The sequence below is a fragment of the Melopsittacus undulatus genome, chromosome 6 (assembly GCF_012275295.1).
Source record: "Melopsittacus undulatus isolate bMelUnd1 chromosome 6, bMelUnd1.mat.Z, whole genome shotgun sequence".
In the NCBI taxonomy this organism is placed as follows: Eukaryota; Metazoa; Chordata; class Aves; order Psittaciformes; family Psittaculidae; genus Melopsittacus; species Melopsittacus undulatus.
This window is the reverse complement of record NC_047532.1, coordinates 53,786,856-53,843,126: the sequence shown is the minus strand read 5'-3', so window position 1 is coordinate 53,843,126 and position 56,271 is coordinate 53,786,856. Positions and strand designations below refer to the sequence as shown.

The 56,271-nt window shown below is 42.7% G+C and overlaps 1 protein-coding gene and 1 long non-coding RNA gene across 5 annotated transcripts; both read right to left on the bottom strand.

Moving 5' to 3' along the window:
• Positions 1 to 6,230: 6,230 nt before the first annotated feature.
• SERPINE2 (serpin family E member 2) lies at positions 6,231 to 29,752 on the bottom strand. 4 transcript variants are annotated; one of them, XM_034063710.1, is made up of 10 exons: positions 29,652 to 29,752; positions 15,954 to 16,228; positions 14,629 to 14,748; positions 13,255 to 13,482; positions 12,029 to 12,226; positions 9,394 to 9,592; positions 9,150 to 9,250; positions 8,047 to 8,133; positions 7,413 to 7,496; positions 6,231 to 6,900 (listed from the first exon to the last, which is right to left on the bottom strand). In XM_034063710.1, the coding sequence occupies exons 2-10, from the start codon at positions 16,207 to 16,209 to the stop codon at positions 6,863 to 6,865; spliced, it is 1,311 nt and encodes a 436-aa protein (XP_033919601.1). In that variant the 5' UTR covers positions 16,210 to 16,228; positions 29,652 to 29,752; the 3' UTR covers positions 6,231 to 6,862. The 4 variants fall into 4 exon arrangements, with proteins under 4 accessions (XP_033919601.1, XP_033919603.1, XP_033919602.1 ...); XM_034063711.1 differs by having other exon boundaries at positions 6,241 to 6,900; positions 14,629 to 14,745; XM_013129345.3 differs by lacking the exon at positions 29,652 to 29,752 and adding an exon at positions 22,116 to 22,134 and having other exon boundaries at positions 6,241 to 6,900.
• Positions 29,753 to 36,596: 6,844 nt separating this feature from the next.
• Positions 36,597 to 50,372, bottom strand: LOC115946715 (uncharacterized). The gene is made up of 3 exons (XR_004080761.1): positions 50,282 to 50,372; positions 38,415 to 38,551; positions 36,597 to 36,717 (listed from the first exon to the last, which is right to left on the bottom strand). It is a non-coding gene; the product is annotated as an uncharacterized lncRNA (long non-coding RNA).
• Positions 50,373 to 56,271: the final 5,899 nt, after the last annotated feature.

The following is a 56,271-nucleotide window of genomic DNA, read 5'->3' as shown; positions in this document are numbered from 1 at the left end:
ACATGATGTTATAGAATAGCATATCCACAGAGAAATGTTTTCAACAACAGCTATCCGAAGACTTTATTTGATGACTAGTAGTTAAGAGCTTTTGTTTTCGTCATCTTCTTTTTCTCAACCTTCTTTTCTTCTCATGTAAGATATTCCCTTCGGCCTCATCATCCTGCTGGCCTTGATTTGGGCTTATGGTGGAAATGCCGTTTGGCTCAGAGGTATATCATATCCTTCTAACAGCTCTTCCATCTCTTTCTGAGCTCCTCTGCAGGAATGGGGGATATGAAAATACCTTGTTTTCCACCTTCAGAATCACAATCTGGATGCTCCTTGCTAAATCCTTCCTCCTCCTCACTTTCTCCAGTTTGCCTCCTATTGCCTCTTGTACAGTCACAAAACACAGTACTGGCATTTCTCCCCCCACACACACACACACTTCCTGTGCTCCCAACTAATCACTCATTCCATAGGCATGGCACAATGGTCAGTCTAGCTCTAAGGCATATTGTTCCAAGTAATTGTATTGTTCCATGGTCTTAGACCATAGCCACATGGCATCTTGCACTGGAGTGGCAAGATTCCCATTTGTATTCACAACACCTGGATCACATCAGCTCTTCTACAGCAGAAATCCAGCACAAGCCATTCTTTTGTTAACAAAAGTCATGCTCTGAGAAGACCACATTTGTATTGCTCTCTACCAGTGACGGCCCTCGTTTCTCCTGCCGAGGAAAAGGACGCAGCACATTCCATCACCTTTGCCTTCAGCAGAAATACACCTTGTCCAGCATACCATCCATACTGTCCTCTGTTGTGGGGAAGAGGAGAGGACTTTACCTTGCAGCCCATTTTAACAGACTAAGAGCCATCACAGCTAGGTTACTGCTCCACAGCCTTCCTCTTTAAACCAGCCATAATTAGCACAGTGTCAGCTATCAGGCATCCCTGAAAACAAGATGGAAAGGTAAAGGAACTCCACAGAATTGACTGCTCCTCTCCTCCTCCACATGCCACATCACACCAGAGACCAATAAGGGCCACTGGGAAGGGCACTGCTGCCAAGTGCTTCAGCGTGCCAAAGGGACAGCAAGCAGACAATGGCTTTTGAGAATTCTGGCCATTGGCACCCTGCTGCAGGGCTTCTTGTTCAAGCTGCCTGCCTTGGGATGGTGAACCCCTGGAGGACAAAGAGGCCCTCCCAAAACAGCTGTGAAAGCAGCCATTTCACCTGGGAAGAGTGGGAGCTGCAGAAGCAACTAAGAATATCACCCTCCCCTCCTGCAGGCAGGCTCAGTAGGGAAACAGAGGCGCTGCTCTAGCTCCACAGCTCTGGGTTAAGTAAAGAGTCTGTTATCAAAAAGGCGAGATGTGTTTGTGTTCAGGTGAGCTGCAGCCCCATGTAGCCCAGGACCACAGTGATGGCCACTCCTGTCATCCTGCAGAAGTCCTGATAAGACACAGTGACAGGAAACATGGAAGCTCCTTCTGAACTACTGCCACGTGGAGATGCCAGCAAAGCAGGAATTTCATCCTGTATGGGACCCTGGTTCTTACAGGACATCCTTTAAAAGCTCCAATGCAAGAAATAAACCAGAACAAAGCTATTTACTACAAAGAGGCGCATTGGGGGTGGCACCTCCTCCCAAACGGACATATGCTGCCCCTGCTCTACCAGAAGCCCCATGATGCTTGCTGAGGACAGCAGCCAGGCAGAGAAAGGGGCATTTTCCAAGAACAACCATGAGTCATTGTTTTCCATGGGCATGCATCTATCAGCCCATGGCATCAGCCACATTGAACAAGCCTATAGCACCAGTGTCCTCACCTCAACCATTTCAAGTAGGTAGAAGAGCCCAGGTTGGTGAGATACAGCAAAAGATATAGCACTGCATTCCCCACTCTCAACCATTTGTTCGGATCCCAAATCAGCCAGCACAAATTAGTCTGGAAGTGAAACAAATGCTGCCTGTGAACCACAGAGACATGCCCAGCCCTTTATTGTAGGGCAGGGTGGCTCACAGCCATTATAATTAACTGATAGCCACAGGCTCCAGGTGCTCACTGCCCCAAAGGAAAAAGCATCTGATTCACTCCCCCTGTTGCACAAACACCCTTCAGGAGCTGGTTCACTTAATTACAGGTACCTTGGTGCATTAGGAACGCAGATCCAGTATTAAAGGGAGGTGCCATAAGCTCAGCCCAGGGAACGCTCAGGGCTAATAATATGGTGGAGGTACATCGGAATGGAAATGTCAGCATCATGTTAATACACACATATTACATGCAAGCCAGAAAGGGTCCAGTCTTCCTGACTAGAAGAGCTATTCCCACCCTGGCTTTGAAAGCAAAAATTACATCCCTGGCAATTTCAGGATAATCTAAAGGACAGAGAGCACTGAAAGCAGAGCAGCACTGAGATGGCTTTGTTAACTGTGAATTAGCAGTATCCACTCAACAGGACTTCACATCCCTACAGCACACAAAGCATCATTAGTCAAGGGCTCACAGAAAATTGTCATCTGGTAAGTGAATGGTGCCTACTTTGCCACAGCAGCATGCCTAGCAAACCGAGAGCAAGGACAGCTGCAGGCTGAAGCCAGTTTCATCACCAGCCTCCTGTATCACCCTCTGCAGCTTCTACCTTCATGTTCCCCTGCTGACTTAGGTAGGGGCTTGTCTCCTCCTGGGTGTCACATCCAGCACATGAGACTATCACAGCCTCCTGGCACCACAGCAATAATGGGAATCATTAGTGTTAGACAGGTTTCAACCACTACAGGTAGTAGTAGTATTACTAATATATGCAGCTGAAATTGATGGGGCTAAGCTAAAGGGCTTTCTCTTTGAAGCACAAGGGAGTCTTCAGAACATTGCTTACAAAGAGATATTTGAATTTCTCTTTTTCATCTTTATTAACCCACTCTACTGCTGGGAGGCAATGCAGCCATGTTTTTAAAGCAGAGGGTGCTGTCAGGAGAGGGCTGCCAGCAGGGAATTCAATGTGATGCCCAGGGATGAAAGCAGTTATCCTTGCACAAAGGCTGAGGATCTGTCCCCTCCCTACTCTCCCCATTCAGTCCAGCAAACAAGATTTTTAAACTACAAAGTGTTAATGAAATGTGGAAGTTGTGAAAGAAAAGCAGTCTTTTTAGAGCTCTCTGAAGTTATGAAAACAAAGTTGAGACACAGTTTAGCAGATTAATAGCCTGCTATTTTTGCTGTTAATTACTTCATGAATAACCACTTCATTACGAATCTGGCTCAGGAAACATAGGGTGAGTTTTACCAAACTCTGCCTCCCTGCTTAGTCTCTAGGCTAAAGCAATTGTAACCACAGGCATTTTCCATAATCATTTCCTGCCCAGGGCTTCAGTCTCATATTACTTAAGAGTTAACAGTCTCCTTGGGCTTTCCACCTCAGAAAAGCATACAAAGGATGCGTTACCTCCACTTTTAAAGATGGAGAAACAGAGGTATACCTACAGAAAGCAGCCAGCAACAGCAGATAATGAGAACTTTGAGCTGCAGTTCTGCACAGTTACATTCCTGCTTGAAATTATCAATCATTAAGTTACAAGCTTCACACATTCAGCCTTACTATTTCTGTTCCTCCTTGAGGACAGTTCCTCCCCAGCCCTCCTCCTGCCCTCAAGCAGCATACAGGGCTGTCTGTGTCACATTGTTCAGAGGCCCAAAACCACACTGGCTTTTCAATGAAGACAAAAGTTGAACTGCAAAGCAGCTGGGAATAAAGAAGGAATAGATCAAAGCAGAACCAAGCAGCATGAGCATTCACCTTAGACTTGACACTCCTAGAGACAGCAAAAAAAAAATGAAAACCCAAAACCAGAGAACTTTTGCAGATTTCAGGCAGATTCTCCAAAGCCTTCCAAAAGCAGCTGCCATAAGGGTTAATAAGACTAGATTAGGCACAGACCTACCACTAAAACATCACACTGAACTCTAGTTACTCTGTTGAGCAGGACTGGAAATTTGATATGAATCAACTCCCAGGCTGAAGAACAGACAGTGGTTTTTACAGCATTACTAAAAAGGAAGATTTTAGCAGCTAACCTAACCCTCTCCTTCCCAGGCTCTTATTTCACTCCCCTTCATCCTGACCTCCTTTACATAGCTTATAAGCAAGCCATCAGTATTTTACTTCAAACCTGCCTTTGTTAAATTTCTTTTTCCCCAGCATTGAAAAAGAAAAAAATACTGCATAAGAATATCAGAGCTGTAAAACTTTTCCTGAGTAGTGACATATTTCACCCATGTCCTGCAGAACCTTGAAGTTCCCAAGTAGCTGCTACATGTGACATTCCCCATCAGTTTGCTCACAGCTCAGCTCTGGCAGTTAGTCCTAGCCCCATCAGGCTGAGTAAGCCTGTTCACATTTGCCAAGCCATTGTCCAGCTTTGGCCTGGATGGGAAAAGGAAACAGCCACAGTTACTCTTCGCTCGGTGCTCTAAACAATCATCTTATTTTGCAAATTCTTTCAGGATCAACAGAAATTATTTACAGAGAAACTGTGCTAAGGAGAGTCTGAAAACTTACGTCATTGCATTTTTTCTTGCCTCTCATCCCAAGCTGTCTTACTGCACAGAGCACACACTGCTGCCGGGTGCAAGCCCTTCAGGAGCTCAGTTTGAAGGCCAAGCCCTTAATATTTGAATTCTTACCACAAACATCAAGTAGAAGCAACTAGAAAACTCTTATATTGTAAGTTTATTTTTACATAAAAATAGCAATGCCGTTTCTCTGAAATACAATTCCACACTGCTCTAGAGCCCTAAGAAGGAAACTTGCACCTCAGTAGTCACTTCTCCCATGCATTATGCCTTCTGCCATCCAGCTCAGGTCCTAGCTATATAGTTTCTGGGAGGCAACATTCCTCCATTTTTGCAGGAGAAACCATACCTAAGCCAGATACAAGACAAACCAACACAAGCTTCATTGTAATTGTACAAAACTCAGTGACAATTCTGTTATTCCTTTTACTCTTCCCCTCTGTGAGATGCAACAAATTGAAGACAAGCCTAGCTAGGCGAGGCTAGCCAGCAAAGCTTTCCTGCTCAGCACCAGCATCTTTAGTTAGTCACATACATAAAGGTGTGGGGACTCTTTGTGGTCCCCTGCCCCCAGCATGGCTCAATTTCTCTTCAAGACAGGAAGAGATCATGCTGTTTTCTCCATTCACCTCTCCAGAGCAGAAGGCCTAGCCCTGTTTGTGCAGCTCCACAGGAAAGCATGCAGAAGGAGCATTTCCCTCTCAGCTTATGAGGATTTGGTGGCAGGCAGCTAATACATCCCATAAAAGACAGCTAGACAGATTTATTCTTCTCGATGTTCACGGTAATCAGCTGAAACAGGAAGAAAGGCCAGCAGTTAGAGCCAGACATTCTTCCTGTAGAGCTGTTTTGTTATTCCCCTCCCCCTAACAAGTTAAATATCCACATATTATCTGTGGCAATACATCGTGAGATTGTATCCTGGGTTTTGTACTGGGTTATGACTGGCCATCCATGATAGATCAGGTGTTTTCTGCTGGAAGCATTTTCATTTCATCCTGTATTCTTACCTGATGAAGAGGCTCAATGCTCATTCATCCTCCAGCTTATACAGTAGTCATCTATTTACACCAGGGCTATGTCTGCCAAACAGAGCAGGACCACAGACCACATCAGCCAGACTCCTCTCACTGTCAATGTGCCCTTAAGAGGGCAGCTATTAGCAAAGATTTACCTTCCCCATCCACATCCCTCTGCTGCCACAGGAGCAATACAACATGCCTGCAAACAGACAATCATCTGTGACAAGACAAAGGGATTTACTGCTAATCTTTTGAAGGGTTTTACACTCAGGAGAGTCCTATAAGGGGCTGAGGACATGCAAATGTGCATGCAACTTACATACAGCAAGCAGGAAGAAACACCCCAAAAGCATATTGAGATGTCCTCACACAGCAGTTTTAGCAGTAACTTGGCATAGCAAATAAGGCTTACTCTTCAGATACTGAACCTATGGATAATTCACCCATGGCAGAGTATCTTTTCTGCTGAAGTCAATAAGCACCAGGCAGTAAAAATACCACAAAATAATCAAGCCCCCAAACACACACACACAGAGCCTCAAACCCACCCTTCTTTCACCTTCTTTAGAAGAAAGTCTCAAACAAGTACTTCACAGGGCTCTGGATCCAAATACCCAGCAGCACACACATGATCCACAACACTGACAGTTCATAATGCAGTTTTATTTTCCCTTTGTACAAAAACAAATATAAAATTTAAATCCAATAGAAAGTGTATACTAGCAATGACAAGTTTACATTACAATAAGACAGGACAATGCGATGTGTACTGAACACCACATTAGTTTTAAAACTCTCAGTGATACATGCACTATATAAAAATTGCTAGAACTTTTAATCTATTTCTACCAAGAATATCCAGGTACCAAGACACTCAAGAACCAAAAGTAATCTTGATAGGCAGTATCTACAAAATTAGACCTTTTCCACTCACAAGAAACCAACATTAGTAGAAACATTTATCATTCTTTGTTAAAATCCTCTCACAAAAGCCATACATAAAATTCTTAGTAGATACAGAAAAAGCTCAAAAGTTTGTTAGCATAGGTAACCATTCAGTAGTTTAGAGAATCTTTTAGACATTTTGAAGAGATACTGCAGTTTTCAATCTGTATTTTTCCCCACAAAGCCACAACTACATTGACTCCTGTTTCAAAACCTAGCCAGTGGTTAAAACTAGCTCTTGAGTGAAGTCAGAGTAGTGTACAAAATATTTAACAGAACACGGGTGTGTCACATGAATGTTTACTTCTTGAAGAAAGTCTTCTCCACATTCAAGGTTTGTTTATTTGTCCCATAAACAAGATTGTACCTAAGGGATGAAATGAGAACAAGGATTACCATAGTCTGTAGACACAGTTAAACTTTTCCATGAAAGCATAAAGCCTACAGAGCACAGCTAAGCCATCTCATCAGTCTTGTCTAGCCTCCCTCAAGTCTGTGAGCCCAGGGAAGCATATGTTTGGATAAGTGACCAGCTTGTATTTCTAGGGACACAGCTCTGTTGATGCTCTGTGGAGCCTTGGGATGAGGACTGCTGCCAGGAGCCTGCTCTTCCCCTGGTGCTGGCAGCTGCATCTTGTTCCCTACTAACTTGCACGTATATCATCCAACTATAACTGCAAGAAGTAGGTGGATTATTCAAATTAACTGGGACAACTCTGAGTTGTATTCTAGATAATCTAACATTAAAGGCATAAAAATATACTTGTAGGACTTTTTCTTTTTAAAGCAATAGTAATTCAATAGCTTCAGACTTCTTTTTCTCTATTGCATGCTGATATTCAACTTCTAAGCAAAAAAGTACATACAAATGCTGCTTACCTGTAGGATTATGCCGGATGAAAAATACAAACGGCCTGTCTACTATGAACCAGGGAGGGGATGACCTGGCTATTAAAATTGCAGCTTGAAAGGAAGATAAGTTTTAAAGTTAGACAAAGCAAGTACCGTAACACATTATATACTCTATCAAAATGAAGTTTCCTCGTGCATACTATAAGCTTGTACGGGTAAAGATAAATGCCTAAAACCTACCAACATGGACATTTAAACCACCACAGGTCACATGTTATTTTTACAGAAACCATTCTAAAAAGACACATCACAAGACCCACAGAAAGCTGGAAGTCTTGGGTTGTCATCCAAAGGATGTAGTAGCTTGGTCCTCTTGAACATCTGGATTACCAGAACATTACACTGGTGGCCAAAGCATTAGCTATTAGGAGAGGGATGCTTCTCTAGAAGTAAGCCTGTTTGTATTTCTTGGAGGATATCAGTAATCTGAACAATACTGGCAAATGGGGATTTTTCCTGAGAAATTACATAAAACACATCAACTGATCTAATGACAGAGCACATTCCTGCAGTGGTCTCAAAGTGGACTATCTTTGCTTAGTGGTATAGCCTTCTCATACAGTTCTCCTTGAGTCTGACAGTTAACAATACAGATGCTTACTTGTTGCTGCAGAAGCTTTGGTTCCATCTTCACTAACTTCAATTTTTGTCTTTTGCAGAACATTAGATACATGAAGACCTTCTGTTCCTGAAAATCCCAAGGAGAACAGCACCTTAAGTAAAACCAACTGCAAGAGTCCTGAAGCAACATCTAGCTAGCAGCTATGCTGGCATAGCTCAGAATAATAAAAGCTGCTACAATCCTGCTGAACTCCCAAACTTACAATAAAGAACACTACTGGTAATATCTTTGGACACAGTCACTAAGTAATTACAAATAATAAGGAATAACCTAACCCATTTCTGAGGTTTTCTTAGATCATAGCTTAAGTTAGAAGTGTTCACTTGCATTTTTAGTTTTAATTAAGCAAGTGACTGAAAAAATACGCCATCTGAATTTAAGTTACACTCCCATATATTTCGGTGTCAGGACAAGAAAAAAGGCACTTAGATGCCTTGCTTTCAACGAAACACAGGATTTTGTTTTCAAATTGTATCAGCACAAAGCAGGCTTTTCTGTTACATCTCTCTATAGAAGCTAAATTGGGAATTTAATGGGAGCAGAGAACATAAATAAAATGACATTTTAAGAGCCACGAGTTCAAAACCATCTACACCTCATTTACAGCTCTAGGTTGGGCCAGTCCCTTAAACCAGGAATGTAGTCCCTGGGCTTTCCTACAGCTCAAGTCATTGAACTTCAGGAAAAAGCTAAATACTGCAGTTGAAATATTTGTTACAGTCTAAAGTATGGTGTTCTTAGAAGTCCTGTCATAGACTTTAGACAGTGCTTGAGACCCTCAGGTTGTAATACCAAATCTTAAGAAGCTGACCAACATGATTTACTGTTGTGATGCAGGACAAGGGAAAAAGAGCCGTTGCAGCATTCAATAGGAGCAAGCAGGCATGCTTGGCTGGCTACAAAACAGAACTTGCTCCAATGTCCTGATGTTTATCCAAACCAGACAACTGCATTGTTAAAAGAGACCCTTATTCAGTGCCAGAAACTATAAATAAGGACCACCATGGATAAAAAAAAAAATCCCAAACAAAACAAGAAACCCACCCACCACCCCCAAAAAAACCCAACTAACCCAAACTTACTTGTTATTTTTGCAAAGTTTGCTTTCGACTGGTCAAACATATCTGTAATACCAAGTGCTTTCAGAGGGTCCTTTAAGTCTGTTTCTGCTACTGCTGTAAATCTAATTGGAACAAGCAAAAAAGAATGCATCAGTATTATGTAGGAAAGTTGTCTCAGAAACTGTTTCTCCTGTACCAGAAAAGATATGTATATATGACCCCCAAAACACTTCATGAAGAAGAAATGGATCATATTAGTACTTACTTCGGTAAAATAACCTGCACTCTTTTTGCTACCATGGTTGTCATCCAGCTTCCTATTGTTTTGGTGCTGATGTGGGGAATGATAGCAGAGAGTGGCGTTGTACTTTCAGTAGGCAAGGCGATCAACATGCTTATCATTTCACCATGGTACGGCAGTTCAATGATGTTGTACCACAGCTCATTCGGAGTACTTGTAGTGCCTGAAAAAATTAAGGAGAGTTAATGAGCCATAATTCTTCCAGCCTCAAATCTGTTTTACCTTTAGACACCTACTGCTATAGGAGTCTGCTGGAAAGTTTTGCCCACATCTTAAAACTGACTAAAAAGTCATTGACTGCTCGCTTTCCTGCTAGACAACCTTTCAAAAGGGGTCATGGGCTCTGTACAGATGCTAGTTTGACAAAAAAAAAAACAAACAGGATGACACCATGAAGCAAATACTGCTTGAGTTTGAATGGCATACTGTTTCCCAGACAAACCTCATCAGCCCAAAGTGTCAAGCCAGTCATGTTAGAAATAAGCAGGTCGGTGAATCAGTTGGATTTCAGCTGTACTAGAACCAACCGAGCACTGAGAAACAAAAAGCAATAAAAAGCAGCTGAGTATGTTTCCAAACTGAAGTGATCTTGTAGACAAGCTCTTTTTCCTCCAAGAGTTATTGGAGAAGCTCCTGTTTGAAATCATCTGTTGCATTTACTTCATATTCTTGCTTAATAAGAATCTCTTTAGGAAGCAGCTTTAAGTCTTTCAAGGTAGTGGAAAGGAGCCACTTTGAGGTAGTGCAGGAGGCCAGTTAGATGAGGAGTGAGGTAGCAATGCTTCTGAGTTACAGCAAGTACCAGTAAGACTGTCTTTGAGCAGCTCTCTTCTTCCAAGTTCCCTCTGGTTACAGTGAAATTTCTGGCATGTGACTGGGAAGCAAAAGTTTCTTTTTATAGGAGTTTCAAGTGATAACTTGTCAGTTTAACTACACACAGGTTTCTGGGAAAGTTTTTGGATAGCAATAAGATCTTATTATCTTTCCCATTTCTTCATCTAAGTCTGCACTTGTCAGCCCAAGCCAAAAATTGACATCTTCGTTAGAAATTTAATCTTGTTGCCAGGGCCATGTAACCTGCCTTGGCTGAGCTCATATTGCTAGAGAACTGACAATACTGCACTTATTTTGCAGGAACTGTGTCAAGCTTGGCAGTCTGATTACTTCCTGAGGAGCTGACAGTGGCTCTCAAACTGGGGCCTACAGATCAAAACAGTGGCATCTACAGGACAGTGACAAAAGGTAAACTGTCCAACCATGAGGTACCACTTCTCTTGTCTGCTATGTGCTACTATCATGACTAGAGGCATACCAAAACAGAAGGGGAGTTCATCTTCACAGTCAACTGATAGAATTTAAGATGCTTAAGAAACATAAACTTTTAAAGATCCCTTTGCAAGCATAGAGAAGACATAAGTCCTGCATTCAGTTATCCAGAGATACTGCCAAGTTAGGACTCATTTTTGGTTGGGTATTTCTCTTGTACCTTTCTAGCTTAACATAAAACAACATAAGGGATTTTTTCCACTAGCATCAGAATCAAAAGCCTTTAAGATAGCCTTGCTAAAACTCATCTTTAGTTATGAACTTCCAGAGATAAGGAGAATATACTTCCCTGCCTCACCCAACTCACACTTTCAGCAGTTATCTGAAAGTATTACATCACACCTGCTCTAAATACATGGATTTGGGACAAAGTTATAACTGTTTAACACAAATACTAATATTAGTTGAGCACTATTGACAATAAAACTAGACATTTATAAGCACAGTGGGTCTTATTTTTAGTAAACTGTATTCTCAGGCCTATTTCTCAGATTGTATTTTACATGGAAGTGAGTTCCAGGCAGCACTGCTTTCTTCTTGGAAAGACAAACCAGAAATTTTTAATCAGAGCTTCAATCTCGCTTTGACTGATAAAATCCCCATAGGGCTGCAACACTGAAGCTCTGAAGTACGCTGCCAGTCACAAAGCTGCCTATGTCAGCTCTGAGAGTCTCTGACAAAGTCTGGCTGAACCTGCTGAACTTCTTTTCACTTGTGACTCGATTTGAATTTGAGGAGCAGCTTCACACCTTGAGATACAGCCAACATACTAACCTTGTGCTCATTTGGGTCCCACAGGACTGGGGACTGTGCAAGTCCCATTTCTTTATTATACAGTAAAATATAGATTGATTCTATGCAAGACAGATTGATTCTATTCTTTCATACACAGCCCATCAGAAGGTAAACCTCAGGGTTCTGGTTTTGTTGCCAGTTTTCCTTCATTCTCAGCTCTTACAAAAATAAAGATTTCTCCTTACCGCAAAGCTTAAGTAACATGCAAAGTTCTCAGTTTGGGTACCAGGTTTTCCTTTGTAAAGGAAACAGGATAAGGCAAGCACTTTGACAGAGTATTGAACCTTAAGCAACTGTTAAATACCTTGCACAGCAAGCTCATCCATACCTCAGCTGCATGAGATACTTCTGTAATCCAAAGCCTCCTACATAAACTAGATTAAGCAACACTATTAAACACCACATGTACAGCAAACTCTAGTTTCAGTTTCAAGGAAAAAAAGCAAAATTTATGAGCAGTGGTAGTTACTGAGCTCACCACAGCGGAAGATAGATAGTTGGGACAGCATAGGAACTTGGTAGGTCTTCCCATCAGCTCCATAAAATGGACGTTTCTTTGTATTTTCAGGTCGAAATCGTGATTTCCATAAGCCTTTGAAATACACAGCATTTACTAGAACCAGTCTGGTCAAACCGCCATCGATATCATCTGGAGCTACAACCTGATCAATCATACCTATAAAGAAATGAAGGAAGCCTGAGTATTTGCTGTCATAACACTGGCCAACTGTTCATTAAGAACCTGAAGCACATATTACTTTAGGCCTCTTGATCTGTGAGTGTGCCAACTCTTCATGGGGAAGTACACCTGAAGGTCATAAAACCAACAGTATTCTTTGTCATAAAGTAAACCTTTGGGATAATTAGCCAACATATCTTGCTAATTGATAGACTGACATTATGACTAACAGGGCCTTACCCTTTCAAGCATGTGAACAGATGTAAGACTAGGTTACAATGGTAACAGTTTTAGCTGAAGCACTTTCCCATTCACATACTGCTAGCAACATTGCTATGCAAAACTGGTTGACATGGTTAAGAAAGAATTTGACAGCCATATTTCACAAATGCCACATTCCTCACATCCAGGAGGCACTGGTTTTAACCAAGATAAACCAAGCATGTAGTTTGCCTATATGTTGCAACACATGATTTCTGCCTTCAGCACATGTAAGCTTAACTAGATGCCAAGAGGCATGAACCATGAGGACTTTTATCAAGGCAGGGTTAAAGATCCTCCACTAAACCTAATTCCCAAGAACATGGTCATACCTTACAAGAGTTTAAGGCAGTAAGAACAAAAGACAAACTGCTCTACAGTTTTCCAACTGATTTACTGAGTCAAATGGAAAGCGTCTTTTATGTTTGAGAATGCACAGCTCCAAGATAATTGAGCTTGGATTTCTCAGTAGTCATATAATGGCAGAGAACAGTAGAAATTCCCTGATCCCACAGGCAGACGGGCATACACATGGACTATACACATCCCTTAAGTCCACCAGACAGGTACATCTGCTGGGACTGTGAGACTGCAGATTCTTGGCCCATGAGCTCTAAAATCACACTAATACCAGCATAAAGACAGTTTTCAGCTGTAAGGCAGAGCTTTTTCTACCTCCCCTCTCTCTCCCAGTATTTCCATCCAAATCTGATAGGTCTCAGACACCATCCTGCCATGCACAAAAAGCACTCACCAATACTCACCCCTTGTTTCATTTTGCACCCATTGGTTGATGGAATCACATGCTGCACTTGGGTCCTCAAAGTCCACACTGTTGACACTGCACTGAAACACCTCTTTGTTCCTTGTAACAAAAGGCACTTCCATTTTAAAGCCATTCTTTGCAAACACTGCATTAGCAATTGTAACAATGTCTTTATTCTTTTTTGAGACTATGAGCCTGTTTATCTTCTTTAACGCTTTACCAACTCCTAGTTGGAAAGAACAGCAAGTTTAATTTAGAATAAGATGATGAACAAATAGTTACTGCACATGCAACTATTAATGACATGAAAAATCAGACATCAAGTACTGGAGTAGACAAGGAGACCAAAGCAGGCATTCTAAGAGGCCTTCCAAATACCCATTTCTGATCTCTCATCTGAAAGGCTACCGTTTCCCAGCAAAAACATGACCTTCACTGAGATGCCTGCTGCCCCTCTAGCTAGCTGTCTGCTCAAAATTCTATGGAAAGTGCTGGGGATAGTATTGAGGTTCAAATCTTTGTGTGGAGCTACTAACCACGCTCCTCCACAAAGCAGACTATTCCAAAGTATGTTTCTTATTCATTTAAGCCCAGGTTACCTGCCAGTTCTGTGACAGTGAGAAAGTCAAGAGCTCACGGGCCACTAGCCTGCAGGCATCCTTGAACCTCAGAGTGCAAAGCAAAAGTTGTTTCCTCACCGTCTTTCCTTCCCATTTATTGGAGAATAAAGGAAGCTGTCAAGATTTCTATGGCAATGTTCAAGTCCTTGTTTCCTTAAAGACTAGGTGCTGGCCTAAATCAACTACAAGCAGGAGTCAACTCCTTAACAGGAGCTTGCCTTTAAAGAAAAGGGAAAGCAGTAGGTTCCAGTTTACAGTCAAGATGCTTAGGAGCTGAAAGCAGCTTGTATCATCAAGTGTTTGCTAGCTCCTTCACTGTACATAAGAGAATGCATATGGCAGCACAGAAGAACTGCTGTGTTCACCATACCCAGTACTCCCTCTTATGTCTTATGAATCAGTGCTTGTCTACACAGTGAAGCTATTGCTAGGCAAGCAACTTAATGTTCAGCCATAATATTGAACCGGATTCTTGGGTGGCTTTTTCACAGCAGTTATTAATGGGCTCCCTCTGCTTCCCAAAACAGTTTTGGAGGAAACATTTCCAGACTGCTTCCTTATGTAGACAAACTTGATATTAGGGATATGAAGGGAATAAATTAGTTCAGAGATATTCTAGTAGCTGCATGTAAGAAAAAGCCTCAGATGGCTTTGCTGTTTCATGTATTATGAATGCTTAAGCAGTACCATTTGTATGAATTTCTACATGTTCACTCTCCAATATTATGGGTAAATTCTTCCGGAGAACATACCATAACAGAGGTTCTCAAACTGTATTCTGTGGACCACAGGTGGTCCACGGAGCACTTGCTGGTGGTCTGGGGAGAGCTGGTTGGTCTCATGATGCTGGCTCTCCTCTTTGCTTCCAGCTGCTAAATCGCATTAAAAGACAGCTAAAGATAAATTAAATACTTTCCAACTATTAACTTTCCAAAGAAGCAGTTGCTGTAGTTGCCAAAAGACTGCAAGGCAATCATGAAAAGGAGCAAAGGAGATTTGTGCAGATAGGTAGCAATCCCAATAACAAATTCCTGAAATAAGGTACTGGCTACCTTCTAAGGAGTTTGAGAACCTCTGTGTTTCACAGCTAGGACTGGGAAGCCTGCAGGCCAAATAAAACTACTTGATATAATGCTTCAGAATTTTTGCAAGGTTTTTATTTCAAGTATTCAGATGTTCCCAAAGTTGATTATCCCATTAAGAGATTTCAATCTACAGCATTTAGATCTTAAGCTGACAAATCATTTTGCTGTATTTTAAAGTCAGAACCAAAACAGCAAAGCAAATGAAGACAGGACAACATGTTATATAACAATACTGCTCAAGACTTAAATGTGCACTTACCTCTTGGAGGGCTTCCTATTCCTGGAAGTAAGGCAGTATGTTGGCACTAAGATGTTAAGTCTTGCTGGCAAATACTCACAAAATACTCAGCATGCAAAGTAAAGCAGCAAGAACCTTCAGCCTACACCCTCTCGAGGGGCAGACATTGGCAGATGAATATAAACACAGATGCATGCAGTATCAGGCACAGAGACAAGCAGAAACAGCTGGTGCAAGAAGAGGGCACTACAAGGACTACAGATTCAGGGAGACTGACAGCAGAAACACAAGTGAACGAAACTGAAGAGTATCAGAGTGAAACTATCAATTGAATGGTTACAGTTTGCCTTGCTTTCCATGTGGTGATGAGAAGTATTCTCTTGCCCTGTTATTTACAAGTGGCACATTAAAATCTGTTTAGTACAGCCTGCAACTGGGTACTGAAGCCTTCGTGTATACTGCTGGCACTGGACTGCTATTCACACTGTTCTGGAAAATCAATTTAGCAAGTATGAAGGCAGTTCTAGCCAGGGCCCTGAAGTCATTAACAAAGTTGCTTATAAGCCAGTTCAAGTATATGAATGTACATATACTCATACTCAAATTACCAATTAACTTCAAGCATGTCCAGTTTGTGCTTTGGTAAACAGAGTTAACTGGTACATGATGCTATCTACCACACTTCGAAAGCCACCTCAAAAGAGCATGAGGACTCTGACAAACCACAGCCAAAACCACCTTAGGAATCACTGACCATTTACGCTGTATCTCATCATAGTCGTCAGCTGCTTCTTTGTCTTGCCATCAGCACCCAGCTGCAACACCCCCAGGACTGATGCAATCCCATGAGGAGAAACAACAACATTGTCCTGAGGCTTAGCTTTCACTATCTGGTTGAAGACCTGGATTCCAACATCAGAGCTAAGTTCCTCCAGAGGATAAAAACTGAACTGGGAACATACAGATGTTAAAGTCCCAAGAGCAAAGAGAAGTGGTAAGTGCCAGTTCATGATTTCTGAATGGAGATACCTGCAAGAGAATAATATGGGAAAGTTAAATCAGCTTTCACAAGTACAGCATTTTCATTTTCAGCTTAAATTCTTATTTACCTGAAGAGCAAGCAAGTCTTGCACATGCTCTGGGAATCACCCTTGTGTTTTACTGCTAGCAGTATTTTAGGTCTAGGGGATTTCAGAAGCAGGAGATAACCATAAAATAGCCAGATATCAGTGAGTGACCATACAACAGGACAAAAGCTGCCAAGCTGGGTACTACCTTTCACCACACACAAGTTCCATTAGTTTTGTCTTTCAGTTAAATGGAGTCTTAGCATTCTATTTAAGCTGCCCTTTAGGACAAATTAGTGCTAAGCAGCCTTATGGTCCTTATCCACAAATGTGATGCACAGTACATTTTACAGATCATTTTCTACAGTGAAGAGAAGCATGTATACATATGCAAAGAGACCTCCTGTTTGGGAATTTATACCTGCCTAGAATAATAAGAGTTGGCTACATAACTAGCATTTTCCACGATGTGAATATAGAGCAAAACTTTTTAGGATATTAAAACGCAAGGTTAAGTTTGGACTTCAGCCTGTGCTCTTCCATTTAAAAAACTCAGCAGCTAATGAGTACAGAAGGAATTTCACATTTGAAATGGGCCAACCTTCATCTGCAGATTAGCACCTAACAGAATGCAGTTTCGTTACACCCATGACCTACTAGGAAAGGAGGCACAAGCAGCAACAGTTTGTTCAGGACCTCTCAGCAGCTGATTAGAGAGAACCAAGCCCAAATCTTAAACACTGAGTACTGTTACTAATAGGCTGTATTTCCTCCTCATGGAAGTTTATTCAATCCCCTTTTTGTTAGGGCAAACAGGTACCTGGAGGAATAGTTATGCAATAATCTATTTCATCAAATTAGGTATGCTGCTCACCTTTGAGAGGTTTGATCACAACATTTTTGTTTTAAGACATTTCAGTTGCAGTTCTAGAGTCCCAACTTCCATTTTCAGCCCAACAAGAAGTCTGTTCCCCACCAAGCTTGACTCTAGTGCTCCAAGAGCACAGTTAGGCATTAGACTTGAACACGCTGAGGGGCTAGCTAGTTCCCTTGCCCACCAAAGACTAAATGAGGCTGCAGAAAGCATACAACGGATTAAAATACCCTGTGTGACCACATGCAAAGCCCCAGAATAGGAGCCTCTGCCCCTCGTGTCCTCTGCTCAGCACAGCACGCTTGCTTTTCTGGCTCCTGTAGCTCTAAGCCGGAGGCCACAGCACGGAGGCGAGGAGGGTGTTTTGGTTTGGGTGTTCTTCACATCCAGCTCCAACTCCCACGGAAGGGCGTACGGCACCAGAGAGCAATGCCACTGCACAACCTACCTATGCCATGAGCTCAAACCATGCTGCAGCACCCCATTGCCAGAAACCAGCTGGTGTTTGTACAGATTCCTTTAACCATCTTTTAATAGCGTGTACTTTCGCTGTGCTAATGCACTCGGAAGTAACAAATACAGCACTTCCACTTTCTTCTACAACCATTTCAGGGCATAGACTCAGCTTTGGCAATGTTTGCCACTGCAGCACAGAAAAATCAAGGGTTGAATATGAAGTGACACAGGAGGCAAGACATCTTTCTCCCCCCAACTCCAGTGTTAGTATTGCTGTGACCAGAGGAACTTGGACTGATTTCAGCTATGCAAGTGAAAATGCTGCCCTACAAGGCAGGTTAACAGCTCACCGACTAATTAAGTCTTCCCCATCAACCTGCTGATCTGCCAAGCAGTTCTGGAGTAACTAAACTGACTCCACAATTCCTTCCAAAGGAGCTCTACACCAGCCATCAGCTCGCACTACGCAAGCTCAGTCTGAAAACTAGACTCGATTTGGATGGCTGCAGCTGAGACCTCTGGGATTGAAAACCCAAACACTGATGTTTGGGTATAACCCTGAAGAGGGTTATAGGAGTCACTTCCTAGATTTGCCCTGCACCCCACACTATTGACTACAGCAGGAAGCAGTCATGGGAAGACCAGCAGCCTGACAGGGAAAGTGAACTTGTACTATTTCTAGTAAAAATGTTACAGAATATTCTTTAAGGAGTGTTCTTTAATAGTAGCACAAACCACCCAAAATCTCTAGTTTTATTCTTAGAGGGAAAGGCTCCCCTCTTTCCCCAGCTCTCCTCTGACTGCAATGCTTCCTTGCAGGAGGCAAGTGTGGCTTACCACTCCAAGAAAAGCTGTTTAAGGGCTTTGTTTGGCAGCCATCTCTTCTCCCTACGAGACCCAAGGACCAGTTTAAACAAGTTACTAATCCCAATATTAATTGACTTTTATGTTTACTTAGTAGCCTGGGGAAAAAAAAAAAATCTACAAAAAAAACCCACAACTGCTAGACATTCTTAGTATTTACAAGCAAGCAAACAGTTAACATTGGTGCAATACATCATGTCCCATGTAGTGATGGAGACCACAGATGGTGACAGGCAACTGCAATCCCAGAGCACACAATTTGAGCTGTAATTTGCAAACCCTGCTTTTGATTGAGGCAGCTCCACCTGGTCCAGACAGCAAACCAGAAGAGACTGGCCTATTTCAAGTGCATCTACCTTTGATGCATTACATAGCCAGAAGTATATTATGAGAGCAAGGACAGGAGTTACACTTGTATGAAACCAAATAAAACACTTTCTCATTGTCATTTATGTACTGCACCTCCCCAAGCCTAATTGAAGTCAGACATTTCTCTTCTTTGCCTTTACCACAATATATTGCGAGTCCCAAGTTTTGCACTTCACTGGTGACAGCTGCCAATAACCTTGCATTTTCCCCATGATATGTGTGAAGCCTTGTCAAAATCACTCAACTCTGCTACCAAGGCCACTGCTGCAGGGTTTGGGGTTTGATTTTTTTGTTTCAGGCCAACACTATTACCTCCTGCACCTGGTTTCCCCAGAGGTCTCCACACTGGCCCAACCTCTCCCTCCTACTATGCCATTAGAAAGGCTGGTCTCCATTTTGGAGTATGATCTCTAGCAGATGCCTTCTCAGTAAGTAAAAAAGTTTTACTCCTCTTGTGCTCAGAGCACTGTACAACTGCTATTCGGCATTAGAGCAGTCACTTCTTGGCCCTGCTAGGCCCACTGGATAGCTTGACCAGCTAACTGAGGAGCTAATTTAATCTTTCAGCTGAAGTGGCATTCATGTTATTAATGCTTCTGGCATGGATTTCAGTATATTCAACCTCTATGCAGTTCAGTAACAAGACATGCATTTGCATATCCTGAAAGAAACAGCTTAAGTACAGTGCAAGGAGAAAAAAAAAATCCAAAAGGATGTAGGATGTGTAGGATGGAAAACAGCTGACCTGCTATACAGAATACCAACAAGCTTTCAACAAGCTTTCATAATGCTGAAGCTAAAAACTTAGAGATAGTTAAATTTGAATCTAATGCTTCAGAAAGCCTAACAAAAATAAAAGCTAGGCACTTCTTTGCTGGTGACCTTTATATTTTTATAAGCTAACTGAGAAGGAGGAAGGTATATAGGCAAATTCATTTACATAAGCGTGGGCTTTTGAAAGCTGATGGACTAAAAATCCCTCTTCAAGGTAGGCTGCCCACTTAGATTGTGAACTTACAGGAAGGTCATCTCACAACTTAAAACTTGTAAATGGACAATAGAAACAGTCATTGACCCAGAGAAATGCAGCTAGAGAGTAAGTGACAAAACCCCCAAATGCAATTTGTTAGGCAAATCCAGTTCTTAACCCTAAAGTTTCTGAACAAAACAGATGTGTCATGCATTCAGCTGTGAGGGATGCCTTGCCCATGGCAAGCATAAAAGAACTCCATTACTCCCCCTGCTTCACTAAACAGCACCATTCCAAGTCCTGGTACACCATGCTAAACTAGTAGTTACTACCTACACCTAACTGCAGAGCCTAGTTTAAGCAGCTGAAGGAGTCCTGTCAGGTACAGAGCTCTGGGTAAGGTAAGAGGGAAACACCATAGGGTGTCCTGTTTACACTGGTAGCTTTGTGTTGTTCCATGACAGATGATGAAATGTCTTCAGGCTACCAATCTCCAGATGACCTCAGCCTCTAGCAAGCGTTGCAAACACCTACCTTCACACATACTAGGCAGTGTACTCAATTCTCATGAGGCTCAGCTATGCACATCACCCACATGATGCATAGTTCAAGTTTTTGGCTGAAGTTATCATGGAACTGTTTATGTCAACAAAGAGGACAAAATGCTTTCGGCCTGCAGTTACAGAATGCTTGGTACAAAAAGCAAAGTTACATTAATACAGACTGTTTGATCTAGGTCTAGAAAGGCATTTGGTGGAGCAGGGAGAAGTTACATCTTCAGCCCCAGGCACAAAGAGTGGCTGAGCAGGGAGATTTTCTTACAGGAAGGCACTAGCTTAAGAAGAACTCAATTTTAAGAAAGCCAGACCAAGCTGCTGCCCTCTTCTCAAGAGTTAGAGAAGGAAGTTTGGTTCAAGATCAGTCAAATCTCATGACCTGAAAAAAATTACCCAGATTTAAAGTGTGAGTTGGAAAAAAGACCTGTCCCAGAGAACCTGAAGAACACTTTGAAGTTAATTGAGGAAGAAAGTGAGATGTACATAGATTTTTAACTATTTGTACCAACTGCACTAAGTACTGTAAGTATCCCATGAGACACCTCTACATGTTTATTTTGAAGCCCAGCTTCAATGGCTATAAGGTATAAGCACATTCTTGGGGCTGCAAGATGTATTCAACAGTTTCTTTGAAGATATATGAAGTATAGGGAAGTTCAGATACCAGACTTCACTTTTGTGTATAGCTGTAATGAAAACGGCAGCAAGCACAGCTAAACTGAGTAAAACTAAAAAGCAGAGTCTTGCAGCATTGCTGGTCTTGCTGTATTGAGCCCAAAACACTCAAAGTCCTTGAGTCCACATGGCAGGCACTGGGCAGCCTTTGTGCCCAGAGAAACATGGCCTGGAACAAACAATGGGGGACTTCTCCAAGTTTGAGATGTTGATATTTCCTTGTCAGTGCCATCTGTGCTACTAATTTAAAAGTCTTATTGCAACTGACATGTGAGCTCAACGAAAGTAGCTTCACTTCAGGCATTTAACTAACTCCAGCAGGACTGAATAAATACTCAACCAAACTTGTTAGCAGTCATTTATAGAGCTGGCTGAGCACACTGCAATTGTTTCTCAAAAGCAATGAGACCACTCTGGTTGCAATAGGAAGGTCACATGCTGGGTCTTGTTTTTCAGATGATGATACACACTTGGCAACATATTAAAATGCTCAAGCCTCTTGGTAGGCTTCTCTTCTCCCCTCACAGGTGTTCACAACTCCCCTTCCTCCTAAGCTTCTTATATCCTGAAGCCTCCAGCTTCAGCTTTCCTACCATGCTGCTTGGCCTCTGCTACACCTGAAAATGCTTTCAGGTTCAGAGCAGCAGGACCCAAAATCTGAATGCAAAGAAGTTCAGAAGTAGTTTCTTCTACAACAGAAATAAGAGATGTTTCTTCTTCATTCAGGTTTTCTGGTATGTCCTGAATGTTGGCTCTTCCCTTCTAATAACTCTTTCCAATGCTTCCTGCTTTAAAGTAAGGAAAAGAACCCCCAGACATCCCCACAGATACAAAAAAATAAAAGCCACATTTTACCAACATGTCAGGTCACATTTAAAGTATCTAACACAACAAAACAGTATTTTATTACTCAATACGTGGAAGGTTTAGTACATGCAGAGCATTACTAAGAAAGGATGATTGCTAGCTTTTAAACAGCTCAGTACTTAACATTGCTCAGAAGAGGAGTAAGTTACTGAAAACATAAGATAAACAACTTGCACACAGAGATAAGCTGGAAGGTTATTTTAAAAGCATTTTGTACCTTAAGATACTGGTCTGACTTCAGGCAATACAGCCAATGCTGCACACAACTGCAAGAACCATGGTACTGTTTCCACACTTTCCTTTCTGTTTTAATTCTCTATTTCTAATTCTATCAATTCATTAGTGCATTTGTGTTTGTTTCAAGATGGACCGTCTCCATCTGGAACACCTCCTTTTCAGCTGTGTCCAACCAGCCTCCCTTGCCAAGGGGGAATTTCCCAGCAGAGCATCAGCTTCAAAAACTGGCTGGCCCCAATAGGAACCACCTCTTCATCCAAGTGCAGCTCCCACATGAGCCAATGGAGTTTAGTGCTTTATGAAGAGTCCTGACCACTGCTTCAGGGGAATTTCCATTTAGCATGAAGGAGAGACAGACAAGCTCCATTTAAAGCTTTCCATAGCCTCACAACTAGTGTCTCCAGTTCATAAGCCAGACCAGTTCTCTCACATATCTTCTGCAGTATTAGATGGTGGTTCACTGCAGTTCACTTCATGAAACAAAACTGGTCTCTGACATTGACCACAGACAGTTTTAGATTTCACCACTTAGATATAACTATACTACGAGTTTCAAGAAGGCACTTACATATAATTTCCTTTTACTTCCATTTCTCATTTATACAGAAAGACAACTTTAGCTCTGCTTCATGAAAAAAATACACAGTTTGCTGGTATCACAGAGCAGGGGGCACAGAGAATTCTGTGACTTTATAGTTCCACTACCATTTTCAAGTTTTGCATTCTTTCATCACAGTAAGCTCGATAACTATTGTTAATGTTTCTATGTGTTATTTACCCCTGTATTTAAAGCAGATTTTCCACAATCTTCTCTAAGATCTATTATCAAGTCTTACAGTATCAGAAGATTAAAGAGAATTATGTTTTTAATTTACTGGTGTCCCTTTAATAAAGAAGTGGTTTTGTTGATCTTAAGTTCTTTATGCAATGTGGTTACTTTAACATAATGAAGAAACAGCATGGGACAGTCAGCCCATCATGACTAATGCTGCAGAACCAGTTTCCCAAAAAGATGCAACACAGTAGTGTTTCACAACATGGCAGTCAGGCTATACCCTCTTGCTCTGGATTCACCCCAGTATAGTAAATGATGGTTCAATAATTAAAGCATTTGCCTAAACCATAGTAGCAGGTCCACAAACCAGACTCCCATTTCAAGATTTTGTGGAAAAGCCTCATGGAACCACAATTCCCACATTTATTGTACATTACAATACTCACTATGCAAGTACAGGCTCATTAAGAGCCAAAGGCAAACCTACAGGATTGCCAGCTCTTTAGCAGGGTACACGATATTAACTCTTTGGTAATGGGCAGCATTTACAGCACAAGGTGCTGGACTAACAATGGCTGATGCCTTATCAGGTACCCCACTACCACCACCTTTACCTCAACCCCAACTTCTGCTATAGTATTTGACCTTCCTTCCTTCCTTAAAGGATATTAAAGGGAAACCCAGTAACCTTATTCATTTCTACATGTTGCAGAACTCTTCTGATAGCAGGACTCACCCCTGCAAAGCAAACTAAAGCTTGCTGCTTCCCTCCCCAGGTAAATTTTAGTCTGCCCCATCTCCTGCATATACCAGGCTGAAAGAGTAGAAAAAGCCTTGCAGAGATGGCTCCATGGCCACTTTGAGACTACATGCAGAGCTGTGCTTGGAGCAGACTGTTATGAACTTTCAAGTACACATCTCTCTTCAGAAATGTTATGATACTAATATCTGAAACACTCAGACATGGAGAACCAACAAGCAAAGAAAAAAAAAACCTGTTACAAAAAAGTAATCAAAGTTGAAGACACGAAGGTTCCTCAAACTAATAATGAAAAGTTCAGAGCTTTGACAAGACATGCAACTTTCTGTAGAGTGGAATACAGATGATTTCCTTCAGATTCTACACCTTCTAGGTTTAGTTCACTCTACAAAAGAGGTACTTGTATTTCCTATTAAAAACAACCTATGAAGCTCTGTTCCCATCATTCCACACTCTATGGTTCAGTCTGCCTTTACAGCACAACTGAAAGTAGGGGTGTCTATGTAGCAATAATATTTTATACTCCTGGGAAAATAAGGGACAGCAGGATGCACCAGCCACATGCATACTTTGGTTAGGGATGCCAAACTGCAGGCTTTCAGTTTTCCAAGAGGCCTTTAAGAAACTCCACCTGAAATTCTTAAGTTTTACTTATTCTTCCTCCTACAAAAACTAAGGCTTTTGTAATAAGTGTTGGCAGTTATATAAAGTTACACGGTTGTATTTGATACACCTTCCCCCACAGAGTTAAACTGGAATAACTCCCATGTTCTCTGATCATAAGAATTTGCAGTTACTCAAACTCACTGATCCAAGACCTGAAACTTACAAATATCTAAGGAATACTACCGCCTGACAAAATAGTTGGTTAGAGCAGTGTTCTTGATCTCTCCATCTACTTCACTTGTGGTTGGAGATCTGCAGGGTGACAGGTGACTAGCCTTTCATTTATTAATCATACTGTACAACACTAATAATCAACAGCTTCCTATCTGCAAGTGAGTCTAGAAATGCTATGCTATTCTAATCTATATAACACATGTAACACTTGAAGTGTGATACAGCCAAGGATTAAAGTTATTAACATTTAAGATGAAAAAAGCATATTGATTTTCTGTCTCCAGGACAGCACCACCATAACAGACTTAAGTTCACAGAACCATTAGATACTAGTTTTCTAGTGGCTCTTTCTCAACCACTTTAGAACCAGCCCAAAAGTTACCCAAAAGGATAGGGATATTTACATTTTTCTTTACAGCATATAGACATTTACATATATTCATCTTCCCCCTACCCCCAGCTTCAGAAGCAGAACCAGCTAACCCCAAAAGCATCAGAAATCACAGATGCGTTTAATGATCCGGGAACCACAACGAGTGAGAACACAGGTTTTCCAGCACAATGCTTCATTCCTAACTGTATACTCAGATAGTTACTCAGTCATTTGCAAGAAGACTTATATTATCCAGTTAATAAGAGAATTAGCATCTCTTTAGAAGACCTGTATTTAAGAAAACATGCACTTTTCATTAATCTGACCTCATTTCCAATTAATTCCACTGGTTTTACTACAGGTTTCTGGAAAGGCAAGACCTAAGTTTCCATAGAAAAAAGGGACAACTGAGTATAAACTGTGCACAAGAATCCTGCAAGAGCAGGTCATGACCTGATATATTAAGCCATCTGATTCAGTTCAGATTGAAAGTTTGCAGGCTGTTGGCTGAGAAGCCGCTGCACAGTCCACCACTTTCTATAACACAGATGATGAACCTCAGCAGAGGAAGTAAGCAATTAGCTGGGAAAGCAGCCTCTTAAGCTGAGTTGCCAGAGCAGCTGGAGGCCTCAATCTTCCTTCACTGCTGAGAAAGCTACATGAACTACTCCTTATGAAGGAGGAACATATATAGCATAATGGAGACATACAGCTACCAAATCCACCAACCTCTAAATAAGATTTCTCATATCACTTATTGATGTAAAACAAGAAGATAACAGAATGAAAGAGAAAAAGCTAGACATATGTTCAGTTCTCTTCCTGTTTTATTTTGACCTGCAACCTATCCAAGCTAATGACAGAGACTCCCTCTCTGGAGACATCCAAAAGGTCCATCTCCAGAGGTCCCTTCCAACCCTTATAATTCTGTAATTATCCAACCCTTATAATTCTGTAATTAACAGCTGTAGGTTATGGTCTGCTGACAACTAACATTTTTCACAAGCAAACAGTTTTTACCTGCATGCTGAGGCCACTACATATACACAGTCTTGCGCAGGGGTCTTCAGTTCAGAGCTTGCTGGTAATCAGTCTTGATGCCTTCCATAATTGCTGTCATACTCTAAGACACTACAAAGAACTTCAGGCCACTGTTTCTAAAGCCCAGGAACAGAACAGGAGGCTTCCTTAAGTACATGGTTTACATCACATTGCCAAGTATGATCATGAAGATTGAGATTCCCACCATCAATCCACAGATGAATACACTTTCATACTTAAACTGCTTTGCAGCATATTCAGCAGACCTCAGCACCAGACACTTCCTGATTTCAGCCTGGAAATACAAGCAGAAGCATCTTTCTGGCTGTTTAGGGTGAACACCAGACCACAGGCAAGATATAGTAGCCGCCAAGACTCATGTGTTTCCACAGGCACTGCTTAAGAAAAGTGTACTAAAGGATAAATAAAGCATTTCAGTTAGCACTCAAGTGTATTTCATGGCCATGACAAACAACTCAAGTAGGGCTCATACTAGCATTGTCACTGAATTTTCCCTTCCTCTTCTTGTCCATGATCACCATCTCCAACTTCAGCAGTTGTTTGACACAACAGATCTCTGTGTTTGCAGAAGTAGCCATGTAGTTGAATAATGAACTCTATTCTAGTACCAAGGACAAGACAGGCAAAAGCAGGGCACAGGAAAGCTTTTTTCCATAACATGCCTGCCTGAACATTTGTGTAGCTACAGCTGTAGGATGCTACCACCTTTATTTGCGTCTCTCTTTTTCTTGTCTCCTCCAACCCCATCATTTTAACCATCACAGAGGAGACACACCTGAACATATATATGGTTGCACATATTTAGATCTCATTCTCACACACAAGCTATACACTTTGATTTAAAAAAAAGCACCTTTTTATGTTTTCATAGTTCTTTAATTTACACCGTTAATCTCTAAATTCACATGTAGGTGGTTGGCTACCTGCTCTCCAAAGCTAAAAAGAGGAAATTCTTTATCTCCCTTTGCTTATTCAAAAGTTGGTTATGGTTAGTATAAGTGCACTGAGTTACATGGTACCTACAGGCTAGTACTTTGCTGTAAATCATGATTTCTAAGTTATGTCACAGGAAATTGGGAAGATGCCCGGAGGCACACAAAGATGACTGCACCCAGCAACACTTCATGATTAGTGATGATTAATCCATCTTTTCCCTGTCTTCCCATGTATAAAACCTTTGACCCTAAAGAACAGTAGAATCCTGTTAACACACCAACTAACTGGAAGTGCTTTGATGATTACACTGGATTTTCCCCCAATTAATATTACAAAAGCATGCTCTCTCATGCATGCTTGTGATTAAGCAATCCAAGCAGTCCAGAAAGCCCTAACTCTAGCTTCCAAGAAAAACCGAGTCTCAGCTTTTTCAAGTACGAACATTGCAGTTGCCTAGTGAGAATCAAAAGCCTCAAATAGCTGCCAGGTAGATACTGAGCCCATCACCAGTCTCTAGTCAGACTCCCTCTGAACAAAGTGTTCCCTTACTGTAGATGCACATAATTTGTACATGTCCCCATTTTAATTCCTAACAATAAGGTGAGGTTGTTATTTTTTTATATTTATATGCATACATACACTCTTCAATCTAGTCTAAAAATGCTTAGTGCAGGCTAACTGGGTTCACTGCTTGACATTTTCCTGCCTAACAGTATGCTGTTACAAAGCTTTACAACTGGAACACGTTTCTGGCTGTGCAATTTAGAGACCCACACTAAAAGTCTCTGCATGCCACTAAGACAGCTATTCTCTTGGTTGTCAATGACAACACCAAACAGAAGCTTCAACACTCATGTATACACCTTGAGACAAAATCCCACTGCAGATTCCTTTGTTTTCTTTTTTTGTACTAACGTGAGTTTATATCACCTCCCACAGGAGGTACATAGAGCTATATATAGACAGTTGTCTACAGTGATGGCCACATCATCATCCAAAGCAGAGGTTTTATAACATCCTGATGTCTAGGTAGCAGATACAAGGGTAATGTCCGCACAAGCAGCTTTTTAGCATCTTAAGAGACCTAAGAAAGTTTGCTGACAGACTGTCTGACATGCAACTTGTCCATAATTGTAAGGAAGCTGTGGACCAGCATTCATTACTCAAAGTTCACTCCTGTGCCAAACAGCTGCTGTTCTCACAGGTATAATCACATCTCATAAAACACTAAGATTCCAAGCTAGTACATCTTATACATATTTGATTCAGTCTACTTAATCATTCTGCCTTTTCATTTGTGTTGGTTTTCACCTCACATGCTTTAAGGACTCATCCATTGCTTCTCAGACACACAGCTGCTTTTCACTTTGCTCATGGATTTCTTCTGCAGCATCTCCCCTTTTTCAAAGCTACATGACAGCAGCTTACAGCTACATGTGTTTTATGAATAGTCCCTACAAAACCACATTTCTAACTAATTCCTGTGGAGAGCAGTGGGTAAGACATTACTAAATGCTCACATAAGAGAAAGTGAAAGGAGAGGTCATTTTTCAGTGCAGTTAAAAAAAAAAAAAAAGAAAAGAAAATCAGTCTACCCGGTTTCTTTTTCAGGAAGTTGCCCAAGAATGCAATTAAAACCACAAAGCCAAACCACGTTTTGGAGTATTCTGCAGGCATGAGGAAGGGGGAGAGAAGTAAATCACACTAATCACACTGAGGCCACTACTGGCAGATATGCCCAAATTTGAAGAGAAATCTGACATCTTAACAGCTATTTGCTAGCACAATGGTATCGCCAAAGGACTTATTTCTCTGTGAAGATCCTCCTGTGTTGCACAACATTAAGCCAAGGTACTGAGCACCATTTTAACCAAAAGACAAAAGACTCTTTCCTGAAGTATGTTGCATTTCCCGATCCTCCCAGAACTCATTACATGAAGCATACTACCGCATTATTCGAAAGAGAGCCAAGATAGAGTTTTAGCTAACCAGTTCTCTCCCTCAACACACAGTTTCATGTCACCAGCATTATCCAAACCCTGTTTCAATAATAGAATATATGCACCCTTTCCTCCCTGAACTGCAATGGAGGTGAACACTTCTATTTCTCCATCACTCGATATGCAAAGGAAATCTCGGTTACTAACCGAATTACGAATTTCTGTTGGATTTTTAAGTACATGGAAAGCAACCTCTCCCTCATAGAGGACGGGAGACACTAGCGAAGTGAGCAACTTCCAGTTTTCAAGCTTTTACGATGAAGCCGATGCTCGGGAAGTGCCACCTCTCGCATCCGTGACTGGGGAGCGGGCTCCCACGCTGGTGCAGGGATGCAGCGCCGGGTTCACCGCATGGAGCCCACGGCAGAGTGGAGCAAGCGCTCCCTCCCGGAGCCGGGCCGGCCCTGGCAAAGCGCAAGGCTACCAGCCTGGAAACGCTCCTCCTGAGGGGTGAAAAGCCTCCTTGCTTCCGAAACAGCACGGAAAACAGCAGCTCCCCACGCCAGCGGCACCCGCTCACGCCACAGCGCCACGCACCCGGTGCTAGGAAACTTGTGGGAGCAGGTAACAGGCGAAGCACACTGAAGAGCCCGTGGGCACCCGGGATAACGCGGCCGGATCGACCACTGGTTGTCAACAGGGAAACTTTGCCGTGTGCCCCTCTGCCCCGCGGAACCCCCGGTATCCCTTCTTCACCGGGCGCAGAACGGCTGCTCCGGGCCCTCCCCCCTCCAGCAGCACGGCCCAGCGGCCAGCCGGCCCTCACTCACCTCCGTGCCCCACAGCCTGCTCCCGCCGCGGCACCGCTACACCGCACTGCACCGCGCCGCTCGGCCGGAGCGCGGCGGCGCCCGGTGTTTATAGGGCCCGCGGCCCGCCCCGCCCCGCCCCTCCGCCGAGCCCCGCGGCGGCCCGCCTCGGGGCAGAGCTGCTCACGGCCGGCCCAGCGGAGTGGGGAGGCGGAGGGAGCAGCGGCGGGAAGCTCTGGCCCGACCCCGTCTGAGGGGGGCAGCCCGGCCTGCCCGCGGGGTGCCAGGCTGCGAGCGGGCGGTGCGGCGGCACCCCGTGCCGCCTGTGGCACCGTAGGGCCCATGGAGATGGGCACGGCGGGATGCGGCCCCCCGCCCCAGCCCTGCAACCTCGCCTATGCCCCTGCCCTGGTCGCCCTAGGGTGCATCCCAAGCCACACCGGCTGCTCTCACCCCTCTTCTGGGGCATAGGGAGGGGAGACAGGGAAGAGGAAGCAGATGTGGTGCGCGCATGGGAACGGTCAGCCTGCTAGGACCGCTGATGGAGCAGGGATAGTGAGGGGATGGATTATTAAGGCCAAGGGTTGCAACGGCCCCCACCACCATGAGGCCCCTTCCTGGCAGTGGTGCTGAGGGGGATTGAAGGATTTCAGCTGAAAGGACGCCTCCTCTCACCACCTTGCATGTTCCCCATGGCTGGGACTGCTGCACTCGTCCTCTAGCAGCAAGGGTGAGGGAATGTGCCAGTGGCCTACGATACGACCTTGATCGTATGCTGGGGCTTTACTCTTCACAGTGTAAGGGAGGCTGCGAGGAAGGCAAGCTGCCACTCCAGTGTAACAGCATGACAGAAGTGTAATCCCGGGAAAATACATGTGAATGTTAACATTGACTGACAGCCCCTGACTCCTCAGCTGGTGAAGCACAAGAGGGATTTTCCACTATTCATACCAAACCAGTGCTGCTGACAAGCCCAGAGAAGTAAGCAGTGTGTTGGTCCGGCAGAGGACAACACTTTTTGATAAGTCATCTTTTCCTGGTTTCCAAAAAATTTCTCATGCATGGTGCAGTCCAGCTTTGAAGGAACAGGACAAGTATGCAATAAACCACGTTTCTTCCCTTAGGGGTCTGGACTGTTCTGGATAAAAAAAACCAAGCCATCCCCTGGCAGGAGCTGGAGGAGCAGTGGTGGCCGCTGCTTTGGTCTTTAAGATGGAGAGCCTTGTGTCCTTTGAGGTGGGCTCTCTCTATGGAGACCCCTTGTGCCTGAGCAAAAGGAGGATGCTGGCAGGCAGGATGAGGGAGGTGGCACAGCATGGCAGTGTGTGGAGGCAGGGCATTCAGCCTCAGCCAGGGCAAGGGGAATTTGGCTGAGACTAGGTGCTGGCACCAGCAGGCTGAGGCTGTCGAGGAATGGTGTCCTCATGGGCAATGCCAGCTGAGGTGGACGTTTCTCAGGCTGTCTACTAACTAGCCATTTACTAACTAGCTCAATTTTGCAATTTAATTAAAAATTGTCTCCTTTTCCCCTAACCCAAATGCCTCATATCATCATTTCTACAAACACAGATTAATTTCTGAGTTGAGAATGAGATGAATTAAAAACAACAACAACAAAACTCCCCTTTTGCATGGTTTTTCATATTAGCAGAGACAACCCTTGAGTATCCATTTTCTCTCATGGATTAAGACAGAAAGCTATGCAAACCGTGCCAGAGTTCCTGCCCAACTGCTTAACATCATTGAAAACCACATGGAAAAATTTTACTGAGTGGTTTTAGGAACCTTATGGAGAGGAGGCAGAAGAGCCAGTCAGCGGCACACAGATCTTGGGATAAGAATCCTGGCTCTAGTCTGAAAGGCTGAAGACCTAAGCCAACAGCCAAGCCCCCCAAATGCCCTCTGCTTGGACTCGAACCCAGCCTTTGCAGGTGCAAACTTCGTAGTCTGTCATCAGCAGAAACAGGGCAGAGATAAGGGAAGCTACCTCCCAAACAAATTATCATAAAATAGTCTCAGTATTGACTACACTCAGTTTGAGCAACACAGTTTTTATCCAGTAAAACAAGCTGAAGAGTTGCAGCCAGAAGGCAGTGCTGTTCCTCCCCTTTCTTGTTGCCACGTAGCCCGTGGCTGCTTCAGTTTCTAGCTGTGGGCAACCCCCTCTAGCCCAGGCAAGAAATCACTGTTTCTCCTTGTTAGCAAATGGTTTAAACAGTCAAATTTTTAGCTATTAAACAGTCAACTAGTCACACTTCAGAAAGTATGAAGCATCACACATATTAAGCACTTAGCATCAGCAAAAGACTCATTTGCAGAAATGCAAGCATCAGGTAAAAAAAGTTGAAGTCAAGGGGAGTTTGGTTTGAGGCTGATGATATTGGCCAACCCAACCTGACAGCTGCCAAAAGGAGAGTGCTCCTTTTTCCCAAACTCCTCTGAGATGAGGGTCTCAGACCCTTACTGGCTCTGCTGCTTGTCAGGCCCTTGTGTGACCCATCTTATCTTGGCAGGGAAAAAACACAACACAGAACTTTTTTTCTGAATTTATCAATGAAGGAGCATTCTGAGAGGCTCGATGAATACTGGAGTCACTGGAACAACAAGGTGGCCAAGTCCACAGCCAGGAGCAAGACTGGCTTAAACTGCTGGAGAAACTTAGCCACAGGAGGCATTGCAAGATTTGGTGTAGACCCCTTCAGGTGAGTGCATGTGGGATGCACTTGCTTGTTACTGGAATTAATTTCATAGATAAGTACCTATGCACAGAGATGAAAGATGTGTACATGAAAGCAAAATTCACTGACAAGCTGCACGTGCTGTGGGGCTATACTTAAAAGCACAGAGGTTCTTCAGGTGGTATCTCACCTTAGAAAGGGCAGATTTCAAACCGTGCACCAAGTTGCTAATGAGGATACAGGAAATCTCATCCATTTTTTCCACTTGAAGCAAAACATCTCTTCCCACAGAGGGAAATGTTGGTGTTTCCCTGTATGATTTAGGTTTAAAGAGGAAGCTGACAGGCATAGAGATGTGGTGAAATAGAAGAACTGGCTCCAACACAAACAAGCCTAAGCTTGACAAAATAGGCTGTAGTTTTAACAAGCAGCTTAGGAGAAGACTAAGGCAGAGGCTCTTAATGAAAACTACCACCTTTTTAGGCCAAACATCTAAGAGTAACATTTTTCAAGCAGTTCAGATTGGAAATCCTATATGAAAGTAAAAGAAATGTCACAGTTACCATATGTGTTTTATAAAGCTAAAGTAAAAAATTATGGTAAAGGTGATAAGCCTATAGAATTTATTGTTTTATGTACGGTTTTGACAGGTTGCCAAGAGAATGGTGCTGCTATATGGAGAGTGGAAGGAATGACATTTTCTTTGCTTTTGGGTTGTTATAAAATTTTCAGTGCTTTACAAGCCCCCAGATGGTTTTTATAACCCCTTCAGGGGTTGAATCATATTGACTGAGAAATACTGATTTATATAGCAAACTCCACTCTCTTCTCATTGCTGGCAAAATTACTGCTTCGTATATGTATATATACACAGTGGCTGAATGTAAATAATGGTCCAACAAATAATGAGGTTTTAGGCAAAATCTACCACCTGGTGGTACATTAATTCAGATGAAATGCCTCTAAATTTACACTTGTGTAAATAAGATAAATATTTGGCCCTAAATCTTTTAGGTGAGCTCTGGATAGAGGATTAAACTATTTGTACCATGTTTCACCCTGCAAACAGCATATTACTGACTGCTTTCATTGGTATCTAAAATGTTTTGCCTGTAATGAATAGGCATCTGGAGTAAATAGTCTGTCCAGTTTTAATTTTTGGAAAACCGCTATATTCATTTGTGTTCTGTATAGTCTAAAGGGTATAAAACAATTCTTACTGAACAGTGGCTTCCTAAAGTACATTGAAATCCAGTGGTGTACCATAAAGAGCTCATATCCCTTGGGTGACTAAACCTGTGCTTTTGCCCATAGGTCCCGTACAATCAGGCTGGTGGCATGGCTCACTGGGTGACTGGCCACTGCTGCAGCCTGGGTACAAAATGCTCCAGCACACTACAGGGGAGGAGGTAGCACTTTGTTCAGCCTGTACCTCATGGATTATGTGGTCACTTAGAACATGAGTAGTATGATTTCAACTCCACCAAAGGCAGGAGGAGAGTTAGTGGTGTTCCCAGGAGAGGTCTCTATCCAGCCTGTCTGATGCTTTTCTGGAGAAAGAGAGGGTTTTCAACACTCATTTTGGCACCTTCCTACTTTGCATTAGAGAATGAAAATGCATTTGATCAGCAGAAGGAAAGGAAAAGCATGGCACTGTAGCTTCATATTTAAGTCATACTTTGGGAGGGTGGAGACTGCAGTTCTATTCCCCACTTGCCAGACAGAATACTTTTGTATTTTACATTAATCAACCAATGGGTAAAATACATTAAGAACCCTTAGGCTGGGCAGAAAATTTAACTGATCGCCTTGTAAACAGCATCTCCTCTGCTCTGGTGTGGGCAGGATGCAGCTTCAACTTCTTTGGCATTGCAATACCTCAGTTGCTTCTTGGAGCTGGGCCTGAACTCATGCCCCATAGCTCTGCACTGGTAAAAGCAGAACTTCTGCACTAAACTTTCTGGCAGTTCTCACTATGCAGATTATAAAACTTTTAGATCACAAACTTTCTCGGACAAGGCACGCACACAGCTCCCAGCTCCTTCAGCCTCCACCTCAGACGAAGCTGCCTGACACTAAGAAAAGGCAGTGAGCTGCTTCCAGATTACCTTGGATTTGCATGGATTTGGAGCTAAGCCCCATCAGCGAAGCTGCTGCTTAAGCTTTTGCATGGCTGTGTTTAAGTTGTAGGACCCAAGTGATCAGAGCTGGCAAAGTTTTATTGTTGGTTCAACTATTTCTGCTCACTTGGACAGCTGTAAAAAGAGCAGGCAGCAGAGCAGCTCCAGACCTGAAAGAAGGCAGCAAGGCAGACTTGGCAAAGGAAAAAAAGCACAGGCAAGTCAGCTGGCTCGGGGGAGGCAAGTTGGAGGAATGACCCCAAAGCACAAACAAAGCAAATGGCAGCCTTGAGGCTGGTCCAGGCGCTGGTGGGTCAGAGCCGAGCTACCAGCCAAGGCATGGCCTGGTTCCCAAGGCTGAGAGAGGTTTATGTCGGCAATGGGGTCAGCAGAGGGGGATGCTGTGAATGAATGCCACTTCTTTTTTTTTCCTTTTTGGCTGAAATTTGCCTGCTGCTCCAGGCTGGGAACACTACCATTTGCTATTGTAAATACCCTATTGTAAAACATGGGCTCTCAACACCCAGCCGAAGGAGGAAAGATCTCATCTGCAACTCCTCAGTGCTAGGAAAAGCCGGTACTGCTCTGTCAAGCCTATATTACCTTCCCTTGGTGTGGGCAGGATGCAGCTTCAACTTCTTTGGCATGCATTTCCTTGAGACAAATATCAATTCCCTTGGTGGCCCATTGTTTACTATTTACATAAAAACAGAGGGAGATGGTTAGAGTGGGGAACTGCCCTGCTGTTGCTATATATAGTGCCCTGTCTGCTCAGCCTATAATGTTTTGCTGTTCAGTTGTAAATAATAGTATAAGGAAGGGAATAAAATGGGGAATAAAATGAAAATTTAACTTGAAGAAACGGATGTAGAAAGGCAGACAAAAACAAAAAAGACCACAGGTCCAGAACACACATGAATAAACCACCTACTTGGGCTTAAAAGCAGAAGATGGCATTAGTGGAATGCATCCTGCCACTCTTGCTTTTGGGGTCTGCTGACAGAAAGCTGAACAAATCTGTCCTTTTGGCTGGCTCCTTCTTCCTGGCACCTGCCAATATGGTCCAATGTGAAGGTTTCCAGCATTATACTTAAAGGAATTCTCACATTTGTATTTCAAAGACTGCTGGGAGACTGCACATATTTCTTTTACATGTACATATTTAAATCTATTTAAATTTGTTCCTCTTATGAATCATCATATCATCATGAATCATTGTCAGGACTTACTAGCTCAAACTCTACACAGTACACACTTGTAAGGCAAAATACAAAATATATATGCCTTGAATATTGCAGTGGTGGCTGGGCATCTTGCAGCAATACATAGATTTTCTAGCAATACCCTTGTGAGTAAAAGTGGATTTATTCCCATTTTACAGAATAGTAGTGGAGGTAAAGTGGTCAGTCTGTGGCTATTAAGAAAGTCTGTGGAAATGACCCCAAATCTCTAGCATTTCAGCATAATTTCTAACCCATATGACCAGCTCCTTCTCAAACCAGATGGAAAAGCAATGCACAAAGGAAAAAGAACAAAGAAACGGGTTTGGTTTAATTTAGTTCGGTTTGGTTTGTTGCCAATAAAGAGTAAAAGAAGAAAACCATGAACAAAGCATTTTCCCGTGTGATTCAAATTAGGGCAGCCATAATGGCTGAAGACAATTGTGCTTTTATTCTTTTGCAGTGATAATTTCAAATTTGGGCAAATTTTTGTTGTTGTTTTGCCATTCAACATAAATGAGTTGAGTTTGGTTCCACTACCAGAATGATTCACTAATGCCCTAAAGAACTTGAGAATGTGGCCAGTAGAGGAAATACATTACTAAATTTTAAGTCTGAGCCACATCAGTACAGATCTTTCTATGCTGGGAAACAATTTCTCTGCAGTCTGGAGGAAGTGCTCTCAAACAAATGAAAAATTAATTCTGTATTGCAAACCCCACTGAGTTCACTGTTGGGTTTTTTTCTTTTCTGTGAGTAAGGAATGAGTGAAAATAAACAAAGAAAGCCTTTGGGATGTGAACCAAGAAGAGGCATAAAATATTAGTTGGGCATCTAGCCATAACCTACTGGAAGATCTATGGTCTCAGTGAGTTTTTGGTCATGCTCTTCAGGAAATAGACAATACATAGTTTATTCAAGATAACTTAATGATAACAACTCCAGGGATTTTTTTTATTAGCTGTAGGTTTCTTTCTTACTGACACATTCTTCTGGAAACCTAGCCTTGGCTCTGCATTCTGCCCATGGCAGCTTTTTTGTAGATTTTAGTTTCTGTGGCTCTTTCAAACTGAAAAAAAAAAGAGGTTATAGGTAATACTGAAATAAATAAATAAATTGACACACAAGAATTTAAAACTTGAAGTTTCATTTCACTATTTTAGGGCTCCCTTTATCTGAAAACTTCTAAAATTTAATTTTTAAAATAAATATTTATAAAAGAAGAGTTTGCAAAATGTGCTTTCCAAGGAACACTTTCTGATTAGCCTTTTTCCCAAGACTACCTGGATGTTCTCATACTCTCAGTTAGTGATACAATCACTCTGACTTCTCCAAACAGAGATTAACTCCCACTTTGAAGTATCACCACATGAAGGCACCTTGCATTTTGTTGAGCAGAGTCTGTATCTGTTCTGTTCCATTCACTGAATTATGGGATATGTTTGTATAATCTATTTGCATGAGTAAATGAAAGAGGCTAAAAGAAACATTTCTTGTGATAAATAATGGGAAGTTGTAGAGGTGGGGCCGTTAGGACTATTTCCTGCATTATATTGATAGGGAAACAATAAAAAGCTAATATTCTCCCCAGAGATTTACAGATTAAGACTTCAGAGTCTTGTTTCCTGGGGTTTTCAGTTTGCTGTTGTTGTTTTCCACCCATGTGGGAAAAAAAAACCCAAACAACTAAGTGACTTTTGATGCTAACAAGTACTTTGTATTCTCTGAGGATAAGGTCTAACGAGAAATAAATTCTGTATTCAGCCAAAGAACATTAAATCAATTTAAATTACTATTCTCTTTCAGCAACTGTAGAGACAAACAAGGTTCGGGGTTTTGATTTCAACCTGCTTAAATGAAACAGGCTGCTGCTAAGAGTGTCCAAGAGAGCATGCTACTGCCCTGCTCCACCAGTAGTAAATATCTAAAATAAGAAAGAGTCCAGAAGAGAAATGCTATGGCTTTGATTCCTCAAATTTTCAAATTACTGTCTGAAATAATTAGCAGCTGCAGCCTGTAGTCACTTGCCATTCAGGCAGAAAGGAAGCACAGCAGCAGGCAGCCAAATTACAATGCAATGTAGGTTGCTCCTGCCTACCTGAGCTAACCTGGCTTCTCCTTTGTGTGTCACAGTAAGGACACAGATAGTCCCAAAAGACAAGCCTTTCAGTTTTCTGTGGGAACATACTTCCCTCATCACAAGTCAGCTAGACTTGACACCATAGCTACATGTCAGCATTTCAAGTTAGCTTGCCTTTTCCCAAAACAAGGGCTAACTTCTGAGTTTGTAAGCTCAGCAGTAGTACTCAGCAAATCTTTCTTCACTCATTTATTACCCAAATGACATAGAAGATGGCAGATTAGGCAGTCTTTGGCTAAAAGTAAAGGTCTCTTGCCTTTCAACTAATTAACATACTTCAGGTCTTGCTTTCAAAACCCTGTTATTTCTTAGCAAGGTATTTCATACTTTCCTTCTGGTTTCTTTAGTTTCCTGCCTGAACATATACTCTTACCATGCTAATGATCTTCAGCTTCTGTTGCTTCTGTCATGCTTTCTGTGACCTCTGTAGGTTTCTAGGGTTTAGTCATTGAACACTCAGCTCTGGTTAAGTTTTATACACATCTTTTATATAGCTATTTCTTTTGTATGTATAAAGTGCCTATCACCATACTGATAAATATTCTTTTCCTAATCTCCCAATTTATTTCTCCACCCACCACTTCCATTTGGTATGTTTGATGCCTCAGTGTCTTGGGTTTGCCTACCTCTTTCTGCATTCCAGAATTCATTTCTGCATTCCAGCTTCTTCTAGGACTGAGGTCCTCTGTGCTTGGTAGAAGAGATGTGGTTTAACTTCTATTGTCTATAGTTTAGTCCAGACATCCCCTTGAGTCAGTTTGTGCTGCAACAACAATAAAGACAGGATTAATTGGCTCAAAGCTTTAAGAATTAAGACATATTTTGATAATTTGAGAGATGATGGGAAAGGTGCTTCCCCTGTTCCCTTCTCAGAGATGGAGTTCAGGCTAACAGTTTTTAAGTCACAGTTTCTGAAGTTTTTGACGTTTCAGTTTCTGAAGGCAGAAGTAGACTGAACAGTTCACAGTTCAAACCTATTCTTTCAGAAGGGGGTGGAGTTTGCTTTTGACAATGCCAGGTTAATTTGTGAATAAACATCTCTATTTTCTGAGGTACAAGAGCAGTCTGCTTTGGAGGACTGGCTGACAGGATGCAGTAAAAACAAAGATGAGGACAAATCTAATTCTTTAAGTTGCTACTGTGCATTAGGACTGTCAGCAGCCCACCATCAGTCTATAGGAATTGTTTCCTATGTTTTCAATTCATGGTGAATATGTATAAGAACATATGTGACTTTTTTTTATTAAAAGGGAAAACCCAGTAGCACTATGGGAGACAGATAAAAAAAGGAGAAACAGTAAGGTTCAGGAAACAATTTTCACAACTACCAATAACAGAATAAGCACCTGTAATGACAAAAGGCATTGCCTTGTAGTACAAACAGCTAGGCAGACTTTTGGGCAAAAACAACTCTGTTCTTTTTCATGTAGAGGCACCTAAGAAAGCTCTAGAAGTCTCTATACAACTAAACAACAGCCAAGGAACAAAACCACATTTGCCTTCAATTCACTCTTACACAACTGCAGATAGCAGATAGTGCCCTAAGTGGGGTTTATTTTTGGCTGAAACCTCGGGATGTGCATCAGCAATGACAAGACCGAGGGAAGAATCCTTGCCTCTGGTGAATGTGGTTTGTACTTCCCCATGCAGTGCCTCTGCCCTGAAGTCTACAGGGGCCTTTCTTATCACACTGCTGCTAGTAAGTAAAACCTTAAGTTTGTAGATTAAAAAGAGGGTGAAAATAATGGCCAAAACCCTTTCTGAGATAAGTGGTTTAGATACAGTTACAGCCAAACTTGAGTAAGTCCTGCCTGAAACTTAAATACACTATATCTGCTCAGCTCAGTGCTCACAGTAAATGGTATCACACAAAGAAAAGTACAGGGAAGCGAGGGACAGACAGGATGCTGAACTGCTTTCCAGGCGTCAGCAGGGTCATTCCCATGGTACGTGGGTGTTGCGGACAGATGCAGCCCATGCTCCTGCCCTGTGGTTAGCCTCCACCACAACTTCCCATCCGCTTCACTTATTTCTGGCCCTTTTGGTGGCAGTGACAGGTCAAGCCCAGGCCAGATGGCTGAGACCAGCCCCTGCTGTGCACAGGCCTGTCTCTGCCAGTCCCCCTCCCTGCAGCACCTCTGCAACCTCAATCTCTTTCTGAGGCTTCAGCAGATGGATCTGTCCATGAATCCTAGCATCACTAGGAAGGCTAAGCAAGACATTCAGAGTGCCCCAGGTTGAAAAACTTTCACCATGCCACAAGTTACACCAGCTGATGGTTTCCTCTAGAAGCACAATGAAGTCATGTTAGGAGTCTGAACAGCTCTGGCAGAGCACTTTTTCCTCCCAGGTCTGGACATCTGGCTGGTTCCTGAAGATGAGTGTCCCTTCATGAACAGAGGACATTGCTGAAGTGATCTGTCTTGCTGTGGCTCTGCAACTTCCACAGCTATCATAACAGTGCTTGGGGATACGTTTGTATTTCCAAGCTGTGTCCACTGTCTGCATTTTGAAACCACATGTAAACTGGTGAGCTCATGGGCTAGCCTAGGAAAACCTTAGCTCTCTCTCAGGGTCTTCCCTGGGTCAGCAACTCTTCACCTCAAACACACACAGCCCAGCAGACCAAAGATCAAAGCTACTCCTTAACCAAGACAGGACACAATGAACTGGAGATTGTCTCACATCACCTCCTTCTGAAGAGAAAACAAACATGACTGTTTGGTTTTTTTTTTTTGTGCTGGGTAGACAGCTCTGCCTTCCCTACCATGTTTCAATGTTGTAAGAGAGGACATAAATCAATGTTCAAACCCACTCTGTGCCCATCACTGCATAGACTTCTCCTAGCCACACGAGAGTCTCCTTTTTTCAACTGAGCTGAGATGATTTTATTTGCAACTTTTATTTTGTTCTAGTCCTGGATTCCCTCCATCCACTTTTGTCAGCTAGGGTTTTGCTGCTTTGTTTTCCAGTTACACCATTTGGGCCCAGTGGATAAGATTTTAAGTCAGAAAACTAGTATGTTAGCAGCAGCGTCCCAGCTCAGGCTTGCCCTGCCCTATTGGGCTTGACAACAGCTCAGAAATGATTGATGTTCTAGCCCCAGTGCCTTCCCTTGAGATGACAGCACTCAGAAAAGCTGTCAGTGCTTGAGGAGAAAGGATCACCACAGAAATGCTGGCTCATTGCAGCTTATCTCCAGAGTTAGTTACTCAAAGATCATAAATACATGGATTACAGTTTCTGACTTCATGAATTCCTGGACAGTTGACACCAAAACCTGTATTTCTGTAGTAAAATAGGGAAATATCTCCCTCTAGTCCTTTTATTCACAGTGCCTTGAAGATGCCAATATCTGTAATTCGTTTGGTGTACTGTGTGATTTATATGGCAGACTATATAAAACATCCACCCAGCTTAAAATGACTGCAGTTAAGTCCCCACTGACTATTACCCACTTCTGGAGATCCATGTGGATGCTAGTGATATAGATAGCAGTAGCCTGGAGAACATTAAGAAGGACTGCAGAGCCCTGGGAGAGGTGGTTAGGGGCTCTGGAGCTCAGATTGTCTTTTCATCAATGCTCCACGATAAAAGGAAGTACCTTAAAAGGGTAAGGTGGATTTGGCGGGTTAATAAATGGTTAGAACAGTGGTGCCATAGTCAGGGGTTTGTGGTATTCAGGTATTTGCCAAGTGCAAGGTCCTCCACCTGGGTCAGGGCAGTCCCAGGCACAGCTACAGGTTGGGCAGAGGAGAGATTAAGAGCAGCCCTGCAGAGAAGGACTTGGGGCTGGTGGTCAGTGAGAAACCGAAGATAAGCCAGCTCCAGTGTGTGCTCACAGCCCAGAAAGCCAACCGTATCCTGGGCTGCATTAGAAGGAGCGTGACCAGCAGGTTGAAGGAGGTGATCCTGCCCCTCTACTCTGCTCTCATGAGACCTCACCTGATGCAGTTCTGGTGTTGTCAACATAAAAAGGGCACAGAACTGTTGGAACAAGTCCAGAGAAGGGCCACAAGGATGATCAGGGGGCTGGAACACTTCCCGTATGAAGACAGGCTGAGAAAGTTGGGGCTGTTCAGCCTGGAGAAGAGAAGGCTGCAATGGAGACCTCATAGCAGCCTTCCAGTATCTGAAGGGGGCCTACAGGGATGCTGGGGAGGGACTATTCATTAGGGACTGTAGTGATAGGACAAGGGGTAACGGGTTGAAACTTAAACAGATTGGATATAAGGAAGAAATTCTTTACTGTAAGGGTGGTGAGGTACTGGAATGGGTTGCCCAGGGAGGCTGTGAATGCTCCATCCCTGGCAGTGTTCAAGGCCAGGTTGGACAAAGCCTTGGGTGGTGTGATTTAGTGTGAGATATCCCTGCCTATGGCAGGGGGGTTGGAACTAGATGGTCTTAAGGTCCTTTCCAACCCTAACTATTCTATGATTCTCCTAATTATGCCTCAGAAAGGAAGGGGCAAAAGACATGCAAAGCGACAGGAGACATATGCATTAATATTAGTGTTATATTATTGGGTCCTGTGCCCTATGGTATCAGAGGAAGCTATTTTTGGCAATTTTCCTGTTATCAAGAAGGTCCAGGAAAGTAATCCGGATGGCAATGAGTTACATAAAGCAACTTCAACTTTTCTTAAGGCATGTCTCACTTGGTTTATATACTAGCCCAAAGGTAGCAATCTCGGTACCTTTATGCCTACCCTCTGTGATTGGTATTTGTTCAGGCTCAGCAACTGTCTGTGATGAATAAATGGCATATGTCAAACCATCGGTTTTAGTAACTTGTAAGAGAAAGGTCAAGAGTTAGTCTCAACATAGCTTTGAGATAGCTCAAAGCACCAGTCCCTCATATCCACCAATTTCTTCAAAGAGCACTTCGAAATCCCTTTGCTGCCTTTAAAAAGAATTTCTCACTGCCACTTCTGACCAGCCCAGTCCTCCCAGGTGCCCTGGGCTCTGCTTTCTTAGGGTGGTTATTTCTCTCACAGAGTAATTCCTGGTAGCTTGCCACAGTTTATCTCAATAAATCTTCACATTTTTTTTCTAAGCTTTTTTCATGTCATGTGTTGAGCAATTGTCCTGAACCCAGGATGACAACAATCTGTATTACAGCATTTGTACTGAGTGTTCACTGTCATCAAGAGCAGAGAACTGCCTATTGGATATGATTTCCTTTCAGAGGTGAAACAAAGGAATTTTTACTAAGCTTGAGCATTTACTAAGCCAGCCAAATACGGCGAGGCTGACCCCAGCCTTTCACATGTGTAGAACCAGTTTCAGACTGCCACCAAACACTGCAGAGCCCACTCACCTTTCAGAAATGTTTTTTTTTTCACACTAGTAGAGCACTGAAGGATGACTGAGTTCCAGTTCTGCAGCATTTAGAGTCCTATTTGTGTAGGAATAAATAGCTACCAGAGGAACAAAGGCAGAGAATCAGAGCTTAATGCCCACAAACTGTATTCAAAATTAACTGAACATATGATGAGAAATTATTGCAGGTCTCTTTCTGTAATCATTAGGATGGCCTCATTCTAAAATGTTGTTATTAAACAGATTCAATGTAAATTGCATCTCTGGTAATAACTGTAATACTTGCAGGACTAGATTTTTGAGTATCTGTTTGCATGTGTGCCTGCACAAATCATACGTACTGCCTCTCTTGGCACTAGCATAGCAATTGTGTGCACGGGAGAGGCATCTGTGCACACACATGGTCAGCTAGCTACCAGGCTGGACTTGGACTGAACACCCAGATTGGAGACACAGATCCCTCAGAGCAGTTGGCTCCTACTTTTATTAAGTTATTGTCAAAACAGTGCAGATAATGGAGCAGCAGGAGCTAAAAGCCAATTCCAAGTAATGTAGACAAAACTGAGTTCACATATCACTCAAGCAGTGCCAGCAGCTCCTTCAATTTTGCATCCATCTTTCCTAAACACACAGCATTCAGAAGTTCACACCTCAGGTGTGATCACACCTCAGGTTAAAACATTTCTTCTTTTGTAAAATCCTCTTGCCAAGTGTGCTTTTGTATTTTATTACCAATGCCTATTATTTGAATTAAGTTACTTCCTTTGTATGGTTGGCTACCTTCCAGATGCCTCTAAAATCAGTAGTGATGAAGTGGGGGAAACAAAAGCAGCAGATGCTCTTCCTTCAGGCCTCACCACCCACACTGCAATGCAGCACTCAGCACTCCTTCCCCAGACCTCTGTCCTCTCTCCATCCCTTGATTTCTGGAGCTAGGGAGGGGGAGAACTGCTGCTGATGGCAAGTGGGATGGTGATAAAATGACATTTTCCTCTTACCTCTTTATAATAACCTCTGTCAGAACATTTTAAAACAACACAATCAAACCAAACAACAGATCTCAAAAAAACCCCAACAACAAACCCAGCCACAAAATTTTCATTGACCTCAACAAATACCCTTGTCCTCAGGCTCTTCCTATTTTGTCTTTTGGTACCCGTTTTGGTACTCACTCAACACTTGTAATTACCATAGATTTTGCTGTGTCTAACTGGAAATCTCTTAGCAGTCATTCCAATATCAGGCACTGTGAGATACATCATGACAGCACCATCTCTATTCACACTTCTCCAATATGCCCTTGATAAATCATCTACTATATTTTCAACTCCTTTTCTGGATTGGCATTCAAACCTTCACTTGGTATTTCTGGAGTGTTAACAGCTGTCTCCCTATTCCTGGTGAATGCTTAGTGAAGGTTCTTGAAAATAATCTCAAACACCTAGTGATCTGTTCCTAGGGCTGCTCAAGTTTTCCATAGATGCACTAGTGGGGATCATTAGGAGCACCACTGTTGCAGTCACCCCTTGTGACACTGGTATCTTGGTTTGCTAAATGCTGTTTGAGATTAGAGATACACTAATAAAAGACAATGTTGAGGTGGGATGGGAGATAAGTTGCAACATAAAAAGAGCAGATGAGGAACTGAGGCACATTTGGCTTTCAACCAAATATGCAGTGCATGCTCCATATAAACACACGAGAGAACAAGGAGGTGGCACATGAGTGCTCTTAAATCTGTCAAATAAGAGAAGAATAACAATTCTGGATTATCAAAAATTACTTGTTTCACGATTCAGCAATAAAAAATTCCAGTGGCTAAAGGTTTAACTACTTCTTTGGGGTCTTGGGTTTGGTCCCTGACCTGCCAACAAACTTGCAGTGCAACCTTTAGAAAATCATTTATTTTGATCTACATCCCTGTCTGTAAAATGGGAATAGTGGCATTTATTTACTGTGGTACCAGACAGCAGAAGTTTGGAGCATGGGGGTGCTCAAATGCCACAGAGTCTACTACTGCTTCTCAAAAGCTGAATGTTCTCCATCTTATGGAGTGGTTTTTGATGTGCATGTAGCAGAAGGTAGCTAGCAAAATGAAGCAATTAGTTCCATGACATTTTCAGCTGCCTAACGAGTTTCTCTTCTGCTTGTCACACAAGTGTTTCAGAATTGGAGCTTGTGTTACCAGTTCTCAACATTTTACGCTTTTTCAGGCTGCAATTCAACAGCTGTCTCAATATTGCAGTCAGAGCCAACAAATTCCATATAGATTTTCCTCAATATGTTGCCATTTTTAAAAACCCTTTGCCATGCCTCTTTACTCTTCATGGCTTGATCATGGCTACCCTTTCATTAGAAATCTGTTACTTGAGTCTTTTTCCTACTAATGTGTGAACTGGAGTTGTTTTAACGTCATGGAGATTAATTTCTCTGAAAGCTCAGGTTTCTGTCCCAGCACTTTCACCCCACTCTTCCAAGCTGCTCCAAGCATCATGCGCCTGTTAGTCAGTTCTCCACAAAAATACCACAAATCTCATATAGAATACTACTCTTTCCAGCCCTTCTAATTTTGCTTTCTAGGTTCAAGAAGGTACTATATCACATATGTTATTGCAGGGTTTTTTCGGTCCAGCCCCTGTTCCTTAAAGGTTGATCCATAAAAATTTGTCCTTATAACAGCTGTATATGCTATTATGGTTAGTGTTATTCTCCCCAAAATACTGTATTGTATTGAGGGTAGGCCTCCCTTTTACTCCTCCTGACCCAGTAAAAAACCTTCTGGTAGAGAGCTGCACTGTGAATCTCCAGCCTTTCTCTCCTGTCCTTTGGTGTGGTTAGAGCTGTACGAATCTCACACTGAAAATCTCTGCACTGGTTTTACCAGCCCTCATGCCAAAGGATGTAAGAATCTTGATTCATGCAATTAGGAATCATTACAAGTGCAATTTAAGAATTAAACTGACAGTGTCTTTTCCACCTATACATAGATCAGTATTCTCTGAAGCTTTGCATTCCTAGTGTTTTGCACATACTGCAAGAAGGAGCTCCTTTCCATGGGAAGGACTCTTTGTGGAAGATCCATCAGTGTCCAGGGCTTGAATACGCTTGCAGAATATTACCTCTGAGAAGATTTCAATCATCTACTTTGGACCACTTGAACCACAAACATTTTAAAAATATGGTATTTAGGGAAAAGAAAAATGTATCTTTGTATTTGATATTACTTTAAATTACTGTTATAGTATTGCATATTTTTCTGGAATCAGACTGTATACATAAGAACAAATGATCATTTTGTTCATTATTAGGAAAGAAGGCATATTCTCTTTTTAGACACTATGCTTTTCATGCAATCTGGAAGTACAAAGAGAACATTCAAGACCTCAGGACAAATATATTCCTCCTTTTCAGTTATACTATTATACTCTTTTGCCTTCTGAAAATAACTTATGCAACTTGTCAAAATCTGCAAGTTCAGAACTATTTCTGAACTTCAGGAATATTTTTAGATCACTCATATACAGCTCACTGAATACCATCTTTGTTTTTGTAGTTTAGGCAACCTTCTTTCTTAAGTCAACATATGTTGCCAAAATCTGTGAGTAGTCCCTTGTCTTCCATCTTTCGCAGGTATCACACCCATAAATGCTTTATTTTGTGTCTCAAAATTCTTTGTCCTCTGAGGATTAATCTTATCAGGCTGTCCTCTGAGTATTTCCCCAGTTCCTAGTGCCTCTCAGCCTAAATCATTGCCTCCATTTCTCACCCTCTTTCAGGCTCTGTTTGCCCCATGGTGGGTTTGGGTAAGCCTTTCTCAGTCCATCCCTGCTGCATGGCTCCACCAGGGTGAAATCCTGAACTCATCTTTGGGATGGAGTGACTCACTGTCACCTCCAGCTCAGTGTTACCTGTGGCACTATCCCTGGGTACTCATGCTCAGCTCAGGCTTAGAGGATCATCACAGGATGACTTGAGCAGCACTGCAGTGGTGATAGTGCTGCCAGGAGACCTGTGCAAGTTGGAGGGAAGAGTCAGGGCCACATCACCCATGTCCTGGGTAAATAGTCCAGCCTTTAAACTAATGGGTGAAGGGAGGAATTGCAACAGCCACTGTGTACTTTGAGTACTTTCCCCTGCTCCCCCTTCTAAACAGCTAAGTGAAAGGTTTTGTTTCAGTTAACTTCCTTTCATTTTTGCTCTTGTGAGGAAAATGGAAAAAAAGAGTCTCTTGCTTGAGCCAAGAATGCAGCTCACATATCCCATACCTTCAAGAAGAGAAATGTTCCTTAGTGGTGTCAGAGGGAGCAATTCTGCATGAGTTACAGAAGGATAAATTGTTTCCTGCCACATTAGATGAGGCACTGGTCTCCTAAACAGCCCTAATCCGTGCAGTACCTCAGAATGTCTAACCTCAGTGATCCTTCCCCAGCCCAGCCCACCCTGAAACATTCCTGTGCTGCATACAGACCCCAGGTACCTTAGTAATGGCACTGGCCATCCCTGGCAGGGTGATGTGCTGGCTGGAGCTCCTGGACTGCAAGCGGCTTAAGCTGTCTTTGGAAATGTCACTGCTCTTCACCAGCCAGGTTCTAAAACAGTTGTCATTTGGCGAGCTGGATCCTATTCTGTGCCTGAGAGGCCCTGTGCAGGCATGCCCCAGTGAGTTACAGCCATGCTGTGAGCCAGACAGAAGCACCATCACAAGCCCTTGCAGGGCTCTTTAGCTCAGGCTGAGGAGCTGGGGCACCACAAGCAGCTAGCAGTGAGGTGGGACCATGGGCCATGTATGCTGCAGCTGCCTACAGCTGCCCAAGAACACCAAGCAACAAAACCAAAGGCTGGGAAGAACTTTGCAATACACAAATTATTGTTGAGAAATCTGAGGACATCAGACACAGACACCGAAAGGTCACCCACATCTAATATACAGAGACAGCACTGGTTACTCTTAGTCAACAGGACATGCTCTCATATAACTCTTTTTCCTGCCTGCTGTCACTGCTATAAAATATTATTTTCCAGTCTAAGCTCCATCCTTTCCCCCCCTCCACTGCATCTGGTTTTGTTCCAATTCTGCCTATTGTTCTGCTTATGCATGCTGTAATAATAATACTGATATAACCTCCCATACCCTCTGCTAATAGAAGTCAGTGTATGAACTTCACCAAGGGTCAGCACCCTTATTTCTGTTTTACAGTAGCTAAACTGAGCCATGAGGAGATGAAGTGATTTGCTGGAGATCATTGACCAGATCCTTGACAGCTGTGAGACTAGAGGCCAGGTCCAATGAGACCTTGATCCTTGCCTTACCCACTTAGACACTGTTCTTCCTTCCCAACACACATGCATGCAAACAATGCACCTATTGTGGGAATAGGAAATTAACCCTGTTCTTTCAGGATGAACAAACCTTTCACTACTGTTAACAAAACCTGCCAATTCTGTGGACACAACCATCCCTGGACTGGAGCAACAGCTGCATACATTAACATCAGACACAAATGCCTGCTCACTGAATGGCACACACACAGCAGGGAACTTGCCACCCAGATTTCATCAGACACGGGCAGATCACACACAGGGCCAGCAAATTCCATATGGGCTTGGGGCTGGCAGAGACCAGCACACTTCCCTCCCAGCCACAGCCTGCATCACCTGGATCTTAATGCTTTCCATTGGAAGATTCATGATTCACCTGCTAGACACCTCCCTTTTTCCTCAGCTCCTCCCTTCTGCCATCAGGAAAGTGGATCCACCTTTCCCACAAGCTGTGCCTGGCAGTCTTTCTTTTTCTGCATTGAGGCTCTAGGGAACTGCAGGATTGGTCCAAGCGGGAGAAAGGGAGCTCACAGTGACCCATGCAGCACACATCTTCCCAGGGCTCAGCCAGGCAGAGCAGAGAGTTAAAAAATGATGAGGGATTTCTGTGTGAGCCACAGAAAGGACTAAGAAAACGGAAACTGGCCTGAATTTAAACTGAAGGACCCCATTCTTCTGCCAAACCACTCTGTTCCTTAATCAACTGGGGCCTTGTTTCACAGTCAGTCATCAGAGGCTTTAGAAAGTCGTTCAGACAAATCTGTAATGGGAGAGCCACAAAGGATGTCTTTTCTGTGGCACTCTCTACCTAGAATATGTAATGCTTGGAGACAGGCCTGCCCTCAGTGGTGCTTCTATACCACTGGAGCACAATATACAATGATGCTATAGGATACTTGCACTGCTGAGCTCCTGCTTATTTAAATAAGCATTTAATTAAGGCAAGTCCTGTAGAAAATCGAGCTACGAGCTTTCCCAATGGTACTTCTCCTCCTCCCCAAAATAAAATCTTCTTTGGAATTAGGAGTGGGTTTCAGAAGCACTGCAGTATGCTCCAAATCAGACTCCTCTTTCTCTCATTAGCCCTGCAGTCCTGTCACTTACTAGATTTCTAGCTTCTAAGGAAACAATTCTCTTTTTTTAGCTGAATTTAGTAATGCTTTCAATGATTTCTGATAACTGCACTTTTATTACTCATTATTATAGAGTCAGGAGAAAAAATATATCCCACATAAGAGCAGATACCTGATTATTCCAGGAAACTTTGAAGTTCCCTTCTGCAGTGATATTCTTTGATGTTCCTATTAAATAAATAATGATTTTTACATCTAAGGGTTATCTTACAGTGCAAAATACACCATGATCCTCAGTGTAAAAAAATCTTTTCATTGTTAGCCACAATAAACATCAGCGGAAGCTGTGATTCTGGAGTGCTTGAAGCTGACCTGCCCAGATATGGGGCAATGTATTTTTTTCACATCAACTATTCGTGAAGGAGAAACCAGCTCTGCAGACAGAGGTATTGCAACAGGCGGAGGAAAGGAAGACGTTAGATCAAAACGGAAGAGGCACACAAGCAAAAAAAAAAACTAGCAGACTCTCTAAAGGCAGAAAAGCATCAGATTAGAAACAGAATATGAGTCTTTTCATAAGGTTTTCGACCACAGCCTTGGGCTCTTTGTATGACAGTGGGAAATAAGATGATATTTCTGGAACTGTGCTGACTTAAAAATAATAGCAGAAAAAGATCAGAATTTGCTGTAGAAGGAATTCAGTAAAGACTTCAGCAATGGTACATGCAGGATGTGTTGTGTAAAGCAGGCCACCTAAATTAATTTATTCTATTTTGGTACCTGTGAAGCCCTCTCTTAGGTCAGGGCTTGTGGTCTGTGCTGTTCGCTTGCTCCCGTCGCTGTCTCTGGCAAGTGGCAGAGGTAGGGGCAGGCTGTGCACCCCTGAGCTCTGACAGAGAAGCTACTGTGGAGCCCACGGGCTTAAATTGGAAGGTGTGTTGTCTGGGCAGCTCCCAAATCTCTCTTCATCACCTGACTTTCACCCACAACATCCTGGCATGGGAAAGCCACACTTCTGCACACAAGCCTTGTAAATCCCACATGCATGTTGGTTTGGGTGCCTGGTGCTGGGCTGTAGGCATGACATTACTCCTGGAAATGCACGGGTCTTCCAGTCCTCCTACCTGAGGTGGGCACTCACTCAGGCAAAGCCTTTACTTGTGCATGTCAGAAAACACCTCCAGCAGCACCAATTCTGTGAGCCGTGCACGGAGGAGGATGGCTGGGATTCACAGCAATACTGCAGGCAAGAGAGTAGATCAGCAAAACACCAACACTGAGCATAGAGAGAACAGAAGGGGCAGGACAGAAGCTGGAAGGGTGCTCCCATATTTTTTTCTGCCTTTATCCCCACTTTTATGTCCTGATTTCTATGAGATTTTTTTTGCATTACAGATAAAACCCAGAAGTCTTCTCCATCCTTCCCACAGCTACCAAATATTTTTCATACTCCAGGAATGGTGTGCCTTTTACTTCGTTCCTTATCCCTCACTTTCAGCTCCCACCTGCACCTCCCAAAACTCCCTGAGCCACTGCTCTTCTCTGCAGTCCTATAACACTTTGCTAGCACTCTGCAACTGCACTCATCTGACAAGACTGGAAGAAGTAATACCACAGGCTTCTTGATGCAGAGACTCAATCGCATGCTCAGAAGGAAAGCCCCCATGCAACAGTTTGCTGGAAGCTGGGAACTTACCCCGTCAGTACACTGCTCTTCCAAATGTCCATTTGCAGAAATCAGAAGTGATCATCCTGGGAAGTGTTTGCATCTTAAATGGAAAAGTTGTGTTTAAAATAAGAGTATAAGAAGAGCAGCAATGAGAGGGTGTTTGTTTTGGATGCCAATGAAGCAGATGATACCATGGCTGTATTCCTATGTGAGCACCATGCAACCACATGCACTGTCCAAACCTTGTCCCATCCCTGTCCCAGCAACTCTTCCATCCCCTCCATTTGCTCCTGAACAGGAGCAAACCTTAGTAAAGTGAATTGGAGAGAGCTGTGATCAGTAGTAAAGTGAATGGGAGAGAGGGCATTTGTCTAGAAGCCAGAGCTCCTTCCTGGCCTTCGGACTGTTGACCTGTATTAATGTATTAGCCAACCCCATCAAACCACCTTTGGCTGGCTGACTTCTTCCAAAGGACATTTCCAAAAGCAGGCTCCTCTGTTGCAGTCCTGCTCACTGGAGCTTGGTGCAAGGCTCTAGGTTTCGTGTGGCTTCTACCTGAGGTAGCTAAGAGGCATTTCCAGTGGTTTTCTGTTTCTCAGTCTCCTGAGCTGCTGAAACCAGTTTATCCCAAAGCATTATTCAGATTGGTTTTCCTGTAGTCCAGTTTCCTTTTATTAAATCCAGTCTAAGTGAAGGCTACCAAGCAGAATAGTATTTCTCCCTGTGTCCTACCAGACAGGACCTCCTCAGTCAGATTGTCATATACATAGTTATGGCCTGACACAAATTGAACCTACAGCACATACAACATCAGCTGATTTGTACTGGATGAACAACGTGATCCAATTCAGCCCACGGCTCGAGGATACCCAGAGGCAAAAGAAGTGAGAAGGCAGGAATGCATATGTGGGATGTGGAGAGGCCACCTGTGTTGGAAGCAGCTTGCATTTAAATTGGGTTAAGTATTTCATGAGCCTACACCCTTAGTTACACTGAATTTAGCTTCCAGAGCCCCTTTAGTCACCACAGTTTGCACTATCACCCCCAGAGGCTAGTCCACAAACTGTACCACACAGCACATCATCCTCTCCAGCACTTCTGCTCCCTTTGGGAAGCCTGTAAGCTGGACGCAGGGGTTTCTGCACATCAGCACCACTAGGTTTTGACCAGCCAGGGCAGGCCAGAGCTGTACTTGCTGTGAAAGACCCTTTCAAAGCTCCTTTCATGTACTTGGGATGCAGTAGTCCAGAGAAGCCTTAGGCTTGGGGTCTGTCCATGTTACAGTATAGCAGCTATGCTCAGCCACAGAGAGGAGTATCTGGGCAGGATGACACACTGCTGCTGCCCATCAGTCAGCAGTTTCAGATAAATGTGTTTAGCATCTCATGAGCATGCTGTGATCAAATCCTGAGCAGCTCAAAAAGCCACAGGCAGGTAAATTAACAGAGGACAAACATTAGCTCCAGTATATGTGGCTTGCCAAACTGCAGTTGGTTTCATGTCCTCATGAACTGAGTTCAAACATGACAGCAGTTCCTAATACAACAGGAGACTTCAAAAAAAGCCCTAAACCCAGCACCATAGGGACAGCAACCTCTGCTGCCTAAGATAAGCTAATTGAAATTACGCAAGAGGAAGGGGGTGGCAGTATTCAACTTCCACCTTTCCCCAGCTTCTGCAGTTTTTCCAGGGAGAGTGTTGGTCTGCTTAAGAAATGTCACCTCCTGTAGATTTACTTAGTGAAAGTGCTTACAGGAACTTTTAGGAAGTAACCATGGACTGCATACATGGTTCTCTGCCCAAAGTCAGCTAAATGGCCTTGCTTCTTTTTCTTTATGCCTGTGGCAAAGGTGTTGCACAGGGCATGGTACCATTGTCCCAGTTCAGTAAAGTTCATGAGCATGCCTGTAGCTTTGTCCAGCTGCTTAGGCTGCAGTTCCATTGCTGGTTAAATGAACTTAAAGTCATGTCACTCTGGTCTTCTTTCCTTTACACTGGCTGTGTGTCCCCATTTCTCTCCCTTCCATCAGCAGTGACATTTATCTGACCCCTGGAGCTGAGTGGAGTTCCAGACTCCAATCTGGCTGAAAACTAACTAACTCCACAAGAAAAAAAGAATATTTTTTTTTGCTAGTTTAAACTACCATAAAACCACATCCATAAAACCATGACTGATCTGAACCCTTCATAACACAATTTCAATGGGCAAGTTACTGTAAATTTAGGCTCCTTTTGCATTTAGCATTCTGCAATATGTCAGATAGATTTCGGAACCATAGACAATTAAATTTCAGAAAACATGAGTAACTACAGACCTCCTTCTCCAGAAAGCCTGTCTTTCCTGACTCTTGGGGAAAAAAAATGTAACTGTGTTTCCAGCAATTTCTTTTTCAAAGCGTTTTCAGAAAACAAAAAGCTTACAAGATTATGGAAAAAAAAGAAAGAAAAAAGAAAGAAAAAAAGAAAAGAAAAAAAGACGATTTTAGTTGAAGAAGCAAAAATCTTGAATAATTTCTCGTAGACTTTTACTGGAATCCAATAAACACATTACCAAATTACACTGTATATTTTACTAGGCTAAGATATATTTGTGTGTATTAGAGGCACAGGATGAAGAAAAACAATAAAAAATATTAACCTCCTTCATAGAACTCAGTAGAGTTATAAAATATCTAATTGAATAAACTCCATTTGACATGAACAATGGTGATATTTCCATGCAGTGTTGTCTTTTTGGCTTCCTGACAAAGAAAAGCTTAAGGAACCATGATTTTTGTTTCCTAAGGGCAAGTTCTTCTATTTTTATAAACTCAGCAATCAATACTAAAGTATGAGCATAAGCACTTTTAATTTATGAACTGTATACTTTCAGTGTGTTTAATAGATTAATCTTACGCATGTTGTTATAAGAGTGGGTTTTTTTTCTCTACTGCATAAGATTGCTTAATGGAAAATATTGCATTAAGACATAAAAGCAGGCATATATGTAGAAAACCAGAAAAGGAATAATTAAGACACAGCAAAATTAATACTATGGTGATTTCTTGTAAGCAGAAGAGCACCATTAATTTGAAGGAAAACACAACACCAATAGGGAGCTCGCACTGATGTCACCCATAGACAGAAGGCCATCAGAAGGTGTGAAAATCCTTTCTGTGGTTACTTAGATGGACAGGCTTCTTCCTCCCTGGCAGACACTTGGCACTTTTCTTTTTCCCTTACAGAGTAGAGCTCAGCACTCCTGAGTTTTGATATTTGGCTCAGGTGCAGTTTTGTTCCCAATTCCCAACTCTGATGGTGTGGTTTGTCCAGCATGTCTCCTCCAAAGCACCTCTCCAGCACCTGTGTTTGAATTGACTGGTGTATCTGCCAGTTTGCATGAAGCTGGGAGTCAGGAGGGGTTGCATGTTTAAATTGACCTAAAAAGGACTTACCACTAACACTTGTCTCCGAGAATAAGGACTAGACTTTCATGAGACTAGCTATGGAGTGAATCACTGCTGTCCATTATTCACAGCAGAAATATAATGTGACCTGCTGTTAGCATTAGGGAGAGGACGGCTTTTCCCACCAAACCCATGTTCAGATCTGATAAGGATTTTTCACAATGAGTATTTATCATGCAGAAAGCAGGCACTTTCACTTTGTAATATTGATGTTAGTCACAGATGGGCTGCTCGTTGCCATGCGGATGATAATGCTCCAGGGAGTTTCAGTTAATATTAAATGGAAAGTGCTCGATTTGCATGTCTCTCTAGAAACGGCACAAAAACCATCTTGAGAATCAATATTGATAATACTCTGAATATGAAGCAAAAAATAAGCACATACAGTAACAAGGAGCGCATGTCACATGGTGACTCCTATAGCTGTTAAAAGACTGCAATATCTTGCAACAGGAAAAGCAGGACATTTAAAAGAAGACAAAATTCAAATTTGGCCTATCCAACTTTGCCAAAAATAACATCAGAGCCAATTCTTCATAACTGCATTCTAATTAAGACCATGCATTAATTAACAGATTGCAGAACATCTGTATGCTGCCACAAACTTGCCAAATGCATGTCCCAGTGTAGGTAAGCACCATGTGCAAGAAGAGCACACACAAAGAGCAGGCAGACCCAGACCAGCTGAGCTGTAGGTCATATCCTAGGAGTGTTCAGGGGCTGGGAAGGGACCTCTCACCACCCTTTGGCAAGGGAACACAGGGCTGAGGCGAGCCCACGCTTGCATTGTTGGATGTGGGCCTTTTTGTTCTTTTTGGCCTATGGAAATGTAGTGAGACAAAGCAGCCAGCAAGGAGGTTTGTTTCATAATTCTAACTCTCAACTCAAATCACACACAAAGAAGAAAAGTGATATTTGCTTCCCCAGCTGCTTCAGGCAAGGATCAAATGCTCATGACCATGTGGATCTAATGGCTCACATGGCTCTTACCTTTCTTAAAGAAGTCTAACTTCTCAACCTGGTTATGCAGTCAGTAATTAATGAAAAATCATATCACCTGAAGAACAACTACACCAGCCAAAGTGACCTCTCTGACAGCCTGCTGTGTTCTCTCATGTAAGCTTTCTTACTTATCTTTATGAGGGAAATATAAGATTTTCAGGAAAGCATATGTATGGTGTATTTCTTACCCCATTTTATGTTACCAGTAGCCTGACCACTGCTGAGTATTCAGCTAAAATAGAATAAATCAACCCATAAAACCAGAGGATGATTCAAATCAAGACATGCCATTGAAGACCAGGCAAGTGTGGAGCCCTACACACCCTCTGTAGGTGAGTCTCATCATACAAGCAGGATTCTCATTTATTTGGTTAAACAAGAGTGTGTGTGTATGCACAAGAGAAAAAAACTCTTTACTGGGTTCTGAAAAAAATTGAAGCAAGCAAAACCCACAGCAGACAGAGCTATGAAAGACATCCTGTGGCTGGTTTGGAATTTGAACCAAGGGAAAGGCATTTTCCCCTTAGCTCCTCAATGATCGCTCACAGTGTTCATCCAAGCAGAGCCCAAGTTATGTCCTAAACTTGTCAGTGAAGGGCAACATTAAGATTCTGGACACAGGGGAAAGATAGAACACATACAAACCCACGAAA

Bases quoted from the DNA above. Each gene is read 5' to 3' on its own strand.
- SERPINE2 (XM_034063710.1), bottom strand. From the start codon at position 16,209: ATGAACTGGCACTTACCACTTCTCTTTGCTCTTGGGACTTTAACATCT. The intron at 12,227-13,254 runs GTGAGTATTGGT...ATTTCTTTATAG, and splicing joins GGTGCAAAATGAAACAAGGG to GTATGATTGATCAGGTTGTA. The intron at 8,134-9,149 runs GTAAGTTTGGGT...TGGGATTTTCAG, and splicing joins AAACTTTGCAAAAATAACAA to GAACAGAAGGTCTTCATGTA.